Source organism: Pinus tabuliformis, chromosome 4_1 (genome assembly GCF_031772625.1).
Source record: "Pinus tabuliformis cultivar Carrire ecotype Pingquan chromosome 4_1, CPIR1, whole genome shotgun sequence".
NCBI classification, from domain to species: domain Eukaryota; kingdom Viridiplantae; phylum Streptophyta; class Pinopsida; order Pinales; family Pinaceae; genus Pinus; species Pinus tabuliformis.
This window is the reverse complement of record NC_142303.1, coordinates 436,622,395-436,694,483: the sequence shown is the minus strand read 5'-3', so window position 1 is coordinate 436,694,483 and position 72,089 is coordinate 436,622,395. Positions and strand designations below refer to the sequence as shown.

Here is a 72,089-nt window from a genome sequence, read left to right as displayed (position 1 = left end):
CTAACGTATAGACAAAATAACCTTTTTTCACAGGAATTCACCAAAATCCACAATACAACTTCAAAATTTTTGTTGTTGTTAAAAATACATTTTTTAATACATAAACGGGTTCAGCACTCTAGAAAACCCTGAAGCACTAAAATTATGCAGATTAAACAATTTAAACTCAAATTTTAAAACTCTCACTTGGATTTTGATTAAAATTAATAAAAAATTCTTTAAAAAAATCATTTTCTTCATAAGTTAAACTAAATAAATAAAAAATTGTGTGCAAATATGATCCAATGCGTACAATAATAAGAAAATCTATTGTTAATACAACAAAGTATTTTATAACCAATTACATTTACTCCTTTCTGCAATTTCAAATAACACAATTTTAAATATATTTAAAAATGAAAATATAAAGTTTCTAGGAATTTATGCAATCTTATATTGTGTTTATAATTCCTTTTTAATTTAGGTATGCATAAAAAAAAATATAAAAAAATGTCTTATAAATAGTTTGTTATTTTAAATGGATTGGTTTTTACTCCACATTAAAATGAGTTTAAGTGGGAACAATGTAATATTGGATCGCAAAATGCTATACTTAATTGTTGTTATCAAAATTGTAAGGTATTCAATTGATTAAATATTCGATAAAATAATTCTTATTTTCACGCGCAATCTCTTTCCATACAATTTAATCGAAACAAAATTGTAAGGTATTCAATTGATTAAATATTCGATAAAATAATTCTTATTTTCACGCGCAATCTCTTTCCATACAATTTAACCCTCTTCCAAGATAAAGATTAAACAATTTAATCTTTATCATACAACTACATGTATTTTGTAGTCATGAACATCCAAATTTCAGGACGCTGAAACATGGATATAAGCTTTTATAAATTTGCTAAAGCGGTTTCCACATTCGCCAGAGATACCATAGCGTAATCAATTATGATATCATTTCTTAAAGCATCATGCTCATGTCATATTGGGACAATGAATATGGATGTTTCCAACTTTTTTGACTTTCCTCTAACAATTATTACGAATATCACAATTTTTTATTATTCAAATCAATTGATTCACCAGTTTCAAAACCTTTGAAATATTTAAATTAAAATTTTCAATAACTGAAATACACAATTTCCAATCATACCTAGGAAAAAAGCGAAAATGTTACAATTTAATTTCCCTTTCGAAAATATTCTCGAAAGACCATATGAAAAAGTCGTCTACGGAAGGAGTAAATATTAACAAAGTGAGTAACGATTGATATTGAAGGTCTACAAATTTTATTTATTATCTTTTCGTGGAAATATATGGTATGTTTATAGAACCTTGAAGGTTGAATAATTGTCATCCGACACTGCTCATGCCAAGTGGCAAGAACGTTTTGGCTGGGCCAGGAAGTGGTCCCACATTCCAACTGAGTCCACGTGTTCCCCACGTGAATGGCGAGTCCTATTTCAGACCCCATTGAAACATAAATGCAGTCTGACATGCTGGGAGTATAACAGTTTTCTTGCTGCTAAAACGCCAAAGTCAATTTTGAAAGAAATATAAATGCAAAAAAACTGCTATACTCCCAGCATGTCAGAGTGCATTTATGTTTCAATGGGGTCTGAAATAGGACTCGCCCACGTGAATCCGAAAAGCCGGATTTGTCTGCTTCCTCATCTCACGAGATCAAACGTCTCGGAAATTCCAGAGATCTGTCCATATGTACCTATCCTCCTCCTCACTGGGAAGGAACTCCAATGCCGACACCTCGTCAGTTGACGGGAATATTTCCAAATTTGGAATCCCGGCGCCGTCAGATCCCGCCAGCATCGACCACCACAGCGCCAAGTCCTGCCTCTCACATATCTGAAAGTTGTCTCCGGCCAACTCCATTTCCGAAACCGAAGACGACTGCCGGGGGGACCCTACGAAAGAGGGAAAACTAGAAGGGGCTTGGCCCAAGGCATATTCGGCGGCGGCATGCTGAATTTGCTCAGGGGAAAGGGGAGACGCAGTCGGAATGTCGGGCACAGAAAAGTTGAATTCGGCATTGCGCCCTCTCAGACAATACACTGCGGCGTCGTAAGCGCGGGCAGCCTGCTCGGGGGTAGTGTATGAGCCGAGCCAGATCTTCTTTCTGGATCTGGGCATCCTGATTTCAGATACCCAGCTCCCCCATTTTCGCAGTCGGATTCCCTTAAATTGGCGGGAACGGCGATCTTCGCGTGGCAGAGAAATGGCATTGTCAGGTTCCTGCCCGGGAAAAATCTCCATTTTTGGCAATTTGCAGAAACTCTGAAGCCAAAATAGTGATATTTCACGGCGGGAGTCAGTGAAGTGAGCCCATGAAATGCAAAGGCCGCGGGGTGAGGGAATTAGAGAGATAGATGCGTAGATATATAGGAGCAGTCAGAGGAGTGAAAACGCTGGAAGCGCGTATGGTCAATGTTTTTTGGGGCGATCGGAAGAAGATGTGAGACGAGGAGTGTGAGAGTGAGATGGAGTGCCTATAAACGAGTAATTCAAAGGAAGACTGGCATTTGGTTATTGAAAAAGCCAAAGAGATGTACTCGTCCGTCCATGCTTCACCCGTGGGGCATTAAAAGCCGTTCTTTTCGTAAGGTATGACGTTTGCGCGTCGTATACAGAGTAAACAGTAGCCTACAAAGGGGCCGGTATGGGTTACCAGTGGTGTACGTATTAGAAGTATAAGTATTTTGAGGGGAACTTTCGCTTGTCCCACTTTGCCTTTCGACACCGCGTACAATAGCGCTATCATACTTATTACTTACTGAGACAGTGTCTTACTTTTTAAATCGACAGTCTGATTGTTATTTTTATACCTCCTAATATGCAGTTTATTATACATGTTGATAGGTGGGTTATATGGTAAGCAGTTGTCTATAACGTGATTTTTTGAAAGCTTTTTCGGTGGGTTTTTCCGGTCGAAATCTGGCAGGAATTTATTGGAATTGTAAGTTTGATAGCTAGTTTCTGCACAATGAAAGCGTCCCAGGGGTTTTCGAGGGTGCTGAATCCAAATATGCAGTTAAAAAACCATTTTAACTGCAAGAAATCAACATTTAACCTCAATTTCTTCCCCCGGATTCCGTCACCGAAATCTCCAAAAAGTCGCATTAATGCAGTTTATTATACAGGTTGATAGTTGGGTTATATGGTAATCATTTATAGTCCAAAGATTTTATTTTCAATTATTTTTCAAAATTTTAAGAAGATTTTATAAAGTTTAAAAAAATAATTATTAAACTAAATATTTTTTTTTTGAAATTTGAATTTATATGAAATGATTAATGCCATATAATTATAAATAGAGTTTATCAAATGAAAATATACACATTCATTAGATCATACATCTAGTTTATGATATGTAAACTTGTAATAAAAAATTATTTAAGAAAAAAATCAAATTAATAATATAAAAGACAAAAGTAAAAAGGTTACGATCCAATAATTCGAAATACGATTTATCAACCATTGGTTTTTAAAGAATAGTATATGATCCAATAATTCGATATCGCTTTTACTAAAGTACGAATTATCAACCATTATATATATATTGCCGAATAAAAGAAATAATACTACTAAAATTATATCAAAATTTAATTATTCAAAAACAAAAATAACTCTATAAAAAGTTTATTATTAAAATCAAAAATTTATAAAATATTTAGAAAAAAAATAAAATTCATTATGAGAAATTAAAAATATTTATGCATTACATAATATTATAATGCGATAAATTAAACTATATAGTATTACAATGGGATAAATTAAATTAAATTTGTTGGTTGGTGTATTTTAGAATAATGTTTCTCAAATTTGGTTTTAATTATAAAAATGTCATTTTCACGATATTTTAAAATATTCTTAATAGTATTCTTAATTGTGATTTATTTCCTATATAATTATTCTCTTTTAATTAAATTGAACGATTATAAAAATGTCATATGAACAAGTGATATTGAAACCAGTCATGGTTTTCTAGGCATGGGGCATTGATACTAAGTATTGACCAATAACATTATAAGAAAACCTATTTACATTAAAAATATCCATGATAAAGTGGGACTAAATTTCCATAGTTAACAATTTTATTACATTTTTTAATGTATATATGGTTAATTATATATTAATTTTATTTATTAGCAATAATATAAACTAAAGTTATAATTTAGTTAATTATTATGATTTTTTAATTTTAACAATGTGAGATGTATTATGAAGTGAGCATTTTGATGCTTATCATAGATTGATGCTTATAGACATTTATCGTCCATTTAATTTATATAACTGTGCTAATAACTATTTCAAAATAGTATTGTAATATTGCAATGTCCTAAATTAAAGAACAATTTCAAAGTATGTATTTAGGTAGATAAGCATGCCTATGTTTTCATAATCTAAATTTAATTATTAATAATTATTAGGTGAATGGTAAGGATTTAACTTTTGTAAAATATTGTAATATTCTTAATAGTAGTCATATATCAAAAGTTGAAATTTATTTTAAAAGTAATTATTTGATTTTTTTACTTAAATTAATTACTTAAAAAATGTCATAAAAACGTTTATCATTTCAACAACATAAATTCACTCATATTTTTTAGACATGTCTTTTTGATAAAGTAAAAATAAACCTGTATAATTAAAAATAACATTTACTGGCTATATAATTTATATAACTACCCTAATTAATAAACATATTACTACACTTATTCAATACATAATACAAATATATTAAAAATATCAATTTTTTTAAAATAGAGATTGTATTTAAAGTCTCATCTTTTAGATTCGAGAGAAGTGCAAGAGTGAGACGGACCGTGTATAAACGAGTAATTCAAAGGAAGACCGCCTCCGGATATTGAAAACGCGAAAGAGATGTATTCGTCCATGCTGCACCGGTGGGCCATTGAAACCCGGTCTTTTCGTAAGGTATGGCATCTGGGCAGCGCCTAACCAGCTTGTCATAGGGCATTAAATGCTCGGGGATATGCAGGCTGGTTAGCCCGATAACACGGGAAAGTCTAAATATTATTTAATGTCGAAACTCCCCGCTCCCGTGTTATCGCGTTAACCAACCTGCATATCCCCGGATATTTAATACCCTATGACAAGCTGGTTAGGCGCTGCCATCATGGCATCTGCGCATCCTGTAGAGAGTAAATAATAGTGTACAGAGGCACTTTTTTTAATGTTTGCGATGGGAGGGTGGGATACCGGTGGGGTACGTACTTTCAAGTATTTTGTGGGGAACTTTCGCTTGTCCCACTTTGCCTTTCTCCGCCGCGTACAATAGCGCTATCATACTTACTGAGACGCTCTCTTACTTTGTCAATCGACAGAAATTGTCTGAGCAAAAGCTGCAGTCTGATTCTTATTTTTTATATTTTAAATCTGACATGCACATTCTTGATAAAATAGATACAAATGATACAAAATAGCATGAAAACCCTATTCCTATCCTCTTTTAATCTTTTTCAAATCATTTTATATATATTTTTAGATTAAATAAGGTACAGAATACGATTGATTCAAATCGTATTTTCAATTATTTTTTAGACTAAAGTAACATTGGCTAATCTAATTGAGATAAATTTAAGATTTGAACATTTTTAGAAGACTTAAAATTTCCCCAAAAAATTTACATAAAATTATGCAAATACATGAATGTATATTTTTGTCATTAAAAAGGACAAAAATGTGTACAAATTCTAAAATGAAATATTAAAAGCTTTACACCCTAATATAAGAATATAAAATATTAAAATTTTTACAAATTAATATAAGAATATGATCTTGTTTTCAATTATAGAAAATTTAAAAATTGTAAAGAAAGTTGTTCTTAAACAAATAAGTAATGTGATTCTTATCTAACACCTCAACTTTAATGGAAACAAAGTCGAGGTGTTCTTTTTTTTTTTTACAAATCCTTGTTCCTTATTTTAGAATGTGTGTTTACCTAAATGCAGTGGATCATTTATGGAAAGAGATATGACCATAACCAAATTTGTCATATAAGTTTACCTAGATTATAAGAAACATTTCATGTAACATACCTCGGTGACCTCACATGAAAATGCAGGGAGTTAGAAATTTTTTGCACAAACTACCCATAGGTAATTATTCAAATCACTACTATAGATTCCTCATTAACCATTAGAGAAGATGTTCATTAGTACATAAAGTAACTTTAGTAGATGAATAGTATGTTTCATAACCATTAACAACCACTCTTGCAGTATATTAACATAAATTGTATGGTGTAACCTTGCATCCATTTCATGATTCCTTCAACCACATTAATTAGTCACATACTTGACATTATCAACATCACATTATGCAAAGAATCAACATCAACAAACTGACATAATAAGCAATCACATCATTAAACATCGATATACCTTGGAAACCTCGTAGGGTGAAAACCAACAAATGTTTAATTTTATTATTAAACACTCGTGAGGGTGTTCACCCCTCACTCAATGGCTTATAAGGGAGTCCATCCCTTATCCATTGTTATAAAAGATTACAATGAAATATCATTAAAATACCACATACCTAGCTAAAAGCTATTGCAATTATCATAAAACCATTTACCCACATATCACCACTCTCTACATCCTTGTGCCAAGATTGTTCCATCACTGGACCATCCTCCAACTCGTACTCGTCAACATGGACCAATAGATCTTATCTTCCACAATGTTAAACATAATTTGTCTTTTGCACAAATCACCATCCTTTCATGTCATTGTTTCTTTGGTAACATGATTAGATAAAGTATTAATCAATCAATAATCATTCTTTAAAAGCACTCTTTTAACATCTGTTCATGTGCATACATGAGATGTAAATATAATATCACGACATGCTTCTTCTAACAACATTGTGCATGTATAAACTAATAATTATCAAGAATGTCAAAATAATTACCTCGTTACTGTGATCATTCTCGTACTAGCACATGTTCATATCCAAAGGAAATAACTGTAACCATCCATTTCACTTAAAGGATACTAGAAACTTATCTTTGTTTTTCATGCATGTAATTAGATAAAATCTTATTCAAAGAGACCTAGCCCCTTAACATCTTCTTTGTGTATGTAACTAAATAATCTTTCCAATACAGTAGATGTTTCCTTCTAAGGGGAAGCTAACATGATAGACATTATTATCATGCATACAAATGTAAGTCCCTTTTTGAAAAGCATCTTTTCCACGATAGAACTATCTACAAAATATATTTTATGTACAAAGACATGCATTGTTCTAAACCAGAACTAATGCGTTAGTAGTGATTATTTCTTGCATGCGGATATATGTATTTTACAAAGGAAAGCTAGTACATTTATTCCAAGTGACTACTTGTTTTACTTTCCATAATACTTATTCTTTTCTACACACAAATCCATATTTTTCTTTAAAATATCTAACAAAATAGTTATACAAATCCATGTTTCTCTTTAAAATATCTAACACAATAGTTATATCTTCATACATATAATCAACTATTGTTTCTATGCTTCTGCATATGCGTTCTTTTCATTTCACATAGTTATTTTCAAGAACCCAACAAAGTTTCTCTATTGTATGTACAAGTTCTCATGCATTTGTTTTCAAGAAAGTATCATAACAAAGTTTCCTTTGGGCATAAGAACTAAGATAATAATAATGTTAACTTTTTATGCATTAAACCATGCAATTAAATCAAACTATCCAATTTACAACACACAAGTCATTTATCTTTTTACCCACCAAAAGATGTAACTTTTCCAAACTCTTGCAAAGGAATTAACACAATTAACTTATCTTTTCTTCAACAAATAATTATGTCTTATAAACACATAAGGTAGTTATTAAAACTACACATTTCAAAAGGAAATCCCACTTTCCAAGAAAAATAATCTAATTAACTTTTCTCTTTTATTTTTCACCACCCATGAAATTATTTCACAAGTTACCCTCTTTAATCTATATTCACTTCCAAGAAAATAACTTGGATTTTTATCATTTCCTACACTAGTACGAAATCCCTTTTTAAGAAAAGAGCATGCATCCTATCTTTTCTTACATAAAAGGCATATGCATTGTTATATAAAGATAAGAAATGTTACTTATCTTTTAATGCTGCAAATATATATAATAACAATCTTTTTCTATATATAGTAATAACAATCTTTATCTACATGTAGTAATATATTTTCTCTACCAAGAAAAATATATAATCACAATCTTTATCTACATGCAGTGATATATATAAACTCTCTTTTTTAGGCAAATATAATAACTTATCTTTTCAAAAGTCACACAAATACTCATATATTTTATCACATTCCTCACTGCATGCGATTATATATATATATATATATATATATATATATATATATATATATAATCTTTCCAAAGACACCCAATTAAACACATATTTTCCTTCAAGAAAATAGACAGATTACTTATCTTAACCATAGTCGATTAGCCCATCCAAAAATGACTCCATAAAAAAGAATGTGAATGGTCTTTTCCTCTTTCCATGTCTTCTACAAGCCTTTTGATGACCCACCATGGGAAAACCAATACTGTAACAAGGAATCTGATGAGAATAAAGATAAACTCCAGTGGGGAAATGAACTCATCGGCAGGCCCAATAAATGGCACCTGGAAATTCTTCATGCACGGAAAATGGAGACATGATGTAATTTTTGGGCCAAAGGTTAAATAGGAGACACTAGCATGATCAAAAGTGGATAGTGAAAACTCCAAGAAATTGACGCTCAAACTGTTGGACTGGGAAAAGGTTCATGGGGTTACAAAGCCTCTCTCACAGAGGCCGGGTTGCGAATGACTGAGCGAGAGGTAGAGTATCAAGAAAAGTTTGTTCCCCTCCATAAAATAGATCTTTGATATATAACAAATGACAAGGTCGTGATCAAGAACTGTTAACCCTAACTGTTTCTTGATTTAACTATAACGTTTCAACAAATTAAACGAATCATTAATCAAGTTAGAATAAAAATATTCTAATAAATGGTAAATGTTATATTGATATTTTAAGGATGTTACATTTCACTCCCTCCACTTTTATGCATGCATGAAAATAATTTACGGGGTCATTATTATTTAATTGTTGAATGTAGCTTTATATTTTAACCAATGCACGCCCAATCCACTTTTCCCTCCCAGAAAATTACAACCTCAAAATATCTAAAACTTCATCCCTTACCCTCACCCAAAAAAAATCCATTCACAAAGCGCATGGTTGGTGACAAGAATGAGGAGCATAAAATTACAACCTCAAAATATCTAAAACTTCATCCCTTACCCTCACCCAAAATAAATCCATTCACAAAGCCCATGTTTGTTGACAAGAATGAGGAGGATCCTGACAAAAGCACACATCTCTGAATGTTTGGTGACTACAATGAAAAGGATCCAATATTTGTAAATGATTTTACTTACATATTTAATAAAGGATGAAAGAGAAGCAAGTAGCAATTGTTGTGGTCCTAACAACATTGCAAGGATTCGAACACCATCTCATATCAACAACCACAAGTAATGCAAATGTTTTTTATTATTCATTTATGAAAATAATATACCTTCATTAAAAGAGTATAGGATAATTTTGAAGGTTAAAAGTTGTAGTAGCACAATAGGTTCATAATAAGAGTTATTTCCGCAATATGTGTGTGTGTGCGAGAGAGAGAGAGAGAGAGAGAGAGAGAGAGCATAGTGTCTTCCATGGCATAGACCTTCCAATTTATAGGCATATAAATGGATATTTTTTTGTCCTCCAAAACTACAAAGTGAACCTCATGATTATGAAATTGAACTCGAACTCTAGTCTCTAAAAGTGATGATGTCAATCTTGCTTCCCTTGAATGCACACATTTTTATTTCTGTTTCCCCCATCCATTTATTGACCATGAACACAATAGTGAACACAACATCGGTTTTAATAGTAAATTTATTTAATATATTTTATAAAATACCCTAAAATTTCATTATCAAATAAATGAATCCTTCAAATGTTGAAAATTAAGTAACAATTTACAATTTTGTCTTTTGACAAATTGCCACAAAAAAAGTGTAAGTATTAATCAAAATCGTGTTTTTGTACTCTTTTTTTAAGCTAAACCTTTTAATAAAATTTGTGAATGTATAGACTTTTTACCTAATATGTTTCCAAATTGTTTATAGACATTAATGCAAAATTGGAAACCAAAACAAACAAAAGACTACCATGAGCCTTGAGGTACAAAACCCTAAAGACAATATGATATTTTATGGTAAAGATTTAATCTGGTCTGATGTATATAGCATGAACATGAATATTGTTTGAGTGGCATTAATTCCCTTACATAGAGTTCCTAGTTTTAAGAGGAGAAGAAATGAACTCTAAAGCTCCATGTACCTTCACTTGTTGAAAAAACAAACCTCCAAGTTCAAGGGTTAGCGTTGCCTTGTGATATGAGTTATAAGTATTTCAAAAGTGAATTATTTAGATGTTGGGATTAATGGTGCTTTATCACTTGTCACATTTATCGACATTTCAAAATTTCTTATGCAAATATGCTTGCTCATATGGCCGAAAGGTTAAGAAAGGGGATCACACAATTAAAGGAGGGCCTTTATTTGTTGATAAGAGTAGCTTCCAGTGCCATTTCATTATAAAGGTTATCGTCTAATGCCTACACATAGGAAATGTAACATATAGCATGTATGATAGTGAAGATGTGGAAGGATGGACATATCATGGCCAACACAACACTTTGGGTGGTGCTATGTCCTTACATAAACCAAGTATTTCAAGGGGCATCGTTTCTTAAGTAGAAAGTTACTTTTTTTTTGGAATTGCCAAATGACTAAGTGTGTAAAATTCACATTAAGAAATATGTTGACATGAATGTGATGGTTAGAGAAAGGGAATTATTTTTGTGCTGAAAAGATGTTACGAAAATTTGTAATTGTATGATGAAAGGAAACTACCAATTGAACAAAAAGTATAAAATGAGTGTAAACATTTGGTGTAAAAAACATTAGGACAATTTTTCTTTTTACCAAAATCCCAATGGTGGAAAGGTCCCTTTTATAGTTGGAATAGAAACAAAATAGATGTTGGGGACCATGGTCAAGTTATCTCATAATAGTTTAATATTCATGAATTTAATATTCAATACAAATAAATATCGGGTGCATTTCCAATGATTAATTTAGTACGATAATTTGAGTTGTATTTATTAATATGATTGATAACCTAAACTTGACATCATATTTATTTTGAATATAATAATACTAGTTGTACACACTTATTACTTTTGATGAAAAACAAAATAGGGTACCACTTGCATGAGTGGTAATGTCACATAATACATAACAAGATATTACAATATGGTGAGAACAACTCATACATAAGTATTACTAACAAAATTATATTTTTAATAATATGAAATAATTTACGATATGTAAACTTACAATTAAAAATTAGTTAAAAATAAAATTCAGTTTAATAACATAAAAGACTCGAAAGAAAAAAGGTTATGATTTAATAATTTGATATCACTTTTACTGAAGTACAATTTATAAACCATTAGCTTTCAAAAAATATTCTATTATTTAAACTACTCATACACTACATGGTATTACAATGATGGAATGAGGTAAATTTAATTTAATTGGTTAATAGATGTGTTTATTTTTTTTTCAGCATGCAATAGATGTGTTTATTTTAAAATAGGGTTTCTCAAATTTTAATTTAATCATCAAAGATTTAAACTCCACAAAATATTTTAAAATATTTTTAATCGTATTCACAAATTAAAGGTTGACATTTATATTCAATATAATTATGTCCTTTTAATTAAATTGATTAATTAAAAAAATGTTGTATGAACAAGTGTCATATGAAATGAGTTATGGGTTTTTAGGCATGTGGTATTGATAGTGATGGTATTGTAACAAAACATATTTACAGACTAAAAATCTATGTGGTAAAGTGGGGCTAAAACTCCATAGCTGATAATCTTATCATATATTTTTTTAATGTATATATGGTTAATTATATATTAATTCTTTTAACAATTAACAATAATAATAATAATTTAAAACACAATTATAATTTAGTTACTTTTTATGATTTTTTTTAATTTTAGCATTGTGAGATGTATTATGAAGTGAGTATTTAGATGTTTACCAAGGATTGATGCATATAGACATTTATCAACCATTTTATTTATATGATTGCGCTAGTAACTATTTAGTAGCACAGTTGGGTGATGATTTAGTAGTCCCGAGGTCAGGAGACTAGGGTTCTGTATCTCGTCCTCCTAGGGTTCTGTATCTCGTCCCTTTTCTTGTTTTATAGGTAGAGGCTCTTTTAGTCCTTGTTCTTAGTGTTCCTTAGTTGGTTCACTCATGCATCCTAGGCAGAGAATGTGTAGTAGGAAAGGTGGTGGAGGAAATGTAGGATATAAAAGGGGTTTCCCTTTTTCCTATAACTCCATCACTACCTTCTTTGATGTTGTTCTTGTTGAAGTAAGGAAGGAAATTTTAATGCTGGAAAGTAAAGAGGTCGAGGACCGATGTTATCACTCTGATTCTGAACTAGTGGGGGAGGATATGAAAATGGTTCATAATCCTAGCATATTCAATAAGAGAAGGCTTCATTTTATGAATCCATTGGCTTTACACCAACAAATGGCTACCATGTTGCGTCTAATTTCTAAAGACAAATAAGTGGAGACCTATAATATATTCTCCTCATTGGAGGATATCAAATGTGTGCTTTGTAATCAGATGTTCTACTTGGATAATGTCGGCTCTTGATTGGGTCATGAAGAAGACTTCTTTGTGAGTGAATCTACATATGGTGACCTCACAAATCCTCTGAATGATAGTGTATAGGATCCTACTATAATTTCTTCTGATCAAGATTGGAGATGGTAGTTTTCATGATTTTTTGTTATAAATTTTGGCATGCATCCATCAGTTATATGTTTCTTATGATGGTGCTCATCAGGTTTTAGCTTTGAAGCACAATGCTATAGAATATTTTGCTTGTTGGAAATTTGGTGCATTATAGAAAATTGTCTAGTCCCTTGATACTCTTCTTATGGATATGATGAACATAAATCTACCTTGCAATGTGCTAAACATATCCTAACATTGCATTCAAACATAACCCTTCAACAATATTAAATTTTGATGTGATCTACCATGTCTTGATTGTTGGGTGTGTGTTATTATCTTTCCACGACTAGCCCCCATGCGATTAGGTGGGCAGAGCTAGCTGTGGTTTTGTTCATGGGTTTTGCACATGGTTTTGGGCATAATGGTTTTCTGCCCATGGTATCTTGTAGATTTGGTTAAGGGAAATATGGTTATGTTCTAATCCAGGGTTAATTATGGATTGTGGTTTATGGATGCTTCAACATGTATATATATGTATTGTAACATTGAAAGGAATATAATGAAAAATCAATCTCTTAGTCCTGATTTTGGGATCCAGGGGAAATATTTGTGTATATCTGTTTTATGTTTTATGTTCTCACCATTTTATATTTTCTAATTTTAAGAATTAATTTGTTGGTAATTTATGTACATGGTTAAAACCTTCATTTGGTATCAGAGTTTTTTTCGACTTCAAGGGGTCGCCTTTGTTGCTGAGGGGTTTTTCCCGAGGTTGTGGTAGAATCTATTCAGTGGGAGATCGGCGGGATTGATTCTTACGATAAAAGAAGATGACGAGTAGTAAAAAGATAGAGATCAAGAAATTTAATGGCTAGAGTTTTGAGTTGTGGAAACTCAAGCTGGAGGATTTGCTAGTGGATCGCGGTAGATCCAGTTACTAAACCAATGACAACGTTAGATGAATACTGGATGAAGTTGGACCTGAAAGAAAAGAGAACAATATGGTTGTGTAACTCAGATTTAGTATTGTTGAATGTATAAGGGGAAACTACAATGAAGGCTTTGAGGGACACGTTAGGGACTTTGTACCAATATAAGTCTCTATTGAATAAACCGTTCCTACAAAAAAATTTGTATAACCTAAGGATGAAGGATGGAGACTTGGTGACAGAGCATATGAACGCCTTTAATACTGTGGTAAGTCAGTTGTTATCTGTTGATATTAAAATTTTAGATGAAGATAATCACATTTGTTTTCTATGTTCTCTACCAGATTCGTGGGATAGTCTGGTTGTTGCAATAGGTAGCAATACAACTACCTTGAATTTTGATGAAATAGTCACATCTTTGGTGTCGGAGGAGATGAGTAAGAAAAATATGGAGGGAAAGAATGGAGATGCCTGGTATGTATGAGGACGGTCCCAGAAGAGAAATAAAATTAATTCCTCAAGGTGGAGATCTAAATCTTGAGGAAAACATGTAAAGGTGTGCTGGAAATGTGGAAAGGAAGGGAACTTCAAAAAGGACTATAGATCTAAAGCTCCTGAGAAAGTAAATGGATCTGATGATGCTCCTTCTATGGAGGTGAAAACAAACTTAGATGAAGGTGGGGATGTGTACTTGGATTCTTCTTAAAGTACACATGTAGATCATGAGGCATGATTCATTGACTCAGGTGCATCCTTTCACTTCACTCTCCACAAGGAGTGGTTGTACGAATATGAGAAATATGATGGTGGTGATGTCTTATTAGGGGATGAAAGGAAGGATAGAATCATCGGTCGTGGAAAATTCAAGTTGAACTTGCAAGGTGGAAGGATTATAACACTTTCAGGTGTTTTGCATATTTTTGCATTGGCCAGAAATTTGATTTCTATAAGGAAGATGGATGATGCAGGTGTAAAAACAATGTTCAAGAAAGATACCTGCAAGACGGTTCGGGGAGCACTGGTATTGATGCGGGCAGTTCGGTTTGGAACTCTATACAAGCTTCTGGGTAACATTGCTATTGATGGGTTCAACAGTTTTGTGGTTCTTGAAAGTGGAGCAAAAAACCTTGTGGTCTCCGGAGAAAAGACCATGCCATGGCATCAAAGGCTCGGATATATTGGAGAGAAGGGCTTCAAATACTTCATGGTAATGGTGTGGTAGAAAGTATGTCTAATTTCTCTCTGGATTTCGATTTATGTGAACATTGTCTATATGGAAAGAAAAATTGCGCGAGTTTCCCCTCTGGTGATAAGAGGGCGAAAGGGATAATAGAGCTTGTGCACAGTGATGTGTTTGGACCTATGTCGGTTCCATCACTCAATAAGTCTGTGTGTTATGTATCATTTATATACACTAGTAGAAAATGAGAAATTAGTGACTAGGTGACTAAAAATGTTAGTCACCACAGATTTTCCAAGTGATATACTACCAAAAATGAGCAATCTTAAGTGACCCAACTAAAAATGACTAAAGTAAATGACTAATTTAGTCTCGAGTTAAAATATACAACTAGTTAATAAGTAATACAACTAAAAATGACTAACATGAATGACTAATTTAGTCTAGGAACAAAATACTACTATCTAACAAGTACTACAATAATACGACTCAGTTGTTTATGTTAGTTATTTTAATTGTGTCACTTCAATAATCTAAAATTACAAGTGACAGGGGATTCAAAGGATGTTTATATAGATTGGTTGAAAGGTCATACTTCCTTAAACACTTCTTTATTAAATCAGTGGATGATTAGAGTTACAAAGTTGATTAGAATCTTCATGGTTATATCCTTTGATCACATTCACAGAGAATTAAATTCAAACGCTGACATATTATCCAAAATGGGATTGGGCTTACAATTAGGTCAAATACATTATGAATAATACCTATAAGGAGAAGTGTTGGTTAATTAGTAAATGACACATTTCCTTTGGTTGAATACTTAACTTTTCATGCATATCTACATATTTCATTTTCAAGGTCATATCACTTAAGATACTATTTCTTAACTTGGATATCAAGTTATGTATCTAGTTTAATGTACATTATGAACATATCATGACATGACCAATCAATCCTTAAATTAAAATTTTAACCATGCCATGACCAACACACCAAACATAATTCTTACCCAAGAACCTAATATGAAGAGTGCTTTAGTAATAACTTCATATGAGGAGTGTTTCAATGAGATCCATAATTTCGAAAAGTTGAAATAGACTTAGCATAGATTAACTCAACCATATAAAACCCCATGAGAGAGTAGTAGAGTGATTTTAATCATGTAATCTCCCATCTCATTTGAGATGAGTAGCACTGCGAAATCCAGTTGCCACCATTCACTATAACAAAAAGGGTCGTTAGTGAGGGTCATGCTTACGACCCTCACTAATGACCCTCCTATATGCTCAGGCTTCCATCAGTTTTTGGTATTACTGTCTACTCTCAAGGAAAATTTAACCTACTTTTCAATATATGTGTGATCAATTTTAGTTTTTTGAATACTCAACTATCATATACCTCTCTACAAAAAGTGAAATTTTGATTATAGTTTGGCATTTTTAGTGAAACACTAACCTAAATCATTTAGTAATACACTCTTTTTTAAAAGTAATACAAAATTTACCCTACAATAATTCAATATACATATATATAGATATATATATATATATATATATATATATATATATATATATATATATATATATATATATATATATATATATATATAACTTCACCTCTCTAAATATCTCACACCAAAATATATAATGTGATAGAAAATAGAACCATTTATACCTATAAAACCAATGACTAACCATTTGACCTGAGCAGACCACTACATCAATTGCATTACAAAATTATGGGGGTTATTTCTGACTTTTTATAATATCATAATTATAAGATATGAACCAATGATATAAAAAGTGACATCATGCTTTCAAAGGATATAAGGATTTAAATGGTTTAGTGCTTTAAAACCCGCAAAAACCAGGCAGGATGAAGAAGAGCAGGATTTAAATGGTTTAGTGCTTTGAAACCCACGAAAGCCAGTAGGACGAAGAAGAGCGAAGCAATTTGAATCAGAAGCGGCATGGAATCAAATGATTAAGGGAGCTCTATACAATGTAGGGAAAAAGGCCTTTGATTGGGTGGCCATTACACAATGCACTATCGTGGGAAACCACCTTACAAAATATGGTATTTTACATTCATTACCTTCTTCTGGCCCTAGCTCATTTCGTACACTAATTTGGCTATTCTCGATTGGTTTCTTGAAGGTCTTCGGTAAGAGGATCTCTATGATCAAAATGGCAGCTTGGACATTCGAGAGGCACTTAATCATTTCCCCCTAGGTCGTGGATGCTCGCAATTGGTGCATCAAGCGTGCAATGGATCTGTCCATGAAGCATGATTACCTCCCCAAGGAGTTGCAAGTTCCATTCTTCTCTCCTTTATAATGCCCATTTTGTTTAATTGACAAAAAATGGGGCAAATATGTGAAGTATGAATAATCCATCGATTCTGTGGATGTATTTCATCAATCCTGGAAAATATAGATTCTCCTTTTTTGGGATAAAATGCTGCTTGTAAATGATATTGTATTAAAAAGTATAGGCCATCTCAATCAAGATCAAAATCCAGCTGGATATTCCATCGATTCTGTGGTTGTATTTCATCAAACCTGGAAAAGATAGATTCTCCTTTTTGGGATAAAATGTTGCTTGTAAATGATATTTTATTAAAAAGTATAGGTCACCTCAATCAAGATCAAAATCTAGCTGGTTTAAAACCAAAATCATGAAGTACCAAGACTTAGCCACTCAGGTACATAACCATAAATATCAATAAATAGTGTTTGGGCCATCGGGCCTAGATCCCAATTAAAACATAAAACTAGGCACATCAGTCCACCAAGAGCCGACAGAAATCTAGCTCCAGGCAGTGGCATTCACAAACTTTAAGGACTTGTCAAATCTGCCATAGGCCTCTAATTAAATCACTCCATCATTAATTCTACCTATACTAATCGATCATGAAAATGATGTTGACATCCCTTGAGACTTGTCTATTACCTACAAATTTTATACGGATAGTAATCTATCATTGAAAGCAATCTCGTTGTTCAACAAGGACAACCAATATATACTGTGCCATTGATCCATTAATGCGCGGGGGCAATATATGCCACCCGTTGGATAATGTACTTGCTTAAATCCAACATGTGGCATATACTGCCCCTGGGCATTAATGGATCAATGTCATAGTATATATTGGTAGCCTTCAACAAGTGGTCCAAGCCCACAAATCGGTAAGCTATTGAAGGTTTCGAGCCTATTGAATAAACAACCAATTCATAATTGAATAGAAATGAGCCAATTAACATGGGACAGAACAAGTTGAAGGTGTAAGATAACATGTTTCCCCCATCACTACTGCTATTGACAATGGTATGATGACTAAAATTTAGGGCACACCTGTGACAACATTTATCCTCTAATATGCCATAGACTTCCATTGCATTCTCTAGAAAAGTAGTATAGTATAGAGCTATCACCCAACCATAGATAGATAGATGGATAAAGAAACTGTTAATTTTAGATAACAATGGTATGTTCTATGCTTAGCACAATTTACTTCAATGTTCCTTTAGCAACCCAATGACAATGCCAGTAGCAACCACATTAACTTAATCACATGGATAGTAAATTGAGATAGAACATAAAATCATATGAAAAAAACAAGCCAAGGCATGAGGACACTAGATTTGGTGGATGCCAGGAAAAACCCCAATGTGGGGAAAACCCTTTGATCAAATATTCTTATTATTATTCAATAATTTAGCAGAGAGAGAGAGTACAAAAATCAAATTCACTTGCCCAATACACTATCAAATCAACTATGTAAAACTCTGCAGTCAATTTTAGCCCTAACCAGAAAGTCAATGGTAGTCAAAACAACAACAACACTTCACCAATGCAGCTCGGTCCTCCTTGGTCAAACTCAGCCTAAAGAGGAGGTCAAATGCTGCCAAAAACAACTCAACCAAACTTGGTCAAAGGAGAGATAAAATCTGCTGAGATTTTCTACGGTCAAAACAGAAGTCAACTTGAAGTCAACGATGGACAAACTATATCAAACACCTCGATTTCTATGCCAATAAATTCGCCCTCAAGAGATCGAAATTCTGCCTCAGAGAATGCAGTCAAACTTGGTAAATGAAGCCTTGGTCAACGTTGTCTTGAAACTCTGAAATTCGGCTTGCAATTTGACCCAAAAATTCGTCCTTCCATCCACATCTGTGAGAGACAGAGAGTTGATCTTCAAGCTGTATGAACCAATCAGATTTGGAGTGAGAAGAAATGATGAGTGATATGATGTCCAAATTAGGAGAGAGGTCACTCCTATTTATACAATTGAATGAGGGTGAAATGACACATCTATTGGGTTTCATGAGCCTACATTAAGCTGAGGCCGATCTTAACAATTTGTGCATGAGAGAATAAATTCAAAATTCCACTTATGCTTATTCGAATGAGATGATATTTATATCAAACTTGGACATGTTGAAAAGAGGAATCCAATGCGATAATTATCTCCATCAGATGATTTGTCCCAAAGTGGAATTTGGCCCTAGTTTCCAATTTTAACACTCCCTCTCAACTAGGGAGAATTCCACCTGCCAATCCATCTATCATCATCATGCCATCCTATCATCATGTACCATCTCTGTCATCGCTTCTCTGCTCTGCTCTGCTCCGCTGAACCATGAATTAATAATGAAGAAGAAGTGATCGAGAGTGAGTCACAAGACCTAACCACTCTCCACTTACAAAAGTCAGTCCATGATCCCAGATCAAGTTGTTGAACACCATGCATCCTAGTCATAGGGAGTACGATAGTACACGATGTGTCCATCGACAGTGCTATGGTCCCTAACCACTTTTCCCAACTCATTGGCCAGATGAGAGGTACTTCCCATGAATCCCAAACTCCATGGGTAGGATGTATGCGAGGGCATTGGTAGGAGAAGGTGAACCACTCATCCTATGCATATGTCAATCATAGGGGAAGGTGAACCACTCACCCTACATACATGTGTCCGCAATCGTAGGGGAAGGTGAACCACTCACCCTACACACATGTCAACCATCATGGGTTATCACAAGGGAAGGTGAACCACTCACCCTACACACATGTCAACCAGCATGGTATCACAGGGGAAGGTGAACCACTCATTGTGTACATAGTGCACCACTAGGGGAAGGTGAACCACTCACCCTATGGTCGCTCATAGCTCCAAGAAGTACCCCAAGCCCCCAGGAGTTCCCAAAGCTCAGTGTCCAACTCATACGGGACCCTCATAGGAGAGTCTTTCCATGACTCCAAGTCTCTCTCGGAAGGTTAATAATTTGAACTTCCCCAAGGGCTTTGTGAGAATCTCTGTGACTTGCTCATCTGTCCTGATGTGTTGGAGCCTTATTTCTCCTCGATGTACCCTATCCCGGATAAAGTGGTACCTGATATCAATGTGCTTGGAGCGGTCATGGAACATGGGATTCTCTAAAAGGAAAATCGCACTCTGGTTGTCACATAAGATCATGGTGGTATCCAACACGTGCTCAAATATCTCACTGAAGAGCCTCCTCAACCAAACAACTTCACAACAATCCATACTCACAGCAAAGAGAAGCAACACCCCTATGTGCTCTTACGATCCACCATACTTCCAGCCCAATCAGCATTTGTATATCCATGTAACCTCAAATTCCTGACAATGTATCTCAATCCATAGTGGATTGTGCCCCAAAGATATCTCAAGATAATCTTGGCAGTATTCCAGTGAATGTGATGAGGCTTGACCATAAATTAACTCAACGTGTTCACAATGAAGCATATGTCAGGACAAGAGTTTACCAAGAACATTAGAGCCCCCACAAGTTGACAATACAAAAAAGGGTTCACTAATCCAGGCCCAACAACACTTCCACATAGCTTCTTGAAGTTGAGTTCCATCGGAGTAGATACAAACTTGCAATGCACCATCCCACATCTCTCAAGAAACTTCACAATATATTTTCCTTGAGAAAGGAAAATATCAACTACCTTTTGCCAGACCTCTAGCCCTAGGAAGTAGTGCATCATTCCTAGTTCCTTCATGTTGAATTCAGAAGACAAATCCCTTTTGCATTGATGAATGAGAGGATCATCACATGTCAAAAGGAGATCATCCACATAAGGGACCAGAATGAGAGGCCTATCCTTTTCAACCTTGAAGTATAGGTTCAGGTAAGCATCGCTCCTTGTAAATCCTAGCTTCATAAGATAGCTATCAATCCTCTCATACCAAACCCTAGGGGATTGCTTCAACCCATAGAGGGATTTCTTCAACCTGCATACATGCGACTTATGATCTTGAACTTTGAATCCCTTGGGTTGTTCTACATAGACTTCCTCTTTAAGCAAGCCATGCAAGAAAGTAGTTTTGACATCCATTTGGTGTAGGTTCCAACCTTGCAAGGAAGCAAGGGCTATGATTGAACGGATGGTGGTATATTGGTAAATTGGTGCAAATATCTCATCATAGTCTACTCGTTTATTTTGAGAGAAGCCTCGAGTAACGAATCTGGCCTTGAACTTTTCAGCACTCCCATCAGCTCCATGTTTGATTTTTTAAAGCCATTTTGAAGTGACCACAGACTTGTCCTTGGGTCTGGGAACCACATCCCAGACATCATTCTTCATGATTGATTCATATTCCTCATTCATTGCGTCCTTCCAGACTTGGTGTTTCATGACTTCTTCGAATGTATAAGCTTCAGATTGTACAATGGTACTCATGGTAGCTAAGTACCTTTGGTACTTGTTCGACTTCTTGCTTTCCCGAAATGTCCCCCTCAGTGAAATATGTTTCTCAACATCTTCAAGAGTATATTTGGACCACAAAGGTCTTTTGCTCGAAGTAGAGGGCTCACTAGGAGGTGGATCAATGGGATCCATCGAGCATTAGGTCATTAGTCGGAGGTTCATCCTTCTTTCTTGCATCATCATCATTGTCCTTCCTAGGGATAGGAAGATCTCAAACTTTCCTAAGGGCATAATCTTCATCGAAAGTGACATCATGACTTATTTCCACTTCTCTTTGACCAGGCACATAGATTCTATATGCCTTTGAAGTTTCATTGTAGCCCACAAATGTTCCTTTCTTCCCAGATGCATCTAGCTTGTTTCTTTTCTCTTTTGACACATGAAAATATACAGGACAACCAAAAATTCTAAAATGAGAAACATCAAGTTTCTTATCGGTAAAAAATTCTTCGAGCATCTTGAAGTCCAATGCTTGGTGCGGGCATCTATTTTGAACATACACAACAGTGTTGGAAGCTTCTCCTGATAAGAACTTCGATAGGCCTTGGTCATGAAGCATGGCATGGGTGGCTTCTATGATAGTTCGATTCTTCCTTTGGCAACTCCATTTTGCTCAAGAGTATATATAGTAGTGGTCTCCCTCTTAATGTCAACTTCTCTACAATAGTCATTGAATTCATTTGATTCATATTCAGTTCCATTATTGGTCCTCAATATTTTGATCTTCTTCCCTGTTTGATTCTCAAACAAGGTTTTGAAAGAGTGGAACCATTTGAACACTTCGTCCTTCTTCTTCAAGAAACATATCCATGTTTTGCGAGAGAAGTCATCCAAAAAAATTACATAGTACAAATATCCACCCAAAGATGTTACGGGAAACACACCTTATAGATCAGAATGGATCAATTGAATAATATGGGCAGTTTGAATTTTACATGAGGGGAATGGTCCCCTTGTGTGTTTTCCAATTGCATAATGCTGACACACACCTTCATGTTCTAAATTGAATTCGGGCATACCTGTGACCACCTTCCTTACATTAGGTAAGGCTTTGTAATGAAGGTGAGGAAAAATTCGGTGCCATAATTCAGATTGAAGAGAAGTATCGCAGGGAATTGCTCCCAACGGACTTCCTCCAACCTGATAAAGACCTTCAACTCTAAATCCAAGAGTGAATGCATCTTTCGGGTTCCTTTGCCAAACACGAACATTCCTATCAACGAATGTCACCTTGAAACCTTTATCTTCCATCACACAAATAGAGATCAGGTTCTTTTTCAAATTAGGTACATACAACACTTCTTGTAAATGAAGGGTTTGACCTTGATTTAAGTGGAGTAACATTCCCAATTCCTTTCACGGGGTAAGTGGCATTATCCCCAAGTATAATCTCCATATTTATCTTGTTTTCAATCAAGTTTGAGAGGGCATCCTTATGCCAGGTGAAGTGCCTTGAGGCACCACTATCAATCAACCAATGATCCAATTTATCCAGAGGAGAGGCAGTGGTAAGGGTAGAAATAAGATAAAATTATTTTTTCTTTTCTACAACATTAACTTCTTCATACCTGGAGTTTCTTGACTTCTTGGGAGGATGACCATTTCCATATCGAGCAACGGGAGCATTTTTATTTCCTTTGTTATTGAACCCGTTGTTCCTTTGATTGCCATTTCCTTTGTAGTTGTTGTTATTGTTGTCATAATCTCTTGGAGTATCATTCTTGTGAGGACACTCTCTAGCGAAGTGGCCAAACCTATTGCAATTGAAGCATCTCTCTGAAGATTTTTTCTTCAGATTGGGAGCTAGAATAGTTGATTAGGTCAATGGATTTGTGAATTTACATGCCACAGATGTAAGATGCATATATCAATGCTTCATTTGGGGCTACAAGAATGCATTGTGCATAGATCTGTACAGGCTACAGAAGAAGATTTTCTCCTTCGTAGCTCTTGAATACACCTGCAAAAGAGAGATACCCAACAAAAACCCTTGTCCCAAAAACGAAATCAGAAAATACTTGATTCAGAAATGTGTTCCTTGCTTGTTTCAGAACATTTGTAAAGAGAGTCAAGCTGCCAAGGAAGAAGAAGGTGTTGTTTGTAGCTGAGCCACCAGGAGGAGGCATTAGAAATCTACAACCAAGCCACCAAATAGATTCATCATTTTGATTTTGGATTTTGCTGGGCCAGCCTGTGTTTAACTATCAACAGCCTCAGTTTATGATATTTGATAGCCAAGGGTTTATTGTTTAAGTATTTAACATCCAAGGTGAAACCTACAATCCAACATTTAACAACCAAGAAGATGGTTATGGTCACTTAAATACGGGGTCCCCTATTCTAGGGACCCCAACATCCCCCTATCCCCCATGATGCTCCCTAAAATTTGAGGGGTGTCTCCACATGTCCTCAAAGTGCATTTCCTAGCTCTTGCATCCCGACATTCAGAAACTTAGTGGAACACTGGAATTATCAGTGTAAGGCTGCTTCTCATGAGGAAGCACCCCATCTTAGCCCAGGGAAACTAAAGCATTTTAACAAGAATTGGTTTTACTTGTTAAAGCCAAATTCAATTCTTTTCTTTTCAGTCCCTTCCTAGTTATAGTCATTTAGAGATGGGGTCTCCTATGCTAGGGACACCAACGTCCCCCTGTCCCCCATGAGGCCCCCTAAAATTTGGGGGGTGTCTCCATATGACTCTCAAGTGTGTTTCCCAGCTTCTGCATCCCCATGTTCCAGAAATTTGGTGGAACATTAGAATTATCAGTGTAAGGCTACTTTTCATGAAGAACCATCCCCTCTTAGCTCTGGGGAATTGAGGCTTTTTAAACAAGAACTGGTTTTACTTGTTCAAGACAAATTCATCTTTTTCCATTCCAGTCCCTTCCTACATGTGCACATACTCATATGCTAGCATTTTCAGCTTAATGAGGATGGTAATTCCCTTGTATTCTTGTAATTAGATTGTTGTAGCTCTCTTTGATCCATGATGTACTCATTGTCCCTTGAAGTAATATATGATGCATCTAAAAAAATTGCAGGATTCTGTCAAATTTTAATTACTTCTCCCTTTAAAAACCTTGAAATAATGGACTACAAATTGCTATATTCAATACCAAACAAATATTAATTTATTGAGCACATGGTCAAGTGATTAAAGTGCTTTTTGTGCTCATACCTGGGTTCAAAACCCAGAAGACATGTTGTCACACTAATGTTGCCCACAGAGTTAACTTTCGCATCCATGGTCAGTAGAAGTCCAAGTGACATGGATGGCCTAAGGATGTAGAGTATCTCAATGAATGATGCCAGGTTCAAGCCTTTTGTGGACTTTACAGAATAGATACTTCTTGGTCATGGCATTTGAGCCAAAGGAAGAGCCAACAATTAACAAAGGGCTATTTAACAACAAAGGAAAAAAATTGTGCCTTGACCAAAATCCCATGAATGATAATAAGTTAATAACACATTAATCTAACCTTTACATACTTCATTGTAGACTTTTTTAACTCCTTATCCAAAACCAAACCTAACTAGAGCTGTAGCACTAATTAGGACAAATCCTTGGTTTTTCCCCTGCAAGATTACCAATTCAAAACCCTAATAGGTTACCAATAGGGTGTTGGTTCAAAACTTACTGGCTAGGTAGATCAAATGTTGATATAGTTCAATTCTCATCACAGAACTATATATATTAGATGGATGATATAGAAAAAATTAAAATATGATGTCTTAGGTAGCAATGAGAATGGGATGGCAGTCCTTGGCACTCAAAGAATACATTAAAATATCAGAAATGCTAGTGAAGGTGGTAGTCATTAATTTTTATTAATAGGACAAAAAATCCATGGGCATTATTCAATTGAATTCAATAGCACACAAGAAGACATATTGGACAATCTTCACATGAATCCCTATGGTTCATAGGTAAACTATAAAGATTGGATAACCTTGAATTCAGAGCAAGACACTCCTTAATACTAAATAGGTTGGTAATAAATTTCCATAGCATCTAAAGGTAAATACCTTACTCAATCTTGATGATAAACCAATGCGGGAAATAGAAAAATAGCAAGTATTTGAAATAAGTCATTGCCTTGCATTATATTCAAATATAATAAAATATAAAAAACAATGTTGACTATAAATCTTGAACATTTATCTTGATAACTAAAGAAAGTTATCCATAACTTAATAGACAATTGGGAAAAAGTTCTTGATTAAATAAGAAAACATATAAAAACTAGGATACAAATTCTGCAAAAAGGGAGGTGAATCTTCTGGTAGACTCGAATATTTTGTGAATACAATGGCCCCTAGGGCATTAGAAAAATTCAACCTACAGGTTTCAAAATTCCAACTCTTTACAAAGTCTTCAATTCTGTCTTTTATCCCCTCTTGCATACTAAGTTACAACCTTCTTTAGTGTAACTGCTTTCCAAGAAGAGAAAGGAAGATGAGGTGTCTTGAGGAGGTTTTTCACCTTAGGTATGAAGGGTCTCAATTGTCTTAGAAAATAGTGTACTTTGTTGGCATTATTTCTCCATGAATTCCTACATTTATAACAATTTGTCAGCTGTCTTATCTATAGTCATAAAGTGAACATGCTTTTAGTGTATTTCCACATATTCATTCTGAATGCCATTTGTCATTCTAAAAATACTATTGTTAAAATTGGCAACTAGGGCCAAACTTCATGTGGGTCATCTTAATTATGGCAGCTGATATTTTTCTTGGATCCCTCTCATTGAGAGGTGTAGGATTGATCTAAAGATCATCCGATTCCGATAAGTATTCATGGAGTTATGAATTTATTTGTGTTATAAGACAATTCATCAAGGTTGGCCAACAACCAAATAAACCCCACATGTGCTCAACCTTTTAGTATAAAAGGAGATGACTTGAGAGTCATTTCTCACACACACTTCTATCTTGGTTTCTCTGCACTTGTCTTGGGTTTTAGTGGAAGAGAAATCTAGGAGTGGAAGCCCTAGATGTTGGAGGAAAAGAGGCTGCCCTAGACGCAGATAGAAGGCAGCCCTAGATGCAGATGGAGAGAAGCCCTAACATTGTCCTAAAGAAGCCCTAAGGCTTTCCTAAATAAGCCCTAGATGTTGTCCTATGGAAGCCCTAGCTGCAGTCCTAGAATACCCTAGACACAATCATCTAAATGAGGTTTGTTCACACTAGCGTAGGCCACATTTCATAAGGGAAATTCTGGGGTAGATTTGGGGATGGTTAGGGATTGTTGTGTGCCCTAACCAGTCCTAGAAATTATATTAGTAATGAAGTGACAAACAACAACGTTTGTATGGTGGGTTGGGAGTAAAGGAAGATGGGACAGTAAGGTCACACGGTGCAGCAAAGGAAGATGGGACAGCTAGGTCACATGGTGATGCAAAGGAATATGGGACAGCAAGGTCACATGGTGCAACAAAGGAAGATGGGACAACAAGGTCACATGGTGCTGCAAACACAAATTGGACAACAAGAAATCGTAGGATCAACAGTGGCAAAACTGGGAAAACTGCTAACTAGTGCACCAAAGCATAGGACAACAAGGTACATAGTGTTGTATAAATGCATGGGACAGCAAGGTACATAGTGCTGTATAAATGCATGGGACAGCAAGGTACATAGTGTTGTATAGATGCATGGGAAAACAAGGTACATATTGCTGTATAGATTCCTGGGACAACAAGGTACATAGAGCTGTATAAATGCATGGGACAACAAGGTACATAGTGTTGTATAGATGCATGGGACAGCAAGGTACATAGTATTGTATAAATGCATGGGACAACAAGGTACATAGTGCTGTATAGATGCATGGGACAACAAGGTACATAGTGTTGTATAGGTACATGGGACAGTTGTGACATGGCAGCAAAGGTACATGGGACAGTGGCAAGCATGGATAACATGACAAGCATGGTGCTGCAAGCACATGAGACATGTTGTATGACAACATGGTTATGACGCATGGGACAATAATGCAGCATTATGATGTGTACAACATGGTCATGAGGTCCAGCGTTGTGATGATGGGGGCAGCATGGTGCAACACGGTGAGGTGCAACATGATGATGGTATGCAGCAAAATGATAGGTGAAAGAGTCACCTTTGAGAATCAGTTGAAGTAGCATGTCTTCAACTAATCTCATGTATCATCTTCTTAGAGATGATCTATTATCTTATCTAGATAAGTCAAAGTGTTGACTTCTATTGTAAATGTACTATCTCTCTCTCTCTCTCTGCTGAACTATTGAAGAACATATAAGAAGAAGTGATAAAGGGTTTCCCCACATTGGGGTTTGTCCCTGGCTAGCGTCACATCTTGTGTCCTCTTGTCTTGGCTTGTTTTCTGGGATTTATGTTTATGTTCTATTTGCAGTTTACTTTAATACTTATGTGATTGCTAATCTGGAAAAGATATTGAGCTAACTGTGAAAATTGAAATAAATTGCTCTAAGCATAGAACATACCTAATCTTAACATGGTATCAGAGCTGAGGTGAAGACAAAGCCCAATCAAGAGTGAAAGACAAATCACCAAAGACAATTGGGAAAGGACAAAAGGCTTAATGGATTCCTCATCCCTCTTCAAATTCACCAAGGGTGAAGTCGAAGCAGAGCATATTATCAGAATGGCGCAGCGGAAGCTTTTGATGGCCTACCTAAAGATCACTTCGATGGGAAGTATGGATCTAAGGGAGGAAGGAAAGGAAAATGCCTTGTTTGTAATAAGTTCGGCCATTATGCAAAGGGGTGTCCGAATGGTAGGGACACATCACTTGATGATGATAACAATCATTCCAGGGACATCTTCAATGATCGAAGGAATGACAGGTAATGCAGGTCATCAAGGAAATAGCTGACTCTTCAAAGAAGGAAAGGAACCCCAGGTATGAAGAATCAAATGTTGTTTCTAATGAGATAAAAGAAGCGTTATATTATATTGGCCCTCTCCTTCAGATTATGTGGGAATCTAGCTTATTGATTGTAGTGCTTCAAGGCACTTCATCGGATAGAAGGGTGATCTTTGTGATTTAGTAGAGATGGAAACAATCATGGATTATACTTGGAGTCGATGCCACCTATCCCGGAAAGGGTGTAGGGAATGTTACCCCTCAATTGAATGAGGGTAACTCGATTCATTTACAGAATCTCTTTTATGTACCTGATCACTAGAAGAAACTGGTGTCCATTTCGGCAATGGAAGTCAAAGGTTTCAGGGTGGCATTCATCGATGGAAAGGTACGTGTTTGAAAATAGAATTTTCAAAGATGATTTTTATCATGGGTTCAGGGTTGGTAATTTGTATCAAGTTGCAAGATGGTCCATTGGGGATCATGTCAATTGGCATATCTCATCTATAAAACTGGAGGTCTACTTATGGGGCCCTACCTGATGTGAGTCAAATGGTGACAGTGATGCCTGAATTCAGGAAGAGCATGAAGGTACATGTCCAAGATGTATCGAAGGAAAATCTTACAATGAGACCATTCCCCTCATGTAGCAGGTCCACAGGTTTGGAACAACCCAAGGAGTTTGAGATTCATGATCGGGAATATCATGTATACATGTGGTAGAAAGCCCTCTATGGCTTGAAGCTAACCACCCCAGGTTTGATATGAGAGGATTGATAGCTGTCAGATGAAGCTGAGATTCACTAAGAGTGAAGCCGATCCAAATCATTGTTTAAAGTTTGTGGATGATAGACCTCTCATACCGGCACCTTCTAAGGATGACCAATTTTTGACAGGTGCAGACCTTGTCACTTGAAAAAGTAAGAGGGATTTGGATTCTGAATGTGGAATGGTAAACTGCCAGCCAGTGACTACCTCGAGGATCTTAACTTTCAGAAGTTATGTGGTGGTGATGACAGACCAGATTTGGGAAATGCCTCTGAGTTTCATAAACTCATTTGCATTGATGTTCTTGGTGAACTTCCGTCTGGATATATGTTTTTCAGTTAGCATGGTGAGCTCATATTTGATTTAGCCTCACTGGATTGGTGCCAAGAATCTTCTGAGATATCTTCGAGGCACAATCTCTCATGGATTGAGATACATTCCTGGAAATATGAAGTTGCATGATTATTCGAATGCTGACTGGGTAGGCAGTGTGGAGGATCACTAGAGCACTTCTCAATGCTGGTTCTCTTTGGATTATACTTCGATATCATGGATGAGTAGGAAGCATAAGTCGGTTGCTATAAGCACTTCCGAGACCGAATACATAGCTATGAGTATGATCTCGTGTGAAGATGTCTAGTTGTGAAAGCTCTTTAGTGAGCTGTTTGTACACATGATGAATACCACTGTGATTCTCTGTGACAACCAGGGGGGGATTTGATTGTTGAGGAATCCTGTATTCGATGATTACTCTAGCAAATAGACATCAGATACTAGCTTATCTAGGATATGGTAAGTCGATGAGTGAGGAGGCTCCATCGCATTGAGACTGATGTACAGGTCGCAGAAATTTTTTCAAAGCCCCGGGGAAAGGTCAAATCTGTGACTTCCCAAACGACTTGGAGTCGTTGAGAGACCTTCATATAAGGGTCCTACATGTTGCAGGCATTGAGCTCTGGGAGCTCTGGGGGGCTTGGGGTACTCACTGGAGCAACACATGACCATAGGGTGACTCACCCTCCCTTAATGGTGCGGTGTGTACAGGGTGAATATGTCATCCTTACCCTGTGATACCCGGAGGTGACTTTGGGAGAGGATGATTCATTTTCCTGTGAGCCAGGATGATTGGTTCTCCTGTGAGCCAGGATGATTAGTTCTCCTGTGGGATAGGATGATTAGTTCTCCTGTGGGACAGGATGATTAGTTCTGCTATCGAGGCATCCTACCCATGTAGTCTGGGACTCATGGGAAGTACCTCTCATCTATCAATGAGCAGGGAAATGGGGTTAGGGACCATAGTAGTACTATCGATGGACACATCGTTGTATCTACCGTACTCCCTATGCTAGGATGACCTCCATTTATCTGCGATCAAAGAAACTAATCTGGGATCAGTATGAGTGGTTTGAGACACTCTCTTGTGATATTGATCTGGGATCAATAAAACTAACTTCGGGTCAGTAAGAGTTATATGATACACTCTCTTCATATGGAACTGACTTCAGGTCAGTAGAGAATGGAATGAAACATTCTCGATCAATTCTTCTTCTTCATGGTCCAATAGATTAGAGCAGAGCTCAGCAGAGTATAGCTCAACAGAGAAGAGCTCAGCAGAGCAGAGTAGAGCAAAGCAGTGAAAGGCATTGATGGCAGAGATAGTACAATCAGACATATGGATCAGCGGATGGAGTTCTCCCTAGTTGAGAGGGAGTGTTAAAATTGGCAACTAGGGCCAAACTCAATGTGGGTCATCTTACTTATGGAAGCTGATATTTTTCTTGGATCCTCTCATTGAGAGGTGTAAGATTGATCTAAATATTATCCGATTCCGATAAGTATTCATGGAGTTATGAATTTATTTTTGTTATAAGCCAATTCATCAAGGTCGGCCAGCAACCAAATAAACCCCACATGTGCTCAATGTTCTAGTATAAAATGAGATGACTTGAGAGTCATTTCTCACACACACTTCTATCTTGATTTCTCTCCACTTGTATTGGATTTTAGTGGAAGAGAAATCTAGGAGTGGAAGCCCTAGACGTTGGACGAAAAGAGGCTGCCTTAGATGCAGATAGAAGGAAACCCTAGACGCAGATGGAAAGAAGCCCTAACATTGTCCTGAAGAAGCCCTAAAACTGTCTTAAATAAACCCTAGATGCTGTCCTAAGGAATCCCTAGCCGCAGTCCTAAGGAAGCCCTAGCTGTAGTCCTAGAATACCCTAGAAGCAGTTATCTAAATGAGGTTTGTTAACACTAGGGTAGGTCGCATTTCATAAGGGAAATTATGGGCCAAATTTAAGGATGGTTAGGGACTATTGTGTGCCCTAACCATTCCCAGAAATTACAGCAGTAATGAAGTGACAAACAACAACGTTTGTATGGTGGTTTGGCAGCAATGGAAAACAGGACAGCAAGGTCACACAATGTAGCAAAGGAAGATGGGACAGCAAGGTCACATGGTTCTGCAAAGGAAGATGGGACAGCAAGGTCACATGGTGTAGCAAAGGAAGATGGGATATCAAGGTCACATGGTGCTGCAAACACAAATGGGACAACAAGAAATCATGGGAGCAACAGTGGCACAAGTGGGACAACTACTAACTAGTGCAACAAAGCATGGGACAACAAGGTACATAGTGCTGTATAAATGCATGGGACAACAAGGTCCATAATTTTGTATAAATGCATGGGACAACAAGATACATAGTGCTAAATAAATGCATGGGACATCAAGGTACATAGTGTTGTATAGATGCATGGGACAACAAGGTACATATTGTTGTATAGATGTCTGGGACAACAAGGTACATAGAGCTATATAAATGCATGGGACAACAAGGTACATAGTGTTGTATAGATTCATGGTACAACAAGGTACATAGTGTTGTATACATGCATGGGACAACAAGGTACATAGTTTTGTATAGATGCATGGGACAAAAAGGTACATAGTGCTGTATAGATACATGGGACAGCTTTGACATGGCAGCAAAGGTACATGGGACAGTGGAAAGCATGGAAAACATGACAAGCATGGTGCTGCAAGCACATGAGACATGATGTATGACAACATGGTTATGACACATGGGACAACAGTGAAACATAAGGTGCAACAATATGATGTGTACAACATGGTCATGAGGTCCAACATTGTGATGATGGGGGCAACATGGTGCAGCATGGTGAGGTGTAGCATGATGACGGTATGCATCAAAATGATAGGTGAAAGAGTCACCTTGGAGAATCAGTTGAAGTAGCATGTCTTCAACTGATCTCATGTATCATCTTCTTAGAGATGATCTATGCTCTTATCTAGATAAGTCAAAGTGTTGACTTCTAATGTAAATGTACTATCTCTCTCTCTCTCTCTGCTGAACTATTGAAGAACATATAAGAATAATTGATAAAGGGTTTCCCCACATTGGGGTTTGTCCCTGGCTAGTGCCACATCTTGTGTCCTCTTGTCTTCTGTGATTTATGTTTATGTTCTATCTACAGTTTACTTTAATACTAATGTGATTGCTAATCTGGAAAAGATATTGAGATAACTGTGAAAATTAAAATAAATTGCTCTAAGCATAGAACATACCTAATCTTAACAACTATCCCCTCAATGAATGTATCAACATCCATTCAGAAATTGATTGATGGAATGCTTTATGAAGAAAATGACAAATGACTTTTCCTAGCTTGTTTTTTTGTATGAATGCACCTTTGCTTCTCATCTGTTCATTTTAATTTGGAGCTGCTGCCCTTGACCTTTCTTTTTGTTTCTACATAGGATATACCAACACTAAAGCTTGAAACAATGGAAAACAAACTTGTTCTTTTTCTAATTCTATTTATTGTTGTTAATATGGCCCTCATAGGTTTCTAGTTTACTAGCCATGTAAATTTAGTAGCAACATTTGGAAATGGACCCAAACCCAGCAACCATATTTCAAATTCTGTGCAAATTCCTTTATTGGAAGGTTGGTTGACATTCTACCAACCATTATTTTAATCTTCCTTTTGGATCTAGTGTAGAAACATGCCTATGCCCTAAGGACTTACACCACTAAATCCTAAGAAGTTACCTCTTTCTCCCAATAGATGAAATAAAAGAGCATGGGAGTTCATGTTAAGCTTACTATATAAAAGTTCCACAACATTCACTCTTCCTTTCCCATCACTCAATACAACTCAATCTTCCTGCAGTTTTAGAGAATCAGGGGCCTTCATATTTTGCACAGTGATTCTGAGTACATTCTCTTAAATGATTTCCAATGAGAACAGGATTCAGATGAAGGAACAAGTTGTCTTCAAGTGAGAGGGAGCTAGAATTTGACTGATAGTGTTAGTGTTGTAAGAGATTTAGAAATAGCAATGCCAAATTAAATACAAGTTGTTGGATCTAGCACTAGCATAAGGCACACCATTATACCAGAAAATTATAACGATGTCACAATGTGAAGAAACAAAAAAGAGCTTGCATCTGACAAGTACAATAAACATTCAATGATGCCTGCTGGCTCTAGATATGCAGGTACATTTATATTCATAAAATATGAAGGCCAAGTAGACAGTTGATGTTCACTAATGCTTTCAATAATGGGAATATACTTGCTCACATAGTTTGGATCAAGAGGGTTGAAGACTTCTTCCACTCTATCCATTTGTGCGGCTCTCTGCTACTAATGCAATAGAGACAAACATTCAAACCGAGATTACAAGAGTTATTGCTACTTCAAACATCTTAGCCAACACAGTACACTTTTTTTAATACCTAAATGTGACAACTAAACTATGACAAACATAAAAATGATGCAGACTGCTCAGATGTCATGACTGCATTGAAACTGACAACTAGGACAAGAGTATCCAACAAAGCACCTAGAGGCTCGAACCTGAAAATAAATTGCACAGTTTAGACCTCATGGAAAGGTCATATATATTATGTTTCAATGGATCTCTAAAGTTTGACAATGACTAACTAGAGGGAAATCATGTACAAGCCCTGAAAGTTGATAAAGAATTGGAACAGTCCCATAAAGAGGCACTTGTTTTTCCAATTGAAGGATAGTTTGGTGGAAGCTATAAGGGAGTCAAAGACATGTTTGAAGAATCTAAAGAAGAAAAATAAAATGGTGGTGTCTTCCCTATTACAATGGGGAGTCTCATAGGCTCCCTTGAGGATGATAACGCTGACTATGAAGAAAATTCTAAAAATTTTCAGTTTGATGCCTTGAGTAGTGATAAAGACGCTTCTCCAAAGGAGGATCAATGTGATTTTCTTAAAGAAACCACTGGAGACAAGAAAATGGGCATGGAGTACTGGGTGAATGATCCTCTTTTCAGCATCATCGGAGACCACCATGAAAGTTTGTTGCCCAGTGAGATAGGGGTGGTATTGCAATAGTAACAAATGAAGAATCTGAACCAGGGTCTAGAAGAGACAACATCATTTGCCTCATGGGATATGATGGTATGCTCACTGTCCTAGAAGGACATAGCAAAAAAATGAGTTAGGTTGAAGAATTGAGGTGCATAGAAGATCTAGGATATGAAGTCCAAGGGTTGAAAGGCATAATTTCCTATTGGAAAATGCAAACCTCATGACACCAAACCATGCTCATGATATTGATGAAAGTATCGTTGTTTTGGACTCAGAAATTGAGAAAAACAATTACACATTTATAGCCATACATTTGGAGGATTTTAACTTAAAGTCTTCATGCATGCCATCTAATGAGGACCCAGGAAAGGAGTTTCTGTAGAGGGCTAAGGTTAAGTGTGTTAGAGACGAGATTTCAAGACTAGTAAAAGGACCCTCAAATCAACCTTCTGAAGGGTTGCTCTGTGAATCAGATTCTGTAAGTTTGAATAAAGGTTTGATTCAAAATCAACACCAGGGACGACATGATAAGGTTTTCCTTATTAGAAAGAGCACCATTCTTTGAGCCCAAGCCATGATACAAACATGAGTGTTCTTGGCCCTGGAGACAACCTTTCCTTTGCTAGAATGAAAATATATTTTTCATGAACCAAAGAGAGTCTGAATGTGGGTGTTTGCAACTTTGCACAAGAGCTTTAGAGGGTGGATTTAATGAAGTTATCAGTGATAAGGAGGGTTTCTCTCCCATAATATGCTAGTTTCGCAGTGATCAAGGACTTATAGGCCGATTTTTGCCTAGAATGTTGAGAATTCATGATCCCATGGTATCAAAGGAAGGGAATGAGGACACTAACCCACCAACAACAACACTTGTGGCTTGTAAGTACTCTTATTTTAACATATCACCTTTTTTCATGATGACTAAACACGGGAAAGGGACACTGCAACCTTGAGATGATGAAGTGGATTCATTGGATAATTGATTTTTCCTTAACAAATCTATGTTGATATGTTCAGATTTGAGGGTTCTCAAAAACTCCTTTACGGAGCACTTGCCCCCCAAGTTAGAGCCATATACTATCTAACATTTTGCACATGGATTGGCATATATATTCTAGAATCTGGAATACAAGGGGAGTCCTATGGAAGGAAGCCTTTGATGATAAATATAAATGACCTCAGGATTACAGTTTTATTGATATGTCATCACACATGAGAAACTCCTGTAGGATCCAATGTGATGTTTTCCTAGAAAAAAGGTATTAACTGCAAAATTTTTCTTTTTACAGTTAAAATGGCCTTGGAAAGACAATGCAACTCATCTTTTGTAGCCTATCTTATCAGTTCAAAGGGAAATCAAAGCTTTCTCTCATAATCATGCTATCATATTCAATAGGAAGGAGGGTCCTTGATATGTACCAACATTTATTATGTCATGGTGATGACAAAATCAAGTGTTATTGAAGGTTTGATCTTAGACAGAATGCAGTGTTAGCACACAACTTGTTCTTATAGATTGTAACATGTCCTTTCAGATTTGTGGAGTGAGTATCATCTTAGAATATTCTGGTATAGGTTGGCACTAATATGCATCAGCAAGTGCCCAGTGCAGACCTATGTAGAACTCTTATATTACAGAGCTTCCCAGTGAACTAATTACGGATAACTTTGTTGTTGAACACTTGCAAAGATTGGCAAAGTAAACATATATTGAACTGCAATTTGTTTGTTGTATTTATGACCACAGAGGAAAGCACGTGTTGGCATTATTTTAAGTAGGGATATAGGTTTAAGTCAATGCAATGGAAGTGGTTACATACATTGTAAACAAACAACAACTTCTCCATACACAAGATTTATTAGTATATTTTCTAGTGAATGATCCTCTAGTTGCATCTTTTTTTCTTAGCCTTTGAAATCATCACAAGTGCCTAGAAACCTAGAATAGACTCACCCAGTTATAGTAAATTCATGTTGTTTCATGACCTCAGATCTGTGGTGTGTTCTGAATTTGATATTGAGAATAGTACAAATAGATGCCCAGTGATGCATTGGAAACAGAGAAGGCCATGAAAGTACTTATTGGAGCATTGTAATGCCTAGCTAGCTATAGGAAATAGACTTGCATGAGTAGAGTATGAAGTCTAAGGTGATTGTCAAGGTAAAGGGATGGAAGAACTGAGAGCACCATCTGAGTGATGAATTTGGTCTTCCACACTGGAACTTTTCACCTTCTTAGTAGTCTGAGGCTCTATGGACAAATCAAATCTTATGCCCTTCATTTTTAGCTCCTGAATACATCTACTCATAGCCCTAGAAGCAACCCTGTAATTACCATTTTCCCATTCTACAATGAACTTGGAATCATCCCTTATCCGAAGAAATTTTATACCTCTTTCAACAACAATTTTTAGCATCAATAAAGTGCAAATATCTCTACTCTATTATTAGTATCAACCTTGACTACTGCCTTTAAAGCAACAACATGATTGTATCCAATAATATTTTCCAAGAATACCTTGACAAACTCCATCAAAATAGCTCCATGCCTTAATTTATCAATCTCATAGTTTTTCAAATTTCATTGGTTGTTCATCTTTATAGGTTTGCAAATACCTTGATATGCATATCTAACATGATGAACTCATGATACCCAACTAATACGTGATATTCATGATATCCACTCATATATCTCCTCTTGCTAGCACAACACAATTCTTATTCTATTTTCCTAAACACTAGGGCAAAGAACACACATCTAGCATTCTACCACTTGATTTTGCTCAAATGAAAATTTGAGCCTTGAGGAAAATTTGGCTACAACAAGTAACTTCAGTCAATCTTCACTGAAGCATAAATGGTTCGTACAAACCAGAAGCATGCGTAGAAACCAATTGTACCTGTCAATACAAAGAAAGCATATGGGATAATTGTCATGTAGTCGAAGTACAAAATACCAGAGACAACGTTTGTAATCTCCATCTTGGTGAAGAAGTAGAATGTAGCATACAGGAATAGGTAAAGTGAAGATGAGCCTGAAGTTAGATAATCTCTCCACCACTAGTGGTAGTCCTCACTACACAACTGAAAGTAGCAGAGGACAGTAGTGATCTCTACACAAGTAACAATAAGGATAACAAAGACAATGAATAGAAACCCAAAAATGTAATAAAATTGATGCAGCCAAATAGATGTTAAGATGAAGAATAATTCAATGAAAAGTGCACTAAAGGGTAATATGCCTCCAATGAGTACTAAGAAAACTGGATGCATGTACCATGCCTGCTCTAGAATCTACCTGGGAATTTTATTTGTCTTAACATGATCTTCAATTACAGGTTTCTTGTAGCCAAAGTAACTACCAACAAAGACACAAATATCACAAACCATAAAAATACCAAAGTAGCCATTGTCCTAATTGGTATGGCACCAGAGGGCTCTTCACCCCAGATCAATGCATTGAGGACAAAGAAAATGCCAGAAAACAATGCTAGGGAAGATGAACGCAGTCTTCAGTGTGTTTGTTTTCCATTCTGTGCCCTTGAACATATTATATAGATGAGCAGAAGAGTAGACAACAAACAAACCCATGAACACCCACAAGAGAACCATAGTTGTCATCAATCCACCATGATAGGATGGTGAAAGAAATCTAATCATGGTAAATATCATTATGACAAGTGTCATCCAGTTTCTTCTTGGGCTTCATCTTGTGTCTCCAATTGATTGTAATTTGAGATTGTAAGATAATCCTCACTTACTTGAACTCTGCATAAGGTTGGTTCCTGGATTGACATGATCTATTGTTTCTCATTTAAGGTCTTGGTCAACCTTTTCACACCTCACAAAGGTTACTCATTAATGTCTAACCTAACCCTGTAATCTTTTCCATCAACTTCCTCTTGCAATGGGATTGTAGAGAGTTTCATCCACAGGTTTTCCCCTTGTTATGACTGAGATAACAGGTCTATGTTATGTGTGCCCTCATTATGACATGTATAATCCAACCAACTCTTTTTTATCAAATCTACTCTTAACATGTGTTGTTTTGATCAATCTCCCAACTACATTTGTCTAGTGTAACATTTGACTCAGGTTTGACTTTGAAGGCAGATGCATAGGCTTCTTGAGGCACATTTAGGACTGTTAACATAATTATCCTTTTTGTACTACCTTTAGTTTTACATACTCAAGAAAAGGCAACAAACTACCTTTAGTTTTACATGCTCTAGGGTACACTAGTGCTTCATGCTCTAGGGTACACTTCAAGTGCATGAAATTTTTGTAAAGGAGCTCTTATTGACTGGTATATATAATTATAGTTATAAATTGCAATCCTGAGGTACCCCTTGTAGCATGTTGTTACAATCTAAAGTCTGCAGTAGAGGCCTAATGCATCTTGATCTTGGTCTAACTGTACCTGAGCTACAATAGCTGCAAATATAAAAGACATAGGAGTGGAGGGTAGAAGTTGTTCATAGGAGTCTTTGAATGTGGATCAAATCTGAAGAATACAGAGGCCTGGGTGAGTAAATCAGTGATGGAAATTTGTGGTACAACAGGGATCAGGATGCAGTAAATATTGCAGATCTCAGACCTGTAACCAGAGCAGATTTTGAATTTAGAGTTCAAGTCTACAAGGTATGGAAAATGCTGACAACCAAACTTCCACTATGATATAGTACATAATCTTGTAGAAGATGCATTCTGATCTTAAAGAATATCATCCACAACAGACCAAACTCAGAGAATTTCAGAACAATGCTCAAATTGGAGGACAAGATATAACATTGTTATAAAATGGTATATATATATATATATATATATATATATATATATATATATATATATATATATATATATATAGAGAGAGAGAGAGAGAGAGAGAGAGAGAGAGAGAGAGAGAGAGAGAGAGAGAGAGAGAGAGAGAGAGAGAGGAATTTGAGCCTATTTGAGCCTTGAGCGCCAGAATGATTTTAGATAGGGCCAACCCATCAATATTGACTTAAATTTGAAAATTTTGGAGGGCCAACTTGTCATCAGTGGTTCTCCCCATTACACCATCCTCCCATATTTTTGTAATTTTTCTATTACCTGGAATCCATTTTAGATCAGACTGTAATAGGGGTCCTGCTGCTTTATAGTCACAAGATTGGAGACCCTTGCTCCTCTAGGAGAGGCTTATTAGGATTCCAGGACCTTTTTCTACTGGGGAAAACATATTTTTGTGACTATTGTTTCTTTCCACCATTTGTGGGTCCCAAAGATAAGCCATGAGAGGATGTTTGCACCAAGGGAAATATTCATGAGAGAAGGGTCCTTAATTTCCAGACTGACATTGTCCTTCAGAGCTTGGATCATGTTCCAGGTTAAATGATGAAACTTTTTAGAGTTATATTTTCTGCTTTGAGTCTGAAACTTTTTGATCTCTTTGTAAAAGAGTTGAGCATTGATATAAAGGAAGAGAGGATAAGACATATTTTATGAGCACTACTCTACTAGTCAGGTTTAACCACTGAGAACTACAGGTAGTCATTTTATTTTTAATCTTTCTCAATAAACAATAGATGATGGGTGGCCTAATGTTATTAGAATTCCTAGATACTTGAAGGGGCTCTAGTTTGAAAAGCGTGGAAATTGCAAAATTCTAGAAATGAGCTGTATTTGCTAAGCATTGTTGTTCCATCTATATATTTGGCTTTTCCCTTTGTTTACTTTTCCACCAGATGTGTTTAAAATTGGAATCAATAAACTATGGGGAAGGTTTGGAATCTTTGTGGGACAAGATGTCATAGTGATCAACTAAGCTTGTAGTTTTTCTTTCCTGAGAAGCTGATGTAGAGGTTTGGCCTTGATTTGATCTCTGCCTCTGAGAGGATTTATTTTGGCAGGTGCATTTCCTTGATGTTGACTGATATTCTTCTGAACAATTTCCCCTCGAACTTCCTCTTTAGATGGAGTTTGCATTGGGTCTGCTTTTTTTGCCATTGATGAAACCACAATATTTGTGGTATGAATTGTACATGAATGACAACAATTCATTATTAGATTCTTTAGTGCACTCCCCTTTATTTATTAGATTTACATCAACCCCTAATAATGTTTTTCACACAAGCTATCTGAAAAGCCTTGCAGGCTGTACAAATCTTCTATAGAAATACTTTTTCAAAATATGTGGTTTATTGATAATGATATTGAGGGGAGGCTCATAATGGAAGCAAACCATGAACATAGTAAAATTGTCCACAATTTGGGGGGAGGCTCATAATGGAAGAAAACCATGAACATAGTAAAATTTTCCATAATTTGGGGGGAGGCTCATAATGGAAGCAAACCATGAACATAGTAAAATTGTCCACAATTTTACTTTTTATAGCTTCATCAATAAGATCTTTGCAGCATGTTTTCAGATCATTGTGTTCTTGCTGCTTATGCTTGGCAAACTCAACTACATTTTGGCTTGTAAAACTTCCCAGATACATGAAAAGAAATTCATCATCTTTTGACAATTTTGTTTTCTTTACCTCAGGCTCTGCACTCAAATGCCTACCACCAACAGTAAGATCTTTCATACCTTGTATGCCAATCACCCAAAACCCTTGTGACATTTAACTGACAATTCAAATAAACATCATCCACATGTCCTCCTAATCCTTGAATATGTTTTCTCTATCTTGTGCAACAAGGCCTGTGATCCCTTGACATTTCTACAGCCCATCCATGCCTAGGCAACACAACTTGACAGTCTCCAACATTTACAACCAGTAGAGTTCTCCCAGAAACCATTGTAGTTAGGGTTGTTGTACTTGATGAGAGAACAATGTGAAGTAAACAATCCTTAGCAAATGTTTGTCTGTCTCTGTAAAAAAATTTCTAATTGCTTTCTCCAGTGCTAAAGGAAAATCAAGATTCTCTACAATGAACCTGGATAGATTGTCATTAACAAAATGGGTAGAAACTTTTCCTCCATGTCCATCAAACACCCTATAGAAGACAACAGGACATTGACCAAAGGAACTCTGGTCATATGTTTTTGGAAAAATCAACAATGCATAAATTTGCAGCTTCCATGTTTTCATGACCTCCTATATCATACCAGAATTGAGAGTGGAGGATTGGCATAAAGTCTGTTTCCAAACATTCTCTATTTTTATTTCAAACAGTGTTGGAAATCATCATGCAATATCTGTATTACCCCTCCGTGACACTGATAGAACCCTTCAAATCTTAGTAGCAATATACTATTGTAGCATTCGCCTTATTAGAGCATGGCCAAGGTGGAAGTTCTAAAACCTTTTCGAGGCTGAAGTAGTTGTACACAATACCATTTTACTGGTTGAAATGATGCTGCTTGATGACCTGTAATGTTGAAACTACCTACAGAAGACCCTCTTGCAATAGTATTTCTGTGCAACTACTATCATGTTAACAATTATTTTCCCACTACACAGGAATAACTCCAACCATTTGTTCCTTCTGTCTGTTGCTTGCATTTGCCTCCTTTAATGCTGATTAATAATATAAAATACTGACCAATATTTTCCAGATTAACACAGCCATGGAAAACCATCTTGAACTTGCCTTAGATAAGGAGGATATCTATAAGTTGTTCTTGGAAATAATACTTGTACTGACTACTTGAATATATCATTGTTTTACGACTACCATTTCTAATCCGCCAGTGAATACTCTTCGGAATAATTTGAAATCTAAAGGTCAACAAAATAAAACAGCAGGAGATGACATCACCCAGTGTTTTATTCATCCAATGAGCCTTGGAGAAAACAAAAAAAGGTGAAGGCCAATTCTGTCTTCAACAAGCAATGATACAAAAACAATCTTTTTCTAGCCTAGTGCTTTTCCTTGTTCCAAATTGAGAAACAACAGTTTGCTTTAGGCCCTTTGATTTTGTGTATGGATAGGATAAAGGCCTTTTTCCCACTTTTAAATCTGACTTTGATTTCAAGTTGTTAACCTGGTAAATCGAGTTCCTTCTCATTTGGTTTCAAACTTTAGATTTCACTTACTCAACTATGATCAAAACTACTGGGGTATGAACTTTGAACATGTTGGGATACATGGAGGACTTTGAACATGTTGGGACTTTTCAACCTCTTACTCATTGATCTGAAATTAGTGCTAAAGGTTCATGTTTAAAATCAGTATTTAAAGACTAAAATTTAAAAGAACTAAAATGACATAGGCAATACTCAGCCAATTGATAACAAGATCACTCATATGGGCTACATCTTCGAGTTCGCTTCAATTAACAAATTGATCCATTCATAAATATGCAAAGTACATCATGTTTCCTCTTTACATCAAAATAATGGCCTCAATCCATACAGACTATCTATGATGTTCTCTAGGAACATGACAATGGATTCTTCCCACAATCCATGAACTTAGGCTTTCCTTATTCTCCTGATGAAGGGGAACTCTATTGCCGATTGAATCCCATAACCCGAATCTATTGCCTTTTATTCTTGCTAAGGCGTTGTTGAACCCGGAGGCCTTTTAGATGCGAACACAGGTAGCTAACTCATACATGTCTTCATACTTAGGAAAACCCTTCCTCTTGCTCATTTATCTAACCACAAAAATAGATTACTTAGCATTCCACTGTATAGACTGTGGTATGTGTGGCAGATTTCTTTACAGAGGTGTTGGCTCAAATTTCTTCAACTCTTCATTTGTAGATCCCCTTTTTTGATCTTATTAAGAAACATGCTCCCACTCGCTTGCTTGTGCTTTTGAGTGCTTCCATCGCCTTCTCCTTTGCATCCATCATGGGAGTCCTGATTAAGGTACATTGTGACACCATTGGAAAGCTCACAAACTTTCAGTTAACTTATGGTTTTTCTATTTCACTTGGAATTTACCAGTATTGTGGCATAATGTCTTGCATAATGAAGTCTTTGTTAGTAGACCTTTTTGTGTGCATCTGGTTAGTATATGGACATTTGGGATGAACGACATTAAGTTTTGTTGATGGTTTGGTTTCCAATTTGGTAAACCATAGAAAAGGATTTTGATATCATGTAATTTGGTATCAGTTTTATAGTAGAACCCTTTAAACTAGCCCTTGGACTGGTTTGATGACCTATCCCATACTGAAATGACTAGTTTGGAAACCAATCTTGTCAGTTTGACTAGTTTTGGTTCTGCACCAAACCAGTCTGGGTGTGGCTGCAACAAAATCTAGAGGATGAAGCAATTTTTAAAAAACCTTGAAACCCCTCAGCCCCCTAAAACCCTAAAACATTGTTATGTAGTAGCTTGTAGCATGTTGTGTTTTGGACTCTAGGGGACACTTAGAGCATCATTGTTTATGTATATTGTTTCAAATTTGTATTGCACTTGGTGCCATTTTTCTATATTTGTCCTTACATGGCATATAGATGAGTGACATGTTTTTTCTTGGACTCTAGAGGCCATCTAGAGCCTCATTATTTATGTATTTTGTTTTGGATATGCATAGTTCTTAGTTCCATTTTGTTATACTCACCCATAAATGGTATATACATGAACAATCTTTGCATATTTGGTCTCTAATGATTTGAATTTACATTGAATGATTGGTGTGTGTGTGTGTGTTTGTTTCTTTATTGATTAAAATTTTCATTTTTATGGAATTTTTTAGTGCAATGGTTTATAAGCAGAATCATCAACTGACTCTAATCTAAGTATAGTTTGACCCAAAGTTGATTCCAAGTTTTAAAGAATTGGTCATGTTATGGGGGTTGAGAGCATTTGGAACCCAAACATAGACCAAAAAGTTGAGATTGTGTTCTTATTAAAGAATGATCTGTGGGGATTGTAATTGGTATCAATTTGGAGGAAGTATGTATCTCATTTTGAAGGTAGTGTCAAGATAAAAGTGCAATCCTTGAAGTGGATATCCTTTGATTTTAAACTTAGCTCAAATATTTATAGTATACAATCCCTTAAGGGCCCATGTAACTAATGTATATGGAGATTGTATAAATGTCCTTTCCAAGCATGTCTTGTAGTTTCTAATTTAATTTTGAAGAAAGGAATATAGATGAGTGGCATGTTTTTTCTTGGACTCTAGGGGACACTTAGAGTATCACAGTTTATGTATATTGTTTCAGATTTGTATTGCACTTGGTGCCATCTTTCTATATTCGCCCTTACATGGCATATAGATGAGTGACATGTTTTTTCTTGGACTCTAGAGGCCATCTAGAGCCTCACTGTTTATGTATTTTGTTTTGGATATGCATAGTTCTTAGTTCCATTTTGTTATATTAACCCTTAAATGGTATATACATGAACAAACTTTGCATATTTTGTATCTAATGATTTGAATTTACATTGAATGATTGATGTGTGTGTGCGCCTATTTCTTTAACGATTAAATTTTTCATATTTTATGGAATTTTTTAGTGAAATGGTTTATAAGCATAATCGTCAACTGACTCTGATCTACGTACAGTTTGACCCAAAGCCGCTTTCGAGTTTTACAACATTGGTCATATTATGGGGGTTAAGAGCATTTGGAACCCAAACATAGACCAAAAAGTTGAGATTGTGCTCTTATTAAAGAAGGATGTATGTGGATTGTAATCGGTATCAATTTGGAGGAAGTATGTATCTCATTTTGAAGGTAGTATCAAGGTAAAAGTGAAATCCTTGAAGTGGATATCCTTTGATTTTAAACTTCACTCAAACATTTCTAGTATACAATCCCTTAAGGCCCCATGCAACTAATGTATACTGAGATTGTATAAACGTCCTTTCCAAGCATGCCTTGTAGTTTCTAATTTAATTTTTAAGAAAGGTTGATATTTGATGACTATTCCTCCTCAATAGATCAAAATATTGTCATTGCACTATAAAAGTACTTGCAATGTTGAATAGAATTGTGTATACTTATGCATAACCTAAATTTATTGTTGCTATAGTTGAATAACAAAAATCAGATGAAATTTTATTATTGAACCAAAACACTCTTGTTTGATGCTTAGTCAATGCAAGGAAGTATAACTATCAAATTTTGAAAATTTGAATGCATGCATTCATTGAAATTGGCACATGGATGTTAGTAAACAATACATGTTTTGCAGTGTTCTTGTATATCCTTGGGTTAAAATTGAAACATTTTTTACCATCTAGTGTTGGTTGTTCCTAGTGAAATGATAAGTGCATGCTTTGTAATTACCAATGTATTAAGACTTAGATAGACATATGAGGATAGGAATCACTTGTCACTTAACAGAGAACAAGTTTGAATGTTGATTCTTGAAAATTTGCATGGATTCCTCTTTCAGATGAGAAAAAAATAGCATCACATGTGGAGACAAGGAATAGTTTTGATTCCTACTATCCCATCTATTTCAGCTAAAGCCACCAATTCAACCTGTTCAAGTATTTTAAAAGAAATAATGTTAACATTGTAGTCTATGGTCCAATACTAGTTGTTCAAGTATTTAAAACAACTAAGTATTATAGCTTTTAGTTTCATCTGTCAAATAGTTGTATGTCATTACAAGTACCCAAAAGAAACATCAAAGTATTTGGAGTTAAGCTGCACAAAACATGGCCTTTAGTTTAGTGATTCCAGTTCCCCAAACTATGTTGACATGCCTTCTATGCATAAGTTATCCTCACATCTTTATTTGATACACCTTTGACTTTGATTTGACTAAAACTAATGTTATGAACTTTACATTAATTGAATTAATGTGATTCCCCCATCTTACTGTCATGGTTGCATAGTGGAGGCTTATTGAAACTTTAATCAGTAATAATCTTAATCACATATTTAAATAGTGGAGGCTTAGTAAACCATTAAGCATAATAATCTTAATCTTGTGCTTGAATAGTGTAGGCATAGCGAACCATTAAGCATAATTAAGTATTACCTATAGGTTGAAAAATTTTCAAGCCTGTTATAAATTTAGATTTGAAAGGCATGGACAATGATGAGAAGAACATTTCTATTGTCCAACAAAGTTCCTAGGATTTTGTTATTTTTGGAAAATCAATTATGTTTCTATTTTTCACTTTGTATTCTTGATGACATTGATAGATCCATTATATTCATTTTCATTTGTATCAACTAATTACATATTTGAAGATTTTTTATTTTTTATGTCTGTCTTTTCTTAGTGCATCTAGTGACTCTTTTTTATATACATGAGATGAGTTTAATGTTATATGCGTTCATGACAATGGCCTTTGATCCATAGTGTTTGGAAAATGTTACAATTTTGTTTTTAAGAAAAATTTTAGAACTCATCTCAATCTGTTTTAAAAATATGCTTGCTTTTACAGGATAAGTCTTGGCGAGTTCGTTATATGGTGGCAAACTAGTTATATGAACTTTGTGAGGTAGTTGGCCCACAACTTACCAGGTATTTTTCCATTGAATTAATGAGTGCATACTTGTGCATGCTCTCATTGGCATATATACTTGACAAATAATATCCTGGATGTAACCCTGCAATTTTGACCCTTCAAATATAATTAATAATATTATACCTATATTGTAATAACCTGGGTATTTTGAGGTGTTTCAAGCTAGGTTGTTGATGTTGAGGTTGTTGATGGCATTGACATTGTTGATGTTGAGGTATATGTCGTATAATTTTTTTTATAGTCTACTTTAGTTTATATTCCAGTATTTATCATCTTTCATGTCTTATATTTTGCATTGTATCTTTTTTCGTTTTTAGGAGATGAATTCAGTATTGATGGTAAGAAGTAAGAATTGAAGAAAGAGGAGAATAATAACACTGTAGCGACAAATACAAAGAGAGAGAGAGAGAAGAGAACCGGTCTAGTGATACCCTTAAAGCCAATATCCCGCATAAGACACACACATAGAGATTGATAGTCAAGTATTCAGAGTTGGTGAATTCACTTGCAATGCCTTGGCAACACAACGATAATGTTTTGAAGTGATGAAACAATATTTCATGTGTAAATTGTAGTCCAACCAATATTAAGTTGGAAACTCATATTGTAATACTTGACATTTTATATAATATAATTTGTAGTTGAAATTATTTATTGTTGCACTTGATATTATTTGGTATTGTAATTAACATATGTAACTTTGCGTTTTCATATTAGATGAACATGCACATTGTATGACATTTTTTTTAATTTAGTCTCAAAATCATACTAATTTATGTTGATTAATAATGAACACATAAAATCAATCTAAAACTATTAAATTATTAGTTTACATTGATTAATGATCAACACAAATAAATTGAATACATGAATAAATTATTCGTTTATAATAATTTTTTTTTCTAAGTAATATTAATTCTATTAAAGTAATGATAAAATTACAACGAGGCACCGATCTCTGCTAGTTTGGAACAGAGATATAACATGTTTAAACATCAAAAACTGAGTCGATACTGCCCCCAAAGGGGAAAATGGTTCGAAGAACAGTGGAAAAGGTTGCCCGCGCAGCGGTGCCAGCTTCTAAATCAAAATAGACCATTATAGCAAGTTCCCCAAATTGACCACATATGTTGAAATAAACATTAAAATAAACCCCTAAAAACCGAGCTGGGTGGTGAAACCTGTCTGCATGGATGTGCTAGGTGTCGGTAGGCGATGGCAGCTTCTCCACTATCAAACATCTGTATTCCTCATAATCATACTCAGCAACCTTCTTGCCACCTGGAGTGTCATCAGTCTTCTTGCCTTTGCCTTTGCTAGTGTCACTGCTACCAGAGGCTTTCGGCTTGCTGGTGGTTGGCTGCACCTAAGCCATCTTCTGAGTGCTGGTGCTCGACTTCTCCTGTGCTGAGGCAGGAGGTGCATCAACCAGGGTCTTCACGATGCTGTGAGCTGGGATGGACTGCGTGCAGGTCTCCTCTCTGAATTCCACAGAGACGGTGGCTATTATTGCAGGCCTGTTCAGAGTGCAAAGGAAGCGAAATTGAGCAGATTGATGGTGCTGGTGAGGGGACATAGGGAGATTGAATGTTTGGGTAGCAGCAGTGACCCTTTGAGCTTCGTCGAGATAAGCGCGTCCTCTTCCGCTATGGGTGGCAGGGTAGCGGCCCGTGAATTGGGATGTGGATGGAGTGGAGGACGGGGAGGACAAAAGAGTGGCCGACGCAGAGGGAGATGGAGAGGGGGGGCGGATGGCTCGGCCTCGGCTGCTGCCTCACCTGCAGCGCATGCAATGACGAAGCCACGACATAGTTCTTTGGGTGGGGTGGTGCAAGCTGGTGTGGGCCGAGAAGACTGAATTGCTAACTGTGAGCGGGGAGTGGGTAGCAAACTCGACGCTGGAGATAACAGGTTGTCTTGAACTAGAGACGAAAATAGGTGCTGAGGTTTCAAATTACAGGGTGCAAAGAACAGTATGGGAGAAATGAATTCCATTCCCCAAGTCTACACAACTTAGGAGACTGCAACGCCTCCCTGTCGTTGTGCGAGAGCTCAGCTTCTCGCCGACAAGGTGGCAAGAGCAATTAAATGGAGGCGGAAGAAGGTGTTGCAAACGATCTAGAGCCATGGTTCTAAATTTGCAGGGGAGGTCTCGACTCACACACTAGATTAATGGCGTCGACCTGGTGACAGAGGCTCGCCTTAAATCGCCGCGGGTGGCCATGTGGCCAGGACACCTACCAGACCAACGTCTCCTTTGCATTAATGCGGTCTTAAACACCCGCAACCGGGGGCGTTTATAATAATTATTAATGAAAGTGAATGAAATGAATATAAACTACTGAATTAGTGGTTTATATAATGAATATGAAACTACCAAAAAAATATAAACAACTACTGCAAGTTAGATATTTCGGATTACAATTGACGACTAAATTCTGTATATATATGACTATTAACAATTAATTTACTATATCTTATAACACGATCAAAATTTAGTCATATTTATTTGGTCATTAATGGGTTTCAAAAGATTAAAATTTGCATATATATGACTATTAGTAGCTAATTTACAATATCTTATAACATGACCGAAATTTAGTCATATTTCTTTGGTCATTAATTGGTTTCAAATGATGACTAAAATTTTCATATATATATGACTATTAGTAGCTAATTTACAGTATCTTATAACACGACCGAAATTTAGTCATATTTCTTTGGTCATTAATTGGTTTTAAACGATGACTAAAATTTGCATATATATGACTATTAGTAGCTAATTTACAGTATCTTATAACACACCAAACATTTCGGTCATATTTCTTTGGTCATTAATTGGTTTTCTCGGGTGATCGTATAGTAATATATTTTGTTGTATATTTGGTCATTAATTGTGACAATTGATGACTAAATCAATGACCAAATTTATGACTAAATATACTACTAGATGATAAAATTGAGACAACCAATTAATGACTAAGTTAAAAACGACTAAAAGTTGGTCGCGTTATAAGATACTGTAAATTAGCTACTAATAGTCACCGACTGAAAAATAGTCGTTTATATGCAAATTTTAGTCATTTTTTTTAATAACTATGTTAGGTCCCTAAAATACTAGTGATTACCCCATTACTATTGTAGTTGTATCCCTTGTTAATATTGTTGTGCCCCTATTGTCCCCATATTGTTATTAATGTGCCCCAGAGAATTCCTCTATTGTTATTTTTGTGGCTTTATATTTTATTGTTAGGTCGGCTGGGTTATATTGTGACTCCTTAGACTCCTATATATAGAAAGGAAGTTTTGTCATTTGAATCATCAAAGAATTGTTCATTTTTGTAATGTAAAGGAGGTTTCCCCCTCGAAGAGGCTGAATTCTAAGGCGTTCAACTATCTTTTCTATCTTTTTGCGAGCTGGTTTCATAACATTTGGTATCAGAGCATTGGATTCTAGGGTTTTGCTGCTCCAAATAGGTCATCGTGGCATTTTCGCTATAACATTTTTATGCGACGTTTCAGAAACTAATAAAAAAACCCATTTGAGAAGAAATCACATTGAGCTGCGGGTCCGAATTTCAGAGCTTTTCGCACTATATTTGTGGAGATATGATTTGAGGAAGTTGGTCTTTTTGCAGACTCCTGAATTACATTCCAATGAGGTGACCTGGGGAAAATCGTCATAACTTTCTCTCTGAGCATTGGATTGAAATCTCGTAAGAAGGTATAGAAAGAGGACGGAATGTAGCTTCTTGTAGATATTTTTCAGAGCCAAAGGTCGAAACAGTGACTCGTGGCATGTCGTACAAGTTCGATCTACTGAACTAGTCTATAATTAGGTCACTGTGGGAGATTTGGCATAACTCTTCCCTGGAGAACCCAATTTGGATCATACTGGTGGCATTGGAAAGAGGACACAGAGGGCTACGACAGGTCGCAATTTCAGAACTAGATGATCTGAAATTACAAAGATACATCAGATTCAATATTAAGCTCCTACAAAGTGAAAAAAGGTGTGTAGTTTCTTTTAATTTTTGTGTAAGCTTGGTTTGAAAAATTAGTTTGAAGGAATTCAAAGAGCATAGTAAAGAAATATTATCAATAATTGATGTCTAGAGGAAAGAAAATGTAAACACCTAGTAAGCAACCTGAAAGCTCTATCATGACTCATGAAGAAGAGGAAAAAATGCAACATGATATATCAAAATTACGAGACCAAATGCAACAAGTGTCACTTGCACAAAAAGGAACAGAATCTAAGATGGATGGTTTAAAGAAATATGTAGAAGCTAAGATGGATGGTTTAAAGAAAGGCATAGAAGCTAAGATGGATTGTTTAAAGAAAGGCGTAGAAGCTAAGATGAATGACGTGGAAGCTAAGATGGATGATTTGAAGATAGATTTGAAGACAGACATGGAAGATTTGAAGATAGGCATGGAAGATTTGAAGACAGATTTGAAAACAGATTTAACAAAGTTTCTACAAGAAATGCCTACTAATGGTGAAAGGGTGGTAAAGGAAACTCATGATGAGAACAAAAGAAATGTTAATCATGATTTCATAGGCTCTAATGTTGGATCAAAGACCCACCATATTCCAAAAATCGATATGAGGAAGTTTGATGGCAAGGATCCCGCAACATGGATATTACAGATGGAGCAATTTATCGATCTCAATAATGTGCAAAACACACAAAAGGTACGTATTGCAACTTTATATTTGGAACCAAATCAGTTTGTATGGTATCAATGGCTTTGCTCTCGTAAACAAATTATCACTTGGGCAATTTTTATGGAAGAATTGACAGCGTATTATGAGGATACAAAAAGCAACACTTTTTTTAGCCAATTGATAAGTCTCAAACAAAAGGGTTCAATAATGCAGCACATTGAGGAGTTCCAAAAATTGAACATAAGGGTAAAAAATATTCCAGAGGAGCATGTTTTGATGTGTTCATAGGGACTTTAAAGGATAATATCCAACATGATGTTCGCCTTTGGGAACCTGATTCATTAGAGAAGGCATTCAACTTAGCAAGAAAAATGGAAAGAAAAATTATGGCAACCAGGAAGCATAACACTCACAACTATAAAGATGGAAGTGTTGTTTCCCCTAGTCTTCCACAACCTATAAGGTTGACACCACAACAATTGGAAGGAAAAAGAGAAAAAGGGCTTTGTTACGGTTGTGATAGCAAATACACTTAAGGTCATAAGTGTGTTGAGAAGAAATTATTCTACATATATTGTGAAGAGGAAGAAGAAAAGGATCAAGAAAGGTCAAAAGAAGAGGATATACTCCAGGAACAAAGCCTAGATAAAGAAGAAATGAATCCAACCATATCTTGTAATGCATTGGCTAGAATTATCACTCCTCAAACCATCAAGATAGAAGGACAAATCAAGAAGAAAAAGGTAATAGTGTTGATTGATTCAGGAAGTACCCAAAATTTTATTGATTGTAAGATAGCAAAAGAATTGAATTGCTTCCTATATCCAGCACCAGAGTGTCAAGTGGTGATTGCAAATGGAGGAAAGATAAATTGCTCTGGAAAGTGCCATAATATCAAGCTATCCATGTGAAAATATGTATTGACTAGCCCAATTCTTTCCATTCCAATGGGAGGTGCTGATGTTGTACTAGGAGTCCAATGGCTACAATCCTTGGGTACAATAGCTTTTAATTTTCAAGAACTTTTCATGAAATTTTCTACGAAAGGAAAGGAAGTTGAATTAAGGGGTATTGTAGGGAAACCAGGAAAGATAATCAGCTCTAACGGTATGACAAAGCTTCTAAAAAAGCAACAAAGAGGTGTAATTGCACAATTATGTTCGCTAGATGTTTCCACATTGGAATCTTCTATTTCTCCATATCTCCAAAAAGTCTTGGACAATCATTCCAAGGTATTTGAGACTCCCAAAGGTCTCCCACCTATTCGTGATCATGATCATGCTATTCATCTGATTCTAGGAAGTGTTCCTCCAAACATCAGGCCATACAGATATCCCTATGCCCAAAAGAGTGAAATTGAACGTATGGTTGCTAGAGGCTGGTATAATTCAACCTAGTCAAAGTTCTTTCTCTGCTCCAATATTATTGGTGCACAAGAAGGATGGATCATGGCGCATGTGTCTGGATTATAGGGAGCTCAACAAGCTCACTATTAAAGATAAGTTTCCCATTCCTGTCATTGATGAATTACTGGATGAATTGCATGGATCAATTTACTTCACCAAGTTGGATCTTCGTTCAGGATATCATCAAATCAGAATGAAGACTGAAGACATTCTGAAAACAACATTTAGAATTCATGAGGGTAATTATGAATTTTTGGTCATGCATTTTGGCCTTACCAATGCACCTTCTACATTTCAATGTTTGATGAATTCCATTTTCAAACCCTTCCTTAGAAAATTTGTGTTAGTATTTTCTGATGATATACTAATCTACAACAAGTATTGGAAGGATCATGTTGAACATGTTGACAGGGTGCTACAACTATTGGAGGAGAAACAATTATATGCAAAAATATCCAAATGTTTCTTTGGAGTGCAAGAGGTGGAATATCTGGGTCATATTGTATCTCATGAAGGAGTTAAGGTAGACCCTAGCAAAATTAAAGCCATTAAGGAATGGAAAATCCCAACATCCATAAAGCATCTGTGAGGATTTCTCTGGTTGAAAGGGTATTATCGCAAATTTGTTAAGAATTATGGGAGAATAACAGCACCTCTAACAACATTATTAAGGAAAGATGTATTTTCATGGACTCCAGAAGCAACAAAGGCCTTCGAACATCTTAAAGAGGTAATGTGCCAAGCACCGGTCTTAGCTACACCAGACTTCACAAAAACCTTTATTGTGGTATGTGATGCTTCAGGAAATGGAATTGGTGCTGTTTTAATGCAAGATGAAAGACTCATTGCTTTTGAAAGTCGTCCAACCAAGGGAAAGTTTTTACACAAATCTATTTATGAGAAGGAAATGTTGGCAATACTACATGCACTTAAGAAATGACGACCCTACCTAATGGGAAGACACTTCAAGGTAAAAACGGATCATGATAGCCTTAAATACTTTTTAGAACAAAGATTATCCTCTGAAGAGCAACAAAAGTGGGTCACAAAGATGTTGGGTTATGACTTTGAAATCATCTACAAAAAAGGGAAGCAAAATGTGGTGGCAGATGCACTCTCAAGAAAGGACGAGGATGTGGAAGCATTGTTGTGCGCCATTTCTATCACCCAACCAGATTGGATAAACGAAGCAAGGGAGGAATGGAAGAATGATGAAGAAGTGTGGGCACTTATTCGAAAGTTACAACAAGATTCTAGTACATCTGATACATTTAGTTGGCAAAATGATTTATTATGGTAAAAAGATCGCTTATACCTCTGTAAGAGTTCCCAACTCAAACAAAAGATTCTTATGGAATTGCACACTTCTCCCTTAGTAGGGCACTCAGGATTTTTAAAAATTTACCACAGGGTTAAGAAGGAATTTTTTAGGGATGGCCTTAAATTGGATATTCAAAAGTTTGTAGCAAAATGTTTGGTTTGCCAACAAAATAAAGTGGAAACAATTAATACCCCGGGTCTATTACAACCTTTATCCATTCCAAGCCAACGTTGGGAGGAGGTTTCAATGGATTTTATCACAGGTTTACCCAAGTCTGAGGGAAAGAGTGTCATCATGGTGGTAGTTGACAGACTTACCAAGTATGCACACTTTTGTGCATTATCACATCCATTTAAAGCCAGCACAGTTTCTACTGCATTTATGGAAACAATTCAAAAGCTACATGGAAATCCAAATATTATTGTGAGTGATAGAGATCCCATTTTCACTAGAAATTTTTGGATAGAATTATTTTCTTGTCTTGGTACTCAGTTAGCTCATAGCTCATCTTATCATCCTCAATCTGATGGGCAAACTAAGATAGTAAACAAATGTCTGGAAGGATATCTTCGTTGCTTTGTATCTGATAAACAGACACAATGGGTCACTGGCTGAATGGTGATATAACACTTCCTTCCATACAACAACAAAAATGACCCCATTTATGGCACTTTATGGATATCAGCCACCATCCATCACATCATATTTAAGAGAAAATTCTAAGGTTCAAGCAGTGGAACATCACGTCGAACATCAACAACAAGTCCTCCAACTCTTAAAGGATAACCTCATGTTGGCACATAATAGAATGAAACAACAGGTAGATTAACATCGCAGTGAAAGAAGTTTTGATGTAGGTGATTGGGTATTCCTATGGCTACAACCATATGAAAAAATGTCCCTCAAGCAAGCTAAGAAGGATAACAAATTATCACCAAAGTATTATGGTCCATACAAGGTGTTGCAAAAGATTGGTATGATGGCATACAAATTGGAGCTTCCTGCAGCTTCTCGAGTGCACCCAGTTTTCCATGTTTCATGTTTAAAGAAGGTTATAAGCGAAAAGCTCCTAGTTCAAACAATATTGCCAGAACTTGACGAGGAAGGAAAAATTAGATTGGAACTGGAAAAAGTCACAGAAACAAGAACTCGATAGCTACAAAATCAATCAATTTCGGAGTATCACATCAAGTGGAAGAACTTATCCACTGAAGATTCCACATGGGAGGATGAGAATTTTATACAGAAGCATCCAGAACTACTCAAGCGTTAAGGAAAACAATGTTTTGAAGGAGAGGGACATGTTAGGTCCCTAAAACACTAGTGATTACCGCATTACTATTGTAGTTGTATCCCTTGTTAATATTTTTGTGTCCCTATTGTCCCCATATTGTTATTACTGTGCCCCATAGAATTCCTCTATTGTTATTTTTGTGGCTTTATATTATTATTGTTAGGTCGGCTGGGTTATATTGTGACTCCTTAGACTCCTATATATAGAAAGGAGGTTTTGTCATTTGAATCATCAAAGAATTGTTCATTTGTGTAATGTAAAGGAGGTTTCCCCCTTGAAGAGGCTGAATTATAAGGCGTTCAACTATCTTTTCTATCTTTTTGTGAGCTGGTTTCATAACAAACTAATTAGTCATTTTGTACTAGTGATATGACTTCTCAAGGAATAGATGGATATATTTCCACAGGAAGAAATATGACATATTTGAAAGGTTTAAAGAATTTAAGGTTCACTTGGAAAACCAGATAGAGAAGAAGATAAATTTGTTGAGGACAGATAATGGTGGAGAGTTATTCAAGAAGGAATTTGAAGATTTATGTAATAAGTGTGGTAGAGCACAACAGAAGACTACTCCATACACACCTCCACAAAATGGAGTTATAGAAAGAATGAACAGGAAGTTGATGGAAAAGGAAAGAAACATTCTAAGTGGTGTCGGCTTAGGACAATAATTTTGGGTAGAGGCGGTGGAGACTGCATGTTACCTGGTTAATTGATCACCTTGATCAGTGTTGGAGGACAAGTCTCCACAAGAAGTATGGATTGGTAAGAAACCCTCTCTTTCACATCTGAGGGTATTTGGATGTGATTCATATGTACATGTTCCAAAAGAGAAAAGAACCAAGTTGGATAGTAAATCTAAAAGGTGCATATTTATTGGGTATATAGATGGTTTAAAAGGTTATAAGCTTTGGAACCCAAAAAAAAGGAAGGTTGTGTGTAACCGAGATGTGGTGTTTAGCGAGGTGAAAAATGTTATTAAACATGAAGTCCTACTAAAGGAACCCGAGAAGATAGAGTTTGATCTAAAGGAGGAAGAATCAGACTCTACAACAAAAGAGGAATCAGGAAATGAAGAGCCACAAACTCCAACTATGAGAAGATCAGTTCGAGAAAGAAGACAGCGAGAAAGGTATAGTCCATATGCTTTCTGTTCAAATTTTTCTTTATCCATTACTGATGATGATCCCAAAATTGTCAGGGAAGCAGTAGATTCAGAGGATGGAAAAGTCTGGAAAGAGGCCATGGTTAATGAAATGACATTTTTGCACAAAAATGAGGCTTGGGATCTGGTGGAGTTGTCAGCTGGAAGGAAATCCATTAGCAGCAAATGGGTGTTTAAGAAGAATATGAATGAAAAAGGCAAGGTGGAGAAATGCAAAGCTCGATTGGTATAAAAAGGTTATTCCCAGGTGCCAAGAATCAATTTTGGTGATATTTTTTCTTTTTGCCAAGGTGGCTTCTATTAAATTACGTTTATCTGTTGCTTTTGATTTTGAGGTAGAACAGATGGATGTGAAGGCAAAATTTCTTCACGAGGATCTAGAGGAAGAGATCTATATGGAGAAACCTAAAGGATTTTTGGTGAAGGGCAAGAAAGAATTGGTATGCATGTTAAAAATGTCTTTGTATGGGTTAAAATAGTCACCAAGGATGTGATATCAGAAATTTGATACATTTATACGGGGACTTTACTTCACCATAAGCAAAGCGGATCACTGTGTGTATTTTAAATTAATTGGTGACCATGTTATTTATCTGGTTTGTATGTAGATGATATGTTTCTAATTGGAAATGACAAAGAAATTATCTAGGATTTGAAGACCGAATTGTTCTCGAAATTCGACATGAAATATCTTGGTGCTGCAAACTATATTTTGGGCATGGAAATTAAACAAGATTGGGCAAAGAGGAAGCTCTGGTTAAACCAGAGGAAGTATGTCAATACAATACTACAAAGGTTTAATATGAAGGATAGTAAATCGGTGAAGGTTCCTATTCTTATAGGTGTAAAGTTATCTGCTGAACAATGTCCCAAGACACAAGAAGAGGAAGAGGACATGCCCCGTGTTCCATATGCAAGTGGAGTCGGTAGCCTGATGTATGAAATGGTCTGTACTAAACCAGACATTTCAATTCCAATGGGAGTATTGAGTAGGCTTATGTCAAAACTAGGGAAGGAGCATTAGACAACAGTGAAGCAAGTTTTCAAGTACTTGTGTGGCACTAGTGATTATGGTCTATGCTACCAAGGAAGACTAGGATTGGTTAGAGTTTTGGACATTTGTGGCTTTGTTTTTGCAGACTGGGCTAGAGATATAGATCAGAGAATATCTACAAGTGTGTATGTGTTTAACCTATTTGGAGGTGTAGTCAGTTGGATGAGAAAGAGATAGTTTGTAGTGACACTTTCAACTACAAAGGCAGAATACATGGCAGCCACTCATGCAAGAAAGGAAGCAATTTGGTTGCAGACATTGTGTTCAAGTATGGGGTTTGTACAATGAGCTATAAGGATAGATTGTGACAGCCAAAGTACAATTTTCTTGGCAAAGAACCCTGCTTATCATTCAAGGATAAAGCACATTGATGTTTACTATCACTTTGTGAGGGATATGATTGAGGACAAAAAGGTGCTTTTGGTGAAGGTGGACACTTTGAATAATACTGCAGATGCATTGAAAAAGTCTGTGAGCAGTGAGAAGTTTTCTTGGTGTAGAGAAACAATGGGTGTTGCAGGATTGGACCAATGACTAAGCTCTCCTCTGACCCCCTGTGTGGAAACAAAAAAAGAGTGGTAGAATGTTGGGTGTGTGTTATATTCTTTCCACAAATAGCCCCACAAGCGAAGCTAGGGGGTTAGAGGTGGGGTGGCCAACATCCCCTTCATTGTGACGGACGCAGTGAGGGGTATGAGGGGGTTGGTAGCCCCCCTTTATGAGGTTCGAGGCAATGCCCTAGGAATTTTTTTTGGACCCTATATTAGGATGATGAAAATGACATTAACTCAAAAAAATATATAAATCACATATAAAAACCAGAGACACAATATTGACGGAAAAAGGCTGAAGCCTCATGTATTCTCTCTCTCATCCTTCATTAAAATAATTGAAATAGTGTTACAAATAAATAGATGAGAGATATTGGTCTCAAGATAGTGCGTGCTATCTTGGACATCTTTGGTTGAGATAATTTCTCCTTTGGTTGAGATAATTTCTCACCAGACACACCAATATAGGAGTTACCTAAACTAACTCCTATCTTAGAGGAACAACCCAAGAGTTAGGCACAAATTCCTAACTTGGAATATTTAATTAATTAATTTATTTTTGGATTTATTATTGTTTTATGAGAGAGTCTAACATGGACGGACCTACCTATGGTTTTGTGCATGAGTTTTTCACATGGTTTTGGGCATGATGGTTTTCTGCCCATGGTATCTTGTGGATCCAGTTAAGGGAACTACGATAATGTTCTAATCCAGGGTTAATGGATGCTTCAACATGCATATATATGTATTGTAACGTTTAAAGGAATATATTGAAAAATCAATCTGGTAGTCCTAGTTTTGGGATCCAGGGGAAATCTCTGTGTATATATGTTTTATGTTTTATGTTCTTGCCACTGTATAATTTTTGTTTTAAGAATTCATTTGCAGGTAATTTTTGTATAAGGTTAAACATTAATTGATGTCACAATGTGACAAACATTACCCAACATTGTATTGTGCTAATGATAATATAACATGGAAATGTGTCATGTATTACCTAATGTTATAATGTAATAAACATTTCCCAGCATCATAATGTGGCTGACATACTAGATGAAACTAAAAAACATTGTCTAATGCCACAATGTGTTGGATATTGCTCAACCACATCAGTAAAAGTGATTGATATATGTTGTTGTCACAATGTGTCATACATTGATCAACTTCACAATGTGACAAACGTCTCATGACGTCACAATTTCACAAAGTTTGGTCGATGTCACAATGTGATACTCATATACTAGTGTCACATTATGACAAATATTATTGATGTTACAATGTGATAAACATAACTTGTTGTAATGTGCAAAAAAATCCAAAGTCGCAATCAGGTGAGTCTAACAAAATGTTGAAATGTGAAAAACATATCTTGACATTCCATTTTAATATATCTTTCATTAACATCCCATTTTATTGTGATCCAACATATCTCGGTGTCATCATTTTTACAACCACGACTCAATGTTGCAACGTGACAAACATTGTGACATCACAATGTGATCAACTTTGCCAATGTTGTAATGTAAAAAACATTACTGAAATTTGCAGTGAGTCGAGCATAACCTAATGTCACAATGTGATGAACATAGTCCAACCATGGTCAAGCATCAACAAAAATGGTCAAGCATAAAAAAAAATGGTCAACCATGGTTGTTCATGGTCAATCATAATTAACCATGGAGAATATGGACAACCATGGACACCATGGTCAACAATGGTCAAACATAGTCAACAATGGTCCCCATGGTGTACATAGAAAATCATGGTTGACCATGGAAACCATGCCCAACACATGGTGAATCATGGTCATCCATGACTAGACATAATCAGCATGGTCACCCATATTCACCCATAATCTATCATAATCATAGTGATGGTCAAGCATAGTCAACCATGGTCTACCATAATCTACCATAATCAACCATGGTGAAAGATGGTCAACCATAATTTATAATAGTCAAACAAAATCAACATTGGTTAACTATTACCAAGCATCCTAATGTGCCAAATATTTTGATTTCATAATGTGACAAAGATTTCCAAATATTGGAATATGCCAAATATTATCCAATGCCATAATGAATTGAACATAACATGATGTCACAATGTAACAAACATAGTCCAACCTTGGTCAACCATAGTCAGCCACAGTTAGCATAGTTGAACATAAACAACCATAGTCAATCATATAAAACGTGGAAAACCATGGTTGACAAGACCAACCATGGTCGAAATGGTTAAAAATAGTCTACCAAGGTTAGTTATGGCCAACCACCATGGATGACCATGGTGTCTTTAGTTAACCACAATCAACTATGGAAAACCCATAGTCAACATGATAATCCATGGGCACCCATACTCAATCATAATATATCATAAATATCCATGGTCAACCATGGTCATCATGTTCAAACATGGTTAGTCGAAATCTATCATAGTGAAATAAAGTTAAACATGCACAATCATGGTCGCCCATTATCAACCATATGTTGACCATAATAAACTCTTGTTAACCATAATTTGACCACATTTAACCATGGTCAACCATAGTATACCATATGGCAACTATGATCAACCATGGTCTACTAATCCTCTCCAGTCACATGGTTGTTAACTAGCACAACCACATCAGTAAAAGTGATTGATGTATGTCATTATCGTCATTAGTTTTGAAAGGTGAAAACTGATGTTGATAGACATATATCAAACACTTTTTCTAATGTAGTTGTGCTAATTTATAATACTTTAACAATTTTGTTAATAAGTTTTATTTTCTTTTCTTTGAAAGCATGCTATCTGTAATTTTTTTGGATTTGATTATATATATATATGCACAGAGAGAGAGAGAGAGAGAGAGAGAGAGAGAGAGAGAGATGTTAGGTCCCTATACTACTAGTGTAACCCCTTATTGTTATTAGTGCAACCCCCTTATTGTATTATTGTGCCCATATAGTCCCCATGTTGTTATTATTATGCCCCATAGAAGCCCACTATTGTTATTGGTGTGCCTCTACAATATTATTATTATGTAGGCTCTGATTGTATTGGGACCCCTTAGACTCCTATATTTAGAAAGGAGGTCTTGTCATTTGTATCATCCAAGAATTGTTCATGTGTGTAATGTAAAGAAGGTTTCCCACTTGAAGAGGCTGATTTTTAAGTCGTTGATCTATATTTTCTATCTTTTTGTGAGTTGTTTTCATAACATTTGGTATCAGAGCTTTGGATTTTAGGGTTTTGCTGCTCCAAACAGGTCATCATGGCATTTTCACTATAATTTTTTCTCTATGACATTTCAGAAGCTAAAAAAACAAATTTGATCCGAAATCATTCTAAACCCTCGGGTTTGAATTTCAGATCTTGTATCACTATATTTTCGGAGATATGATTTGAGGAAGTTAGGGTTTTTGCAAGCTCCATAATTCCATCTCAAACAGGTCATCGTGGAATTTTCGATATAATTTTTTTCTACGAAGGTTCAGACTCTGAAATTAAAACCCATTTGAACTGAAATCTTGGTGAAGCTAGAGCTTGAATTTAAGATCTTGTTTCACTATATTTTCGGAGATACGGTCCAATAAATTTAGGGTTTTTGTAGACTCCTGAATTATATTCCAAACAAGTGACCATGGGAAAATCGTCATAACTTTCTCTCTGAGCATCAAATTGCAACTAGTAAGCAATTATAAAAACATGATGGACTGTACTTTTCTGTGTATTTGTTTCAGGTCCGAAGGTCGAAATAGTGACATGTGGCAGGTCGTACAAGTTCGCTCTCCTGAATGAGTCTATAATTAGGTCATCGTAGGAGATTTAGAATAACTCTTTATTGAAGAATCTAATATTGATCAGACTTGTGGCATCCTAAAATCAAGAAAAATAATGACTCGAATCAAGAAAATAGAAACACCTAGTAAGAAAAATTGGATGGATGATTTGAAGAATGCGATCGAAGCTAAGATAAATATTTTTATATGTGTCATGGAAGCAGATTTGAAGAAAGGCATGGAATATTTGAAGAAATACATGGAAGGTTTGAAGGAAGGTGGGACAAAGATGCTACAAGAAAGGCCTCCTGATGACGAAAAGGTAGTATAGGAAACTCATGATGAAAAAAAATAAATGTTAATCATGATTTCATAGAATCTAACATTGGATTGAAGAGCCACCATATTCCAAAGATCGATATGAGGAATTTTGATGGTAAGGATCCCATAACATGGATACTACAGATGGAGAAATATTTTGATCTACATGATGCGAAACTGTTACAAAAGGTACATATTGCATCTTTATATTTAGAACTGAATCAATTTTTATGGTACAAAGGGATTTGTTCTAGTAAACCACTTGTCACTTGGTCAATTTTCACGGAGGAAATGATAGCACATTATGAGGATACAAAGAGAAACACCTTCTTTAGCGAATTGATAAATCTCAAACAAAAGGGTTTAATGGCAGAGCACATTAAGGACTGCAAAAAATTGAATACAAGGGTAAATGATATTCTAGAGAAGCAGAGGGTTGATGTCTTCATAGGAAATTTAAAGGATAACATTCAAAATGAGGTTCACCTTTGGGAACTTGATTCATTGGAGAAGGCATTCAAGCTAGAAAAAAATATTGCAAGAAAAATTATGGCAACAAGAAATCCTACCACTCAAAATTATAAGGATGGAAGTGTTGTTGCTCCTAGCCGTCCACAACATACAAGGTTGACACCACCACAATTCGAAGAAAAAGGAGAAACTGACCTTTGTTATATTTGTGATAGAAAATACACTAAAGGTCATAAGTGTGTTTTGAAGAAATTATTTTACAGCCATTGTGAAGAGGAGGAAGAAAAGGATCAAGAAACATCAAAAGAAGAGGATATACGATAGGAACCAACCCAAGACAAAGAAGAAATGAATTCGTCCATATCTTCTAATTCTTTGGTAGGAATTACCACTACTCAAACTCTCAAGATAAAAGGACATATCAAGAAGAAAAATGATAACCTCACTTTCGTGCAGAATCGAATGAAACAAAAGGCAGACCAACATCACAGCGAAATAAGTTTTGATATAGGTAACTAGGTATTTTTACAAATACAACCATACACACAAATGTCCCTCAAGCAAGCTAAGAAGGATAATAAATTATCACCAAAGTACTATGGTCCTTACAAGGTGCTGCAAAATATTGGTACTATGGCATAGAAATTGGAGATTCCAGCATCTTCCCAAGTGCACCCGGTTTTCCATGTTTCATGCTTAAATAAGGTTATAGGTGAGAAGATCCCTGTTCAAACAATATTGCCAGAACTTGACGAGGAAGGAAAAATCATATTGGAATCAGAAGTAGTCACAAAAAAAAGAAATCGATAGCTATGAAATCGATAAATTTTAGAGTATCTCATCAAGTGGAAGAACCTACTCGCTGAAGATTCCACATGGGAGGATGCGAATTTTATACAAAAGCATCCAAAACTACTCAAGTGTGGAAGACAACACTTTTTGAAGGAGAGGGGCATGTGAGGTCCCTATACTACTAGTGTATTCCCTTATTGTTATTAGTACAACCCCCTTATTGTATTATTGTGCCCATATAGTCCCCATGTTGTTATTATTATGCCCCACAGAAGCCCACTATTGTTATTGTTGTGCCCCTACAATATTATTGTTATGTAAGCTATAATTGTATTGGGATCCCTTAGACTCCTATATATAGAAAGGAGGTCCTATCATTTGTATCATCCAAGAATTATTCATTTGTGTAATGTAAAGGAGGTTTCCCCCTCGAAGAGGATGATTTTTAAGTGATTGATCTATCTTTTCTATCTTTTTGTGAGCTGGTTTCATAACAGAGAGATCTCCATGAAAACAAGAAGAAAGATAGATAAATAAAATATAAATTCAAAATCAGTGTTTAATGTTTTCCTTATGGCCAATGCAAATGGACTGGTTGACGAACCCTTGTGAATGGATATATATGTATATTTCTCTTTTAATGGAAATATAAAAAAAAAAATTCTTTATATATATATGTATATATATATTTTAAATAAATCAATAATTCTTAAACTTTCTTAAATTTAATAATTTTAATAAACTAAATTTCATATATATATATATAATTCTTAATTTTTCTTAAATTTAATAGTCTCAATCCACTACATTTTAATTTGAATAAACACATTAATCATTATATATATATATATATATATATATATATATATATATATATATATATATATATAATTTCAATTTACTACATTTTAATTTGAATATACATTAATCATCATTGTTTTATATATAGAGAGAGAAACTAATAAATGAAATTACCCTTTTTTAGCACTTTTTCTAGTTAGTTTTGCCCAAAATCTGGTGGATATTTTTAAGTGTCATAAGTTTAAGTTGTCTAATATGAAAAATTATAGCGTTTTAGGGGTTTTTAAAGCATTGAATCTTTTTACGCATTTAAAAGTGCATTTTAAATAATAATAAATCACTCCCCGATTCCGGTGGTTCTCAGAATGTTAGGGTTGCTTCGTAGTGTGCGCACCCATCACACCTATCTTCTCAGTGTAATGGCGCGGAAGTGGGTAGTTAATGCAGACGTGTTAGTTATGTGGTCAGATTGTTGTTTTAAATTCTCAAGCATGGTGACAGGATGAATGGTGTACACATCTTGTGTGGTAAGAGGCAAGGAATTTTCCTTGTCCTCCATTACTAGTTTTTTTCTTGGTGGCAAATCACTTCATTCTTCATTTGCAGTGGTGGTTTTTATGGATATTTTCTAGTCTAGAATGGGTCACGTTATTCCTTTGTGCACTAGTGAGTTTCATTCTAATTGGTGTGGGATTACAATGTTTCTTATTAGATTTGAGTTATGAATATGGTCAGTTTGTCACTTTAATTCCCGAGTTGTTGAGAAATTTTCTGCAACCCTGGGTCTCTATTGTTAGTGGTGTTTTCCTGTATTAGAAGAATTATGTGGTTGAAGCTCTGGCCCATAACATTTGTGTCTTTTTAAATTTTCCCAAAGTGTTCAGTGTCTAGGGTTCGCTGGTGAAATTAAAGTTATAATTAGATTTTTTGTGTTGTGTTTAGTGCCTTTGTGTCAAATTTAACTCCTAAGAAATCACACTAGTTGTTTCCGCCTCATGTTATGTTATTGCAATGTATTGAGCTCAACAATTTGCTGGCTTTTGGTCCTGTAGTGTGGTCTGTCTGTGATGATCTTGATGTCCTTAGGTATGGGTTTTAGGGGCCTTTGTTTCATCCTTTATATAGTCTTTTTGGCATATATTCTTCTTGTGCTTGTCCATAATGTTCTTTTACAACTTTCCTCATGTCTCCTAGGTAAAGAATGAGTTGTAGAAGGGGTGGTGGAGGTAACATTGGGCACAAATTTTTTCGCCCTTTTTCCTACGACTCTATTTCCATTCTTTTGATGTTGTTCCTTTGGAGGTAAGAAAGGAAATTGTGTTGTTGGAGATAGAGGAATTTGGGGAATGACCGTATCACTCAGATTCTAAATTAGCAGGGGAGGATATGAAATGGGTCCCTGATCTTGGTAGGTTCAAGAAAAGGTGACTTAATTTTATGAATTATCTCGCTCTTCATCAACAAATGGCGACTCTATTGCACCTTATTTTTAGACACAAATAAGTGGAGACCTATAATGTTTTTTCCTCTTTGCAGGACGTTAAGCATATGTTGCGAAACCAATGGTTATGCTTGGACAATGTCAACAAACGTCTGGCTCATGTGGGGAGATTATTTTTTAGTTATTCTTCCTTTGGTGACCTTACAGATCGTCTCGATGATGGTTCTTAGACACCTACTTTAATTTCATTGGATCACTACTAGATATGGTGGCTTCAGGTATTTTTGTCATCAATTCTCATATGTTTCCTACATGTTTGGTTTCATCTGGGTGGTTTGTGTCTTATCTTTTTTTTGGAGCATGTAGCTATGGTATATTTTTTTCTTTTATGCTACACTTATTTTGGATTCTCTGGGAGACATGTATCTCTAGATTTTTCTATGGTATTTATTTAGAGGGTGTTGAGTCTTTTTCTCTAATACCTTCATGGCATATGTGGTCATGGGTATCAGTGGTATGGTGAATAAATCATTTTTCTATATTCTCCTAACATGATTCTACTGGCTCTCTTCGATGTAATGGCTACAATGCCTTTTCGTGTAAATGTGTGCATTCCTCCTATGTTATTTCACGTGTTGTGTTAGTTTTTATAACTAGTTCATGTTTCCCAATAGTTTGGATCAATTGCATAGCTTGAACAATTGGTTCATTTGCAGAATTACTATCCTGATGGTGGAGGTCGTTCTTCTTTGATCCGAGTTTGTATAATTTCTTGGGCTTTTTAATGATGGTCGCATTATCTTCTGGGACTGTTCGGCTTATGGTACATTATGGATGTTGTTGTGCATCTATTGGTTATTTTCTAAATGGTTTGGTTGGTTTTGGAAGCCTTCAGGATATTAATGGAGTTTCTATGGTTTGTCCTCTGCACCTTGTGGAATTTAAATGTTGGTTTTCGTGCACCGATTGTGTGCTTTACTTGGTCATAAGTTCAATGGTTATTGAATATGTCAAAGCTGAATTTTCATTCCCTTTGGCTTTGAGTTTTTATCAATCAATTGGGTAAATGTTAGCTATGTTATTTATGGCCATGGACAATTTTTCTTTGTTACTGGTCGTTGGGTTAATGGTCCCTTTGTGAAGTTTGGAAATTGTTATTGATGTAACCTTCTCTTTGATTATGAATATCAATATAGATCCATGTTACCCATAGATCTAATAAGAGCTAAGAGGGATCAAATCCCTTAAGTTGCAAACCTCTTTTAGAGTGAAAAATGGACTAAAAATTTCACACACAACATATTTGATTTCTTTGGAAGCCTAATAGATTTGTAATTAAATCTTATATATATATATATATATATATTGTTTGAATTACATTTTTAAATGTATAAAATAGATTCATTGTCATCAAAATTTACTTGGGAACTTGGATTGTGTACACTACATAGCTTAAACTTGTAATTCAAACACTTTATTTGGTTGCAAACAAAATTGACCAAAAAATATACTTAAGAAAGGGCCACAATGAGAGTACTTAAAATGTTTTAGCCATAAAAAGTTATTTTCTTCGATTATAGTTTTCTTTAATTATATATAATATATACACATTTAAACGTTTTTCTTAAAATATTTTGGTTATGAGTCACAATTTTTTTGTTAAATAATATTTTATAAATGCAATGTGTTAATTTGATATTATGAATTAAATGAACTATGATATTTTATATGGACATGGAAATATTTTATTTATGGTTGAGAATGATAGTAAAATATGTATATTTATTTTTGTTTTTTAATTTATTAATTATATATATATATATATATTCAATTTTAAGGTCACCGCCAAGCGAGACACCACATTGGTGTATGAGACCTCTTGTTTGTGGGACAAGAGACCCACCTCAAATCTTTGACTGCTAAGTCGAGGAAGACATACATACTCTACCCCCCTCTGGTTTTGAACGTGTGACCTTTTAGGAGAAAACACATGCTCTTAACCATTAGGCTCACTCAAATTGTATAAGGACATCTGTCAACTCTAGATCGAGCAAGAGCAGAATTATACATCTCCTTCATATTACCTTGTACAATAAACCTTTGGATTTAATAAATTATAGTGATTTACAAAATAATAATAATAATAAAATCATAATTTTAGTCAAATTTTTATTTTCAAATTTTAACCAAAACCATTTAATCTATTAATTAAACTACACCTATATATAAATATATTAATTATAATAAACACAAAATATTAAGACCGTCACTAAAATCCTAGTAAATTATACTTAAATCATTATAATAACATACAAATTATTATCTAAAGCCATACATATTTTTATACCGTTGTGATAGGTAAATCACTTATAATAAATACTAATTATTGTCTCTAGCCAGACATATTTTTATACTGTTCAAATAGGTAAGAATTTTTGTGCAAGTATGATCCAATGGGTACAATAATCAGAAAGCGTGATGTTGATACAACAAATGATTTTGCAATCAATTACATTTCCTCCTCCATGCAATTTCAAATAGCACGATTTTAAATATATTTAAAAATGAAGTTATAAAGTTTCTAAAAAGTTATACACTCTTATATTGGGTTTATAATTTCTTTTTAATTTAGCTAGGATAAATAGAATATATTTAAAATTGTCTTATAAATAGTTTGTTATTTGAAATGGATTGTTTTTTTCTCCAAATTAAAATGAGTTTAAGTCGGAACACTGTAATATTGGATGGGGAAAAATTATACTTCAGTGTTGTTATCAAAATTATAAGACATTCAATTGAGTAAATATTCTATAAAATAATTCTTATTCTCAAGCTCAATCTCTCTCCATACAATTTAACCCTCTACCATGATAAAGATTAAATAATTTGAAGGCTTTCAAGGCTTTGGACAGAGTCTATAATTTCATTTTCGAATCCAAAACCAAATTTTCTTCTAATAATAACAGGGTTTTGTAATTACACATAAATGCTTCGTTTTCCATCCATTGTGACATTGGGTTGTTTGTATCATCATCAGCGGCTAATGGGATTTTCTTAGAGTCCTTTATCCATAACTCGTACAGTTGTCCATGTCAGAAATATTACATAAAATATTTTACTATATTATTTTCATTGATTTTGACGGCTTGTTTTATTTTTACAAAGGCGAATATTTAACTCTGGTAGTTGTCCAGGTCAAAAAAAAATTACATAAAATATTTTATTATATTATTTTCATTGATTTTAACGGTTTGTTGTGCTATTGATTATTTTTACAAAGGTGAATACCTTTTTTGTAAGTTCTGCTTTAATATGTGAGATTATTAATGTTTAACGTATGGTTCTTATTATATGCTTTTGTATTAAATCTATTATATGGCTAATGAAATATTTAAACAAAAGTGATAGTTTTCTTATTTATTTACTTTAATGTTGATTTAATTTGGATTTTTTTCATCAAGGTTAATTTTTTTTCTACAGGGGATGCATTATTATCGAGTAGCCATTCTGAAGGCACCATTCCCTTCAAGGTACAAGTTAACTTTGATATTCTTGTATTTGAAGGCCAAATAGATGCAAATGCCGTAGATAGATGGTTAAATCTGTCGGAAGGGTATTCTCAGTTCATGATTTTTACAATATGGAAAAGATTACTTTTGCACTCCTCAAAGATATGCCCCACGTCAAGGATTGGTGGGAAACCTACTGTGAGCAGAAGGATGAGAGGGAAGCCTCACTATTTTTAGCCACACCCACTTGGAAGTCTTTCTGAGACGCTATCAAGCGCAGTATTACCCTGTCGGGAGCTATGAAGATAAGTACGTAAAGTGGACCACACTATGATAGGGAAGGGACCAAGATGTATCAGAGTTCACAAATAATTTTCATACTCTTCATACGAAGTTGGGTATCAAGGATTCTGAGCGGCATATGGTACTCAAGTACTGCGGTTGTCTACACGAATACATCTAAGACGAGATGGAGTTCCTGGACATCTCCTTGCTTGGCGCCGCTTACTGATACGTTATCAAGATCAAGCGAAAGTTTAAACAGAAGAAGTGAGACTTTGGATTTGCAAATTTGAAGCAAGGGAAAGGCGCCCCAAACTGCAAAACGAAGGACAAAGCTAAGGCGAGGTGACCCAAGTCAACCCATCGAAGCTGCAAACAAAAAACACCACCAAGAAGACAAACAAGGACACAAGAAAGTGGTATAAGTTCCATAAGATCATATTCACAACATAAGTGAGTGTCAGGCTAAGTAATCATTGGTGGCCAAGCTGAAGGCTTCAAAATTAGATGCATGTTCCGACTCTGAGTTAGAACCCGACAAGGCGAATGAGTAAGGGAAGCACATTATTGATGCAGAGCCCAATGCCATTGTTGCCACCATGTTGACAATGTTGGACCTTGGATCATGTCCTTCTCTCCTTAAACTGGGTCACAACGGAGAGGATTTGAACCTTGGATCTCTTAGTTTTCACAAATTTCACATTACTTTGAGCACGAATTGAGCTGCCCCATGAGACACATTCTTTATTATTTTACTTGGTAGATTGTGAGTTTTTTATTTTTGCAAAGGCTTGATTCTTGGAAGATGGTTAATGATTACATAAGCAAAGATTACCTTGATAAAGGTTAGTATCTCACAAACACAGTAAATGTAAGAGGAGAAGCTAAGAAAAGTGCATACATACATATCTTTGTATGAATTGACTAATATTTTTTATTCTAATTCCACCAAGAGTTCTCATTCTCACTTCAAGCCTTGTATATACAAACAAACTGTACTAATGCAGAAGAAGTAGAAGAAAACCACTTCCACTAAGAAAGAGGGTTGCCTTGATTTTCAAAGTATTTGAATCCATCTGTAGTTTTTGGAGGCTGAAATTCCTTCATGTAGATGACCAACACAATCATCCCTATCACCTCAAGAACCATTACAATAATTTGTTTCATAGGTTTTTGAATAACTTATATGTAGTAATTTATGAGAGAAAGTAAGTTTACATGCACCATCAAAGGTTGCTAATAGGATTGCTTAAGAAAATCTATTAGTGTAGGCTAAAAAGAAGATAGAAGAAATATCAATGTGTAGGTCATGGAAACAGGTATCCATGTTGTTGTGGTAGCTCTAAAACGAAAACAAGACCAATTGAGAGCTACAAAGAGAGCTCAATATTGGATGAGGGTTTGAACATGATTGGGTATCTATGAAACGAAGATCGAGACTTCTCATCATGCCATCCAAACCTGGATAACTATAATCTTTATGCCCTATATTCAAAGCTAGCTAACTCTAAACTTTCTTTAGCAGGTCTTAGCATCAGAGGAGCATAATTTACAAATGTAAGAAGTTTCATTAATTTTTTATATTTTCCTTAAGATCTCATGGAAAATGAAATCGATGTTTACCAAAAGGAATGGAATGCTTCACACAGAAAAGTAAAATATATTATAACAAAACTTACTACCATTAATTCTTATTTATCATGAAATCTAATGATCTTTCCATATTTCCCAGTGGAAATAAAGCTTTGACCATGCTTGCATCAAGTGGAAACATAAGTAGGCATTATTGTATATATTTTATTGGGATCTAGTTTATGATCATAAGTACGTCTGATATATATTCAACTATTATAATTGCTCTCTTCTTGTTGTTATTGGACTTATATAAGTTGTTGGCGACCAAAATGATCATAAACTAACACCAACATCTTTTGAAAATGCTAAAAATCAACTTTCAGTTTCTAATTCTTTGGTAGCAATAAGGAACATTTAGAGATAAAATACTTCAACTTTTACACTAGCAAAACATTGGAATAACAAATTTGTAACCCTAATTTAAGAAAAATTA

At 35.5% G+C, this 72,089-nt stretch overlaps 1 protein-coding gene and 1 pseudogene across 1 annotated transcript; both read right to left on the bottom strand.

The window, feature by feature from the left end:
• Positions 1 to 1,162: 1,162 nt before the first annotated feature.
• Positions 1,163 to 2,353, bottom strand: LOC149176185 (ethylene-responsive transcription factor ERF037-like). The gene has a single exon (XM_089423050.1). The coding sequence runs from the start codon at positions 2,266 to 2,268 to the stop codon at positions 1,681 to 1,683; it is 588 nt and encodes a 195-aa protein (XP_089279176.1). The 5' UTR covers positions 2,269 to 2,353; the 3' UTR covers positions 1,163 to 1,680.
• Positions 2,354 to 40,996: 38,643 nt separating this feature from the next.
• On the bottom strand, positions 40,997 to 41,869 carry LOC149176184 (putative protein phosphatase 2C 27 pseudogene; annotated as a pseudogene).
• Between the last annotated feature and the right edge of the window lie 30,220 nt (positions 41,870 to 72,089).

What these genes read in the sequence shown, in the direction of transcription:
- LOC149176185 (XM_089423050.1), bottom strand. Translation starts at nt 2,268, where the DNA reads ATGGAGATTTTTCCCGGGCAGGAACCTGACAATGCCATTTCTCTGCCA.